The sequence below is a fragment of the Mus caroli genome, chromosome 13 (assembly GCF_900094665.2).
Source record: "Mus caroli chromosome 13, CAROLI_EIJ_v1.1, whole genome shotgun sequence".
Classification (NCBI taxonomy): domain Eukaryota; kingdom Metazoa; phylum Chordata; class Mammalia; order Rodentia; family Muridae; genus Mus; species Mus caroli.
Genome location: NC_034582.1, coordinates 43,810,054 through 43,881,690, shown reverse-complemented (window position 1 = coordinate 43,881,690; position 71,637 = coordinate 43,810,054). Strand labels below are relative to the sequence as shown.

At 43.6% G+C, this 71,637-nt stretch overlaps 1 protein-coding gene and 1 non-coding gene across 4 annotated transcripts; both read left to right on the top strand.

Moving 5' to 3' along the window:
* The first annotated feature begins 16,585 nt into the window (after positions 1 to 16,585).
* Positions 16,586 to 63,220, top strand: Ptpdc1 (protein tyrosine phosphatase domain containing 1). Of its 3 annotated transcripts, XM_021180811.1 has the most exons (10): positions 16,586 to 16,876; positions 35,083 to 35,170; positions 49,144 to 49,315; positions 50,237 to 50,317; positions 50,522 to 50,640; positions 51,671 to 51,808; positions 53,767 to 55,013; positions 57,880 to 58,065; positions 60,245 to 60,355; positions 61,258 to 63,220. In XM_021180811.1, the coding sequence occupies exons 2-10, from the start codon at positions 35,089 to 35,091 to the stop codon at positions 61,363 to 61,365; spliced, it is 2,244 nt and encodes a 747-aa protein (XP_021036470.1). In that variant the 5' UTR covers positions 16,586 to 16,876; positions 35,083 to 35,088; the 3' UTR covers positions 61,366 to 63,220. The 3 variants fall into 3 exon arrangements, with proteins under 3 accessions (XP_021036470.1, XP_021036471.1, XP_029324375.1); XM_021180812.2 differs by lacking the exons at positions 16,586 to 16,876; positions 35,083 to 35,170 and adding an exon at positions 36,672 to 36,705 and having other exon boundaries at positions 61,258 to 63,208; XM_029468515.1 differs by lacking the exons at positions 16,586 to 16,876; positions 35,083 to 35,170 and adding an exon at positions 48,447 to 48,715 and having other exon boundaries at positions 49,142 to 49,315; positions 61,258 to 63,208.
* Positions 63,221 to 68,584: 5,364 nt separating this feature from the next.
* LOC115029140 lies at positions 68,585 to 68,716 on the top strand. The gene has a single exon (XR_003834709.1). It is a non-coding gene; the product is annotated as a small nucleolar RNA SNORA17 (small nucleolar RNA).
* Positions 68,717 to 71,637: the final 2,921 nt, after the last annotated feature.

Below are 71,637 nucleotides of genomic sequence, written 5' to 3'. Positions count from 1 at the left end.
GTCGACTTACTGATAGTATGAAAAATATTTTGCATCCAAGGGTTAGGAGACGGTTAAATCAGCAAAGTACTTACCACCGAGGCATGAAGACCCGAGTCCAGATCCCTGGCACACGAGTAAGAAGTATCTGCAATCTCAACACTGTGGAGGAGGAGGAGGAGCCAGGCAGAACCTGGAGCTTCCTGGATAGCCAGCCTAGCCGGGTCAGTGAGGGACACGGCCTCAAAAAAAAAAAAAAAAAAAAAAAAAAAAAAAAAAAAAAAAAAAAAAAAAGACCAAAAAGATGGAAAGTGATTGAAGAAGACACCCAGTCTTGACCTCTGACCTCCACATAATGCGCACACATATATGCTTACGTACACATTTTAAAAATTAAAAATTGTAAAAATCAAAGGATACTTTGTATCTATAGGTTTTTGGTTTTGGTTTTGGTTTTTTCGAGACAGGGTTTCTCTGTATAGCCCTGTCTGTCCTGGAACTCACTTTGTAGACCAGGCTGGCCTTGAACTCAGAAATCTGCCTGCCTTTGCCTCCCGAGTGCTGGGATTGAAGGCGTGCGCCACCACGCCCGGCTGTATCTATAGGTTTTTAAATTTCATACTCTTCCAACCAAATGAGAAATTGCAAAGTCTAAATTATAGTTTAAGGATTACCATATGTCATTTAAACCTTCGTTTTGCATTAAACCATGCTCTAAAACTCCAAGATAAAGATCACTCCTAAGGACACTATAGCCCAAGAATGCTTTTCACAGATGAACACGTTTCCAGTATTATGTCCAATGTCACTTGTTAGGGAATTGCCCTCCACATTCAACTTAAAATCTTGTCTCACGGGCCTATTCTTTCTGGTTCTGGTCCTCACCAGAAATAAAGTCTCGCTGTTAGCCTGTAGGATAATGCAACTTCAAACCTGCAATTTCACTCTCATACATATGAATGAAGAATAAAAACTCAAGCTTCCAAGAGATTTTCAGGCTTTAAATAATAACTTACATTCTTTACTGCTCTGTGTGGGGATTGAGAACGTTCAAGTGGTCCAGGGGGCTCCTGTCTAACCCCTCTTCTGCCTGTCTAACCCCATCACGTGACCTTCTCCTCTTGTCTTGCCTTTGGGCTCCTGTCTATGCCCAGAAGTACTCACTCGTACCTTCACCAATTACTTCTTTATTATAGCTGCAAATATGTTGACATATAATTTGACATCAAGGATAGAAAAGAAGTTGGCTCTTTCCTTTCTCTTGGGTGTTAGTCTCTCGTAATGATCTCTTGGATCATCTCTATGATTTGAAGGTTGAACATGACTGGGTTAGTTAAACTCCTTAGTCTAGTTTGCATTTTTACTAGCTTCTCAAAGATATGAATGGGGAGTTGATGACTTGAACAAAACCAGCTTTTGCTCATTAAAGGGTAAGCAAGGAATAGTATTTTATTTTATGTACATTGGTGATTTGACGGCATGTATGTCTGTGTGAGAGTGTCGGGTCCCTTGGAACAGGAGTCATAGAGCTGTGAGCTGCTATGTGGGTGCTGGGAATTGAACCCAGGTCCTCTGGAAGAGCAGCCAGTGCTCTTAACCACTGAGCCATCTCTCTAGACTCGCAAGGAATATTTTTTACGTACAAACTTACCAGGCTCGCTTTAGAAGAGGTGCTAATGCTATAAGCAACTATGATTTCATAAAAGAGAGAATTGGGAGATTTACAAGGTTAAATATGAAAATGTGTTTCCTTTTAAATGAAACCATATAAGCTTATTAACTGAGTTAATCTAGTTAGAAAAAAAAAGAAGTAAAGTACACATTTTGACCCATGCTATTCAAAAATGGGTGCATAAAGAGAGGCAGATGGTCAATGATACTCAGTAAAAGTTGGAAGCTGTTTGCTGAATACTCCAAATAGCAGAGATGGAGTCTAAGACCTGTTGGTGCAATATGTGCAGTGACAGCTGTGAGCCACAAGGTGGTGCTATTCTCAGAAAAGAATCCAGTTGGTCCAATCTTAACCACTCTTGTTTAGCTAGAGCATTCTTCCTTTAGGAACTTAGCCCTGAACTTCTCAAGTTCTTAAGAATTATTTTATATTCATGTTGTTACTCCTTTGGCCTGGGATCTTTCTCACTTTTTCCTCCCTCCATCTCCTTTCTAATTCACATTTACCTCATCACCTAAAATCCATTTCCTTAGAAAATCTTATCCCCTTGGAATAGGTTTGCTCCCATAGCACACACCACCAGGACACTTAGTCCTCAGATAACATACATATGTATGTGTGTGTGTATATATTAAACATGTTATATATGACATATTATATATAATGTATTTATGTAGGCTATATTATATAGAATTATACAACATATAAAATGCATTTTATAAAATATATAAAATATTATTTATATATTAATATTATATATGTGTGTGTGTTAGATGGGGTCTTTCTATTTAACTCTGGCTGTTCTGGAACTATGTACACCAGACTGGCCTCGAACTCACAAAGATTCACTTGCATCTGCCTCCCAAATGCTGGGATCAAATGTGTGTCCTACCATGTTATTTTGTACTTCAGAAATTTCTTTTTTTATTAAAAAATAATTTTATTTTATGTATATGGATGTATTGCCTACATGTGTCTGTATACCACTTGCATGCCTGACGCTCTGGAGGTCAGAAGGGAGAGCCAAACCCCTGGAAGTGGAGTTTCAGATTTTCAGACAGTCGTGAGCTACCATGTGGGTTCAGCTGGTAGGAGTGCTTGCTCCCAAGCCAGAGCTGAGTTCAAACGTCAGATCCCATGTAGAGGAGATGGAGAACTGACACCCACAAGTTGTTCTCTAACTCAATAACATATAATTAAGAGTAATTTTTCTAAAAATTAACTTAATGCCAAGCCTGGTGGCACATTTCTTTAATCCCAGTACTCAGAAGCTGAGACAGGCAGATTTCTGAGTTCAAGGCCAGCCTGGACTACAGAGTAACTTCCAGGACAGCCAGGGCTACACAGAGAAACCCTGTCTCAAATACCTTAACCAGCTGAGCCAATGTGAGCAGCTCCTGGATGAGTGGTTCTCCCTCCTCCGGGGAGACTGATAAAATCTTGCATTGTGGCAACTGGTAACAGAAGTCAAGAAGCCCAGAAAGTGTATAGTGACATAGTATCGATTTTTCAGTAACAAAAGTAAGTCTAGCCCCAGAAAGCAAAGGCCAACCACAGCACCCTTCTGAGGGCTATGCAACAGACCACGTAAAGGATGGGGAGATATGAGTTCTATAGACTTGATCAACCCAAGTGCTATAACTTTTATGTGTACCCTGTCCTCTGGGCTTCAGAAACCACTTTGCAATCACTGTCTATATGGACACTGACCCTACACACACTGAAGACAGGCACTTGAGCAGGGGCCTCAGTACATTTAGGAACCTGAGAAATGATACAGAAATCTCAGCCGGGCGGTGGTAGTGCACACCTTTAATCCCAGCACTTGGGAGGCAGAGGCAGGCAGATTTCTGAGTTGGAGGCCGGCCTGGTCTACAGAGTGAGTTCCAGGACAGCTACAAAGAGAAACCCTGTCTCGAAAAACAAAAACAAAAAACAAACAAACAAAACCCCCAAAACAACCCCCCCCAAAATACCAGAAATCTCTTTTCTGTTGCTGTATCAATCTGTTGCTGCATCAATTATTTCAAATTTGGAGGCTTAAAACAATCGTCTACAATCTCACAGTTCTTCACTCAAGGTCTGGCTTAGGGGAACCAAATGTTCCAGCCAGTTTCCACCCGAAGGCTCTGGGGAAGGTCCAAACTCATTCTGGATGGTAACATCCCAGTTCCTTCCAGCTGCAGGACAGAGGTCCTGGTCTTTTGCTGGGCTTTAGCCAAGTATTGTTCTCAGCTTTTCAAGGCTCCCTTCATTTGCAAGGCAAATCCAGTGAGCGATTCTCTCTTGGTCTTTGAACTTCTGATCTTTGCAACCACTACCAGTCAGAGATCTCTCTACCTTTGAAAGTTTCCTTTGATTAGGTCAGGCTCATCCTGATTAATCTCTTTCTCTTTCTTCTTCTTTTTAAAAAATTACCTCTTTATTTTTATTGCATGAATGTTTTGCCTGAAGTATGTCTGTTTGGCACTTATATGCCCGGTTCCCTTGGAGATCAGAAAAGGGTGTCAGTTCTCCTGGAACAGTAGTTACAGGTGGCTGTGAGCCACTTTATGGGTGCTGGGAATCAAATCTAGGTCCTCTGGAGAGTAGCCAGTGTCCTTAACGTCTCTCTAGCTCTCTAAACTCTCTTTAACATGAGTTTTGCCATATTACAATTACTGCTCTAGAAATGGTAGTGAATTCTGTCAAGTTCATAGTCCCAAGGACTATATAGGATGTGAACATGAGCATACCAGAATGGGAAGTCTTGGAAGACAGAATCCTGTGTACTACACAAGCCTCTGAAATTGTACGGGTGTTGATGTGACATCAGCTTGTTCTCCCACCTGCTGCCACTGGACAATTAGTTGCTGAGCTGGTGTTTCACTTTTAGGGTAAGAATAAATCCCCCATGGGGCTTTGTAAGCACCAGTGAGAAGGTAGATATGGAAATACTCTGGGTCATAAGGACCTATGTGTCAGGATCTAACTGCAATAACATGCACTAATGTGCAGTATACCTCATGTAACAGTTCCTGAACTTTCTCTCTCCTCTATACATCAGTGCTAAGGATGGAACCAACATCCACACACATTCCAGGTAAGTGCTTTCCTACTGTACCATATGCCCAGACCCAACTAGGTCTCCTTGAACATGACAAGACCAAGGACCACTTTCCATGAAGTGTCACAATAAAAGCTTAACCCACCAAGAAACACAAAGCATTCTTTCAAATGTCCATTTATTTCCCATCCAAAGCAAAGCTAGGTCACGTTCACAGTTCATATACGACTAGACTGCTTTAGCATTCAGCCAAAGGTGAAATATCTTTAAGCAACTCACGACTAATGTACTGACTCCAAATCTAGCATGGCTTCCCTTGTACAGAGTTGGGAGTCAAACTCTGTGAGGCACTGTAGGCATGGCCAGGCCAGAGATCCGACGGACACGACCTGTCCATGTTCCTTCCCTTGTGAACCTTCCTTTGTGCAGATATTGAGAGCAGCAGTAGCATCTGATTAAAACCCCTCGTTTGTAACCCCGAGGGGAGTCTCCTCTGTGGTCTGCTAGGGAGCACAAGCATCGGGGAAACCCAGCTTTGCTTTTGTTTGTTGGTTTGTTTGTTTCCCACAATGCAGCTTGCTTTCAGAGAAAGAAGCACACAGAACTTGACATTTCTTCATTGAAAATGAATACATCTTATCAGACCTATTTCCTTTTTAAAGTTTTGATAAATTAAATTCATTCATTTTATGTCAGAGTGTTTTGCCTGCCTTGTATGTCTGTGTACTATATGCATGCTTGGTGCCTATGGAAGTCAGAAGAGGGCATCAGATCCCCTGGAACCACCATGTGGATGTCTGGAATTGAACCTGGTGATCTGCAAGAGGAATGGTGCTCTTAACCACTGAGCCATTTCTCCAGCTTCATCTTCTCTTTAAAAAACAAAACTATTAGGTGATGTCTTCCTCAATCCTTTCTTTAAACATACTGTGTGTGTGTGTGTGTGTGTGTGTGTGCGCGCACATGCACACAGCACAGCACGCATCTGGAGGTAAGACGACAACTCATTGCAATAGGTTCTTTCCTTCTACCATGTGGGCTCTGGATCAAACTCAGGTTGTTAGGCTTGGCATCAGTGCCATTACCTGCAGAGCCATCCCACCTATGGCTGCCTCAGCTAAATGCCCACGAAGCACAGAACAGAACCTCTCACACAATGGGTATATTTTAAAAAGTATGTGGGCACTGGAGGATGGCTCACTTAACCAGACAGACTGGTTGTGCATACTTGTAATCCCAGCACTGAGGGCATGAAGGAAGGAGGGAGGCTCCTCCAGGCTCTACGGCTAACCTGTCTAGAATAATCACTGAGCTCTGGGTCCCAATGAGAGTCTCATCCCTAAAAGCTAGGTGGACCCTTCCTAAAGAACAATACCCAAGCCTGCTCTCTGGCATCTACACGCATGCACACGTGCACACACACCCATGCACATACAAAAGCATTTTCTCAATAAATAAAATACAAGTGTTAAGGCTTTAGTTAAGACTTCAATGTGCCAGCTCCAACAGCCCCTAGAAGTTTTACATCACCGGACATAAGAGATGGGTCAGCAGTTAGGGGTGTTTGACACCAAGTCTAATGACCTGAGTTCAATTCCTGAGACCCACTCAGTGGAAGGAGAGAGCCCACTCCCAAAAGTGGGGCTCTGACCTCCACACATGCACCATGGCACATACATGCTTACACACGAGCTAAATACAAGGAGGGAATCCAGGCTGGCCTGTTTAGTTAAAGCTGCCTCTAGAACTAGCCATGCAGGATGGGAGAGGGGTTCGTGAGTTTTCATCCTTAGCTAAGAATCTACTGGCAGGTGATGGCTTCTGGGGAAGGTTAAAGGTCATTTTAATCTTGGCTGTAACCTCAGGAGGGTTGTTCACACTCTAGTGAGCAGCCCATCACACGTGTACACATGGACAGCATCAACTGGACTCATGGGTTCTTTAAGCATAAAAGAGGATGTGAAGTTGGGTGGTGTGTTGGGTGTCCAGGAGGAGTTAGAGCAGAGAGGAGTATGATCAAGACACATTAAGGGGTGGAGAGATGGCTCAGAGGTTAAGAGCACTGACTGCTCTTCCAGAGGTCCTGTGTTCAATTCCCCAGCAACCACATGGTGGCTCTTAGCCATTTATAATGGGATTTGATGCCCTCTTCTGGTCTATCTGAAGACAGCTACAGTATACTCATGCATAAAATAAGTAAATAAATCTTTTAAAAAATCTTTAAAAAGAGACACATTAAGTATCATGGAAATTTTGAAGAGGAAATAGTGTGAAGATGCAAAAATATCCACACAGCTGAGACGAGCATCCATCACTCTCTCTCTCTCTCTCTCTCTCTCTCTCTCTCTCTCTCTCTCTCTCTCTCTCCTGCCTTGCTTCTCTGTCATCTGGAGCAGATGGCAGTCAGGGAGGTAAGTCAATGAGCCCTCTCTGGCTCATGCCAGCTTGCACAGTTTGTTCGTTGCGTCTCCTCCATTTAGAAGACAAATATCCACTTGAAGTGTCCCTCATGTTCTAATGACAATACATGACTAGAGCTCTCCTGCTAGGTGATTTGTGGACTTTTAAGAGGCTACACTGTAATGCCAAAAATCGACTTGGACATTGTAGTTGGCTCAAGTTCAGGGTTTTTAAATCCTTCCTTTCCTTCACTCATTAACTGTGTCCCTTGGGGCCCTTCTATCTCACAGGTAAAATGAAGTGGATGGGCGTGATGTTGCCCATAGTCTCTGCTACTACAGAAGCTGAGGCCAGAGATCATGTAAGCACATGCTTTAGAGATTAGCTTAGGCAACACCAGAAAGGGAAGGGAAGAAAATGGGGAGAATATATCACAGGGCTTCCAATGGAGAAGCTAGAGAAAGTACCCAAGGAGCTAAAGGGATCTGCAGCCCTATTGTTGGAACAACATGATGTACTAACCAGAACCCCGGAGCTCTTGTCTCTAGCTGCATATGTATCGAAAGATGGCCTAGTCGGCCATCACTGGAAAGAGAGGCCTATTGGACTTGCAAACTTTATATGCCCCAATATAGGGGAATGCCAGGGCCAAAAGAATGGGAATNGGTGGGTAGGGAAGTGGGGGGCGCTATGGGGGACTTTTGGGATAGCACTGGAAATGTAATTGAGGAAAATATGTAATAAAAATATTAAAAATTAAAAAAAAACAAAAAAGAAAATGGGGAGAATAGGAAGTTGCCCAGAGAGATGCTTCGGCTGCTGAGAGTCCCTGTCCTTCCTGCAGAAGACCAGACTGGAATTTGGTTCCCAGGCCCCACGTCAGACAGCTCACAACTTCAGCTCCAGATCTGAGGCCTTCTCCTTGTGTACATATGTGCATATAGACACTGGCAAGCACATAAATAAATAAATCTTTTCTAAAAAAGGTTAGACTTGTAGGGATACCAGGAAGCTCCAAGAAATGTGATATGTGCCTAGTTTAAAGCACATTCAACAAGTGGGCTACTGGGACCCTTGATATGTGGTGCTTCATCTTGCTTGTCTATTCAATGACATTTAGAATCACTGTAGAAACAAACCTCGAGGCATGTCTGCATTTTTCTTGATTAGATTAATTGAAGTGTAAAGAGTCTCTTGAAATACGGATGAAAACCTTGAATGAGCTGCTGGCCCAGACTGATTTCAAGAGAAGAAAAAAAAAAAAAACCTCACTTTCTGCTTCCTGACTGTAGATGCTGCTACCCTAATGGTTCTGTGGCCACAGCTCCCACACAATAACAGTCTCAGCCCTCAAACTGTGAGCCAGAATAAACCGTTCTTTCCTTCAGTTGTTTGGTCAGGTGTTGTGTGATTCAGTGAGTAACGAACACAGTGCATTTCTCCAACCATGTATAGTCTTGAAACCTAAATATAAAGTCATTTCTAAAGCATTCATAAGATGTTCACGATCTGCCAGTCACTGCTGGATGACGGAGATAGCAACAAAGAAGATGGGTCGGAAGGAAGCAGGAGAAAATGAATATTTACTGGTAATCCACATTGAAGCAGGCACTAGGAACCATACACCAGAAATCCCAGCCATCGAGTCTGACATTTGGATTTGAATCCTCCCTAATATATTTGTTCTTCAAGAGACATCAAAGTCACTGAAGCTCCTGTGCTCTCTGATGACTGGAACCTCTCCTCTGAATTCACTGGGGATAGTAGAGCATACTTCAGAGACCTCCACACCAGTGGGCCTGAGCTCTGTCCTGGCCTTCTTTTCTTCTCTTCCTTATTAGCCCATTTGCAGTGATGAGCTATTCCACTCTCTCATTAGAAGTATGGGATCCTGGGTCTCAGTATATGATTTAGAAGGTAATTAATTGTATTGTGGCTAGCTCATCTGCCCTCCAGTTAAGGGCTTTTGTAGTTTGGTCCTTAGACCATCTCCTGGTCAGTAATACTATAAATGTGTTCCCTTTCGACAATTTTGTACTAAGTCCTATTAGATGATGTCAGGAAGGCATTCCTGGCTTTAAATAGGTACTTAGGGGAACATGAAGATGAAGAAAACGTTCCACAGTCCTCATTTCCCACAAACCTGCAGCAAGACACTCATTTTATTTTAGTATGATTTTGTTTAACATGTATATGTATGAGTATGCATATGCCAGTGGGGTGTGTGTGTGTGTATGTGAATAAACCTCATGGGAATCCACTCTCTTCTACTTTATGGGTTCCAGGGATCAAACTTAGATTGTCAGGCTGGGCAGGAGACACTTGGACCCACTGAGCAATCTTTCCAGCCAACAAGACACAAGACACTCATCTTTAAAACAGTTATGGAGTTATCCGTATGTAATAATAACAATAAATAATAATCAACATTTGGGGCTGGAAAGATGGCTAAGAGGTTAAGAGCACTAACTGCTTTTCTAAACTGTGCAGGTTCAAGCCTCCATACCACATGGCAGCTCATAGCCAATTCCAGTCCCAGGGAATCCAATGTCCTTTTCTGGCCTCTGAGGGCACTTGTATGTACACGGTGCACAGACATGCATACACATACATGCAAGCACAGCATTCATATGTATAAAATAGGAAAAATATTAACAAAACAACCCCCACTTCTCACAGCTGCTAAACCTTAGTCTCTCTCTCAACACAGTAACTCTAAACCGATTGAATATCAATAGATTTACTGAATACACTGTAAGGGGGTTGGTCAGTAACAGGAGTACCAACTACTTGACTAGAAATCTTCTGAGTTAAAAAGATAAAATCCTCACAGAGATGTTCGGAGGAACTTTGTGAAGGTGATTGTATGCTCATGGAGTTTTATGGAAGGCGTTGTTTATTAATAAAACCTAAGAGCCTCAAAGCAAAGCTGGAAACAAACGCAGTGGAAAATGCCTATAATTCCAGCACTCCAGAAGCAGGCTGAGGATCGAGGAACTGGGGAAAAAGAGGATCCTCCAGTGGGGAGGAGACTGTCTCAACTTGAGGTGGGCTTACTTTAGGAGGTAGGGTGCTAGACACTCACAAACCAACCGAGCCACTGACTCCGGGTTCCTGTCTCTCAAACGTAAAGAATGAAACTCACAGATCAGAACGGTGAGTTTTAAAAGGAGTCTTTATAATAGACAGATCTACTGCAGAAAGTAAGCACAGCTCCAGAGGGACCCGTGGTGGTTTGAATAAGAACAGTTCCTCGGGGCTTGAGAGTTAGCTCAGCTGTTAAGAGCACTGGCTGTTCTTCCAGAATTCCCAGCACCCACACGGTAGCTCACAACCATCTGTAATAGGAGCCCATGCCCTTTTCTGGAGTGTTGATGTACACACAGATTAGAGCACTCATATACATTATAAATAAATCTTTAAAAAAGAATAGTCCCCACAGGCTCATACATTTGAATGCTTGGTCATCAGGGAGTGACATTTCTTGAGAGGGATTAGGAGGTGTGGCCTTTTAGAGGAAGTGTGTCAGTGAGAGTGGGGTTTGAGGTTTCAAAAGCCCAAGCCAGGCCTAGTGGCTCTCTTTTTCTGCTGCCTGTGGATCCGGATATAAAACTCTCAGCTAATTCTCCAACTCCACATCCGCCTGAGTATCACCACTCTCCCCGCCATAATGATAACGGACTAAACCTCTGAAACTGTGAGGGCCAATCAAATGATTCCCTTTATAAGAGCTGCTGTGCTCATGGTGTCTCTTCACAGCAGTAAAACCTCTAAGACAGAGCCCTAAGGGAAGGAAAAAACATGTTACCATTTGTATAAGGGCTTTTTATAGGGCTTGCTGCAGAAACTAAATGAAGACTGATGTTATTTCTGTGGAGACTGATTAGTTCGCTGAGAACATTGCACACTGAGCCAATAGAGGACCCACAAGCTCTGGCCCTCTGGCCCCTTCAGGGAGATGATGGTACAAAATAGCTCACTCAAGATGGGGAGTGGCCATGCTTTGAAGTCACCTTGTTTGTCTGACTCAATTGGCTAACCTGTTGGCCATTAGCATGGACCGCGCTAATCACACAGATCTTAGTGTTACTAGTCTCGGCCTTTGTGAGGCGTAGGGCTAGGGAAGCCGTGGAGCTGTGGGGAGTAGGCCTGGAGCAAGAGAGGAGCTGATGCATGTATGTTCCAGTGCATGTAGAACTGTGCTCCCTCCTTTGTCCCACCCAGAGGACAAAGCACATAGCCAGGTTAAACTTCCTTTTTCCCTTATAAGGTCATGTCCAGCAGTGCCTGAAATTCCTTTATGCAAATGAGGCATCCCCAGCATCCTGGCTCCAGGCAGTGATGTACACTACCCCAGAGAGCCCCTGTTCACCCCCTAAAGGTTTAAATAGCCTTTGTTCCTGCCCATTAAAATGAGCTGTCTCACTGAAGCCTGTCTCCTGAGTCTGTTCTCATTGCACTCACAGGCTGCCCGAGGTCTCTCTCCATTCTGGCCTCCAGGAGTCGGGGGTGGGTGGTGGTGAGGAGGTGGTAAACTTGCTGGTTGTTAAGATCATGCTGCCTTTGTTCTCATGGTTATGTGACCGGCTTATTGTTAGGCCCATGGCAGGGGGCTAAACCATCATAGCTACTGTGGTGTTGCTGCAGTCTTTCTTGATTACTGCATATTCAAGTCCTTGCCTATGGGATAGTTGGGGTGATATTCCTTTTGGAATAGGTGGAAACTTACTAGAAGTTCTCTTTCCTTACAGTGTAGTCTGTTAGCTGTACTGGAGGCAAGATTATATGAAAGAGCAGCAGTGCTTTCTGTATGTTTTTCAGGGGTCTCTGGAGGAGCCGGGTGGCCTCCTGACCCTGGTTCACAGCCCTGTCCTTCCTCTTATCTGATCAGCTTGGCTAGCTCATACCTGGATGCTAGCCTTTCTATTTCTCATTCCTTGTGTTTCATACACCATTGTTTTAACCCTTATATTCCCAACCCTCATTTGGATGTGGTGGTTTAAGTATGCTTGGTCCATGGGAAGTAGCACTATTAGAAGGTGTGGCCTTATTGGTAGAGGTGTAGCCTTGTTAGAGAAAGTGTTTCTCTGTGGAGGCAGGGCTTTGAGGTCTCATATCTATGCTCAAGTCTAGCCAGTGTGATCCGATCCAGTCCCCTCCTGACTGCCTGCATAAGTCTCCTTCTGCTATCTTAATGATGTAGAACTCTTGACTCCTCCAGCAGCATGTTTGCCTGCATACTGCCATGCTTCCCACCATAATAATGGGCTGAATCTTTGAAACTGTATGCCAGCCCCAATTAAATGCTTTATGTATAAGAGTTTCCTTGGTCATGGTGTCTCTTCACAGCAATAAAACCCAAACATAGTCAGAAGTTGGTAGCAGGGACTAGGATCTTGCTGTGCTAGGCCTGACCATGTCTTTGTTTGGAGGGTGTAGATTTGGGGGCTTTGGATTTGGAAAGCAGTGAAATGCTTTAAGTGAGGCTTAATGGGCCATCCTGGTAGGAATATGGAAGGCACTGTTGCTGAGGGTGATTTGAACTGTGCGGCAGGCCTGGCTCAAGAGGTTTCAGAGGAGGAGAGTTTTAAGATGCTGCCTAGAGATTATTATTGGGATATTTTGATGACAAATGTGGCTTTTTGCCATTGTCTGAAGGGTGTTCCTGAGCATAAAGCGAAGACTTAAGAGTAATTGCATGGAGGAGGAAATCTCAAAACAGCCTAGCATAGACTCTTGTCCTATGGTTTACTCTCATGAAGAACATTTCGATCCAGTGTAGCAAGCTTAGAAAGGAAAAATACAAAATGTATGGTTCAAGTATTTAAAGGGGCGCTAGGAAGTGGAATGGAGCTAAATCCTGTGTTCGAGGAGATAAATGGATTAAGGGAGTGGTGACCTTTAGGCTAAGGTCAGCCAAGCTTCCATCTTGTGAAAAGTATAATTAAAAAAGGACATTGTCACCTATTCTACATTTACCGTGTTTGCAGTTGGATGAGGGATGGTTATATCATGTTAGGCATTATTATGACCTGGTTATTATTTTCATTTGGACATAAGAATGTATGATTGTGTGTCAAGTTGACATGGGATGGATTGTGATGGTTATTCTCAGTAGTCAATGTGACTATATCTGCAATGAACTATAATCCAGAAGTGGAAAGCATACCTGTGATCCAGATCTTGAGGCTGGAAGACACAAGCGTTTGATCTAAATCTTGATGTGGGATGGCCCTTGTGGATCCTGTAAGTTTCAGGAACTTCTTAGGAATTTTCAGTTATTTACTTTCTGGACCTTAGAAGTTTGATTACTCCCTGAGTCTTAATGAGTCTCCGTCTAGGATGTTTCAGTTTGTAAGAAACAGCTGCTACACAGAAGCATATTTACACACTTCTCATCTTCTAGCCCACATTTTCCCTTATGCTTGACAAATAACATGACTGACCTCCCTGTCACTCACCAACCATTGCATAGTGGCAAAGGGCATCATAATGTACATAAGGGCACATAAGAATGTACACAAGAAGCAATTCCCCTCGCCCCAAAGCAGGGTAGAGAATGGATGCTAATGACCAAAGAATACAAACTCTTCAGGAGGATAGTGTACAACTGCTGTGACAGCAGACTGCCTACCTCTTCAGTTTGTTACTCTTGTGTTCTTGTTTACAACCATCAGTCATATATGCTATCCTTTTGTAATAACTCATCTTAGTACTTGGACGAGCATTCTCTTCTTGGCCAGATTCTTTCAAGTCTTCATGGAGATTTAGCTCAGTTGTCAATTCCTCACAAGTCTTCCCTGATAAGTCACTCTTCTTCTCAGATCCTTCTCATCCACACAACCAATTTATAAATAATCTCCACATCTTCGTTGTATATCTATACTTGTCACTTGGAAGGCTAATTTTTGATGTTACAATGTAACATGAGTATGTAATAGGTATTGTTTATTAAAGCATAAACCAGTCCTGCTTCTTATTAAAAAAACCAAACGTGGGCACTCTTCTTTCTTAGATAATAGTAAGAAATGCCAAGTCAATTTCCACTCTTACTTTCCATTTGAACAAAAAAAATTTGTTTCCCAAACCCCAAATTGATAATTTAATGTAAAAATAATTCTTGTATTGGTATATTTATGAGGCCTGCTTACTGGGCTATAAGGTAGCATTTTTTTCCCTTACACTGTTTGTTGATCCAGGTTAACTTTAGACAGAGAACTTTGTTAACTGAAAACACAGATTTATATTCCTTATATTTATGTTTGCAGCACTGTACAACTAATTGAAACCAGACCACTCATTTAGTATACCGAAAGCCCTTCTGCCATGCTAGTTTGTCACCATTTACAACTTTTTTTAAAAAAAATTTTTATTAGGTATTTTCCTCATTTACATTTCCAATGTTATCCCAAAAGTCCCCCATACCCTCCCCACCACTCCCCTACCCACCCACTCCCACTTCTTGGCCCTGGTGTTCCCCTGTACTGAAGCATCTAAAGTTTGCAAGACCAATGGGCCTCTCTTTCCAACGATGGCTGACTAGGCCATCTTCTGATACATATGCAGCTAGAGACACGAGCTCTGGGGGGTACTGGTTAGTTTATATGAAATTCCTAGGCAAATGGATGGACCTGGAGGGCATCATCCTGAGTGAGGTAACCCAATCACAAAAGAACTCACATGATATGTACTCACTGATAAGTGGATATTAGCCCAGAAACTTAGAATACCCAAGATACAAGATACAATTTGCAAAAGACATGAAACTCAAGAAGAACGAAGACCAAAGTGTGGACACTTTGCCCCTTCTTAGAATTGGGAACAAAACACCCATGGAAGGAGTTACAGAGACAAAGTTTGGAGCTGAGATGAAAGGATGGACCATCTAGAGACTGCCATACCCGGGGATCCATCCCATAATCAGCTTCCAAACGCTGACACCATTGCATACATTTACAACTTTCTATGTCATTTATATCATCACAAAGCTATTAATGGCATGGACAAAATAGAAAATATATGTAAAGCATCTAGCACAGAGTGCCACAGAATTTGCCTAGCAGTGTCCTGCACTAGAAAGACATTTCTACTGACCTGTATGAGATAACAGGACTTCTAGTAGAGTTTGAAAACATGGACTCAGCAGAGGCTGCTAGAAGCTTATCTGGATCCATCCCACACTTTTTTGGCATGGGATTTCCTTAAGAACAGAAATGTGCCTAGTGAAGACATTTCTCAACTACATGAGGTCATTGTTACAGAGTATGTAAGATCTACTATATGATTAAGTTGATGGGTAGGCTTCTAGTAAGATTTTTATTAAAATATTAAATAAGGACATGGTGGATGGTGCTCCGTCTACGATTTTTAACCATGACACAAATTGAAAGGAAGCCTGATTTTTTTAAGGGTGACATGGCAGAATGTTTGGATCCCTGGGTAGAGCTTTAATGAGAAGGCATGCCTGTGAGTTTAGATCAGGATTCTGGAACCTGGGGTTTCTATTACAAGAGGGCAGAGACCAGTCAGCCACTATTAATGACAGGGGCCCTGTTCCTGTCCAGACCTGGAGTCACAAGAGGCTAAGATGCTGGCAAGGCTTTGACAAAGAAAGTCTAAGAATTGCAGGAGAACAGAAGGAAGAGGCTCTGGTGTTATGGAAAACTGACTAAAGAAGAACCAAACACCACTCTGAGAGTTGGAGAATTCAGATTTATTAGGCTAGCCTACTCCACTGTGGAGAGACATAGTATTTATGGGTTTTTAGCTTTGGTCATCCAATTGCTACAGCACTGGTGTCTTTAAATTACTGCCATAGTGACCATTTGCTGATGGTCTGTTTCAGAACAACCGAGGGGAAATTTCTACTTGAGTTAAAGCATGCTTACAGAACAAGTGGCAGTTGGGACTTTCGTTAGCAACACGGATCGTTGCTAACAGATACAGTCGTTTCACCAGATACCTACAGGACCCATACTTGTGACAGCACTTGGTCTTCATTTTATCCCCCTCTACATAATTCAACTTCCCCCTACTAGACCAACTCCAGAAATTTATATTTAAACTGTCATAGTGCAAGACAATATTGACTATATTAGACAATATTAAATATAATAGTTCAAGAATATTAGGGGGAGAAATGAAGACATTCGATGCATAATATGGGCTTTTCTTCTTCTTTGGGCGCTGCGACGGAACACGTGGTTCCGTGAGCGAAGCTCCAGAGCAGTCCTCGCTCCTCCTTACTCACCTGCGACTCCGCACCGGGACTCGTGGGGAGTCGGTGCCCCTCGCCCCCCATGCTGCAGGCTGGCGGGCTTTCCGCGCACACGCCGTCGGCTCAGCGCGCGACCACTCAAGCCCCAGCTCGGCCTCCCAGCGGCGCCCGAAAACCTTAGGAGCTGTCCGCCGCATCACGGGCCGCCTCGAGTCTCCATTGGCTGGCGCGTGTCACGTGCACCGAGCGGCTCCGGCTATTGGCTGTCGGGTCGGGCGCGGGCAAGGCCGCGGCGGCGATAGGGCGTCCTCGGCGGCCGGGCTGTGGAGTGGCCCGTGCGCGCGCCCGAGGGAGACGTTGTGTAGCGCGCCTGGCGGGGAGTCCCCCTGCTCAGAGGCGCGGCGGGGAGGCCGGGCCTGCGGGCAGGCCAGCGCCGCGGAACCCGCCCGAGCAGCGCCCGGGGCCGACCGGTCCTCTCCGCCCGCGCCTCCCGGCCCTAGACGTGAGACACCGACCCGTCGTCTCCAGGGCTCCGAAGCCGGAGAGCGAAGCGCGCCAAGAGGTTCGGAGTCCGCAGCCAGTTAGGCGCCCGCCGAGCGGTCCCCAGACGGTTGTCCTTACGCGGCGGGTTATCCAGGGAGGCGTTATTTGGAGGCGCATCCCTAGAGGCGGGGCGGGGGACCAGGGCCACCGGGCGCCCCTCTGTCTTGCTCAAGTGCTGCGACACTCTGATTTCTCGGGAGCAGTTGGAGGCTTGCTTGGGTGTTTTAGTTGAAATCTCTTGATTAGAAATATTGGCAACTAGTTCTTCATTACAAATAAAGCAGACAAGACAGGCACAAGCAGCTATCAGGCTACCACTTTGTGATCCCTAATTCGGACCTCATTCTGTCAGTAAACGAGTCACGTGACCTTGACCAAGTCACTTTTTCTCCTGACATGCATTCTCAACGTTGATAATGATGATGATGATGTCGATGTCCCTGCTCTGGTGTGTGTGTGTGTTTTCTTATATAATAAAGGGTTTGTGGCCTTTCAGAGGACCACACCATAGATACACCCTACCTGTGGTATTAAATTTTAATGGAAAAGAAAATTTCGTAAACAAAGGCCCAGGGAGGAGAGGGGTGGAGCTTGAGAAACAGTGCTTTAGGGAAATTATTAGGAATTAGTTATTGCTAAGACGGACTATGGACTTCCAAATGGGAATCGTCTATGAGGTCTTAGGCAAATTTCATGCTGGTCCCAGTTTGTCTCTAAGACCTGGGTATCCACACTTTTTAAAAAGCCACAGGTGGGGCTGATGAGATGGCTCAGTGGGTAAGAGCACCCGACTGCTCTTCCGAAGGTCCTGATCAAATTATTCCAGCAAGCGTTGTCTATGCTAAAAACTGAACACAAACTTATCATTCGTTGACTGCGAGCTGAAGGAGCCTGAGAAGCTGTTATCATGGCGGGCACCATTAACCTGTGTGAACATGTATATATCCACCTCCACCTCACCCTCAACCCCGACCCTGCACAGCATAAGCTTTCTTGAGTTTAACCACAAAGTGTCATTCCAGGTTGTTGTTTTGTTTTTGTCTTTCCCTCAGAGAGAAAGGAAGGCTTGGGTGATTTGCCACAATCAGAGCTGTTAGTGGAAAGAAATAAGAAGTAAACACGCATGTATGGCCCCAAACCACTCACTCATCACCATGTGGTTTCTACCTGTTCAGTTGTAGTGAAACTTCTCGCTACCCACGAATCCCACCTGTGGCTTTTTTTTTTTTAAGATTTATTTATTTATTATATGTATGTACACTGTAGCTGTCTTCAGACACTCCAGAAGAGGGCGTTACGGATGGTTGTGAGCCACCATGTGGTTGCTGGGATTTGAACTCTGGACCTTCGGAAGAGCAGTCGGGTGCTCTTACCCACTGAGCCATCTCACCAGCCCCACCTGTGGCTTTTTAAAAAGTGTGGATACCCAGGTCTTAGAGACAAACTGGGACCAGCATGAAATTTGCCTAAGACCTCATAGACGATTCCCATTTGGAAGTCCATAGTCCGTCTTAGCAATAACTAATTCCTAACCCGATACCGGTGCCTTCACAGCATTGTGTCCTGGAGACCCAGATTCCCCATCTCAACAGTATTTCATGTCCTTTTAAGGGAGGATGGGTTTTCATCAGAAGAAAATCCTTTGTTGGTGGAATCCAAACGAATTGAGAGAACACTATTGAATAGCTCTCTCTCTTTTTATATGATCTTCCTTGACCACTACTGAATACACTTTAAAAAAAAAAAAAAAAAAAAGAAAGAAAGAAAGTCAAAGCGAGGCATGGTGGCGCACGCCTTTAATACCAGGACTCGGGAGGCAGAGGCAGGCGGATTTCTGAGTTCAAGGCCAGCCTGGTCTACAGAGTGAGTTCCAGGACAGCCAGGGCTACACAGAGAAACCCTGTCTCGAAAAACCAAAAAAAAAAAAGGGTCATTTTTAACAGATTCTGAGAAAACTAAAGGCAAAAAAGGCCATCTAGAGTTTCCCATGACCACAATCATATCTTTAGTGTCTCTGAAAATATTTATGAACACTTATGTTCCAGGCCTTTGATACTGGTGATATGAAGAGGATCTTCAAGATGCCTGGTCTTATAAAAATTAGTATATGAAGAAAACACTAAATAAAGCAGTGCATTTATAGATTGTGATAAATCTAACTAACATCTACAAAACTAACATGGTCAAGAAATATGCTATGAAAGTCTTAAACACGTAAGTCTCAATAAAAATACATTGTGTGTCAGAGAATAGAGGATTTAAGGAAAATAAGTAAGAGTACAGTTAAGGATTTCCCATAATTTTATAATTTTTATAATTTTAAAATTCTTCCATGAAATGCCAGTATTCTTCAGCTTAACTTCTAACACACACACACATACCCCTCTTTTCCTTGGTTTTCATTTTTTAAACACTAATTACTGCAGGTACCTTGCTTGGCTGATATTACTATTTGTTTGTGTATTATCTGCAGTACTGGGGATGGGACCCAGGACCTTGCACACGCTGGGGAAGTGCTCTACAGCATTCTATTATCTCCGTTCTTCTGAGGCTTTTCCTATAAATTACTCTAAATTGGCCATTTGTACTTTTATATATTGCTATATAAAATGATGTTATGATTTGTGACTGGTGTGTGAAGTAAATTAGCATCTACTGCTTCATTTTTTTGTGGTGAGAAAATCTGAAATTTGGCACTCTGGAAACATACAACACGATAGTGCTGAGTGTAGTCATGATGCTGTACAACTGAGGGGAAAGTCCTGTTCCTCCTGTGTGACCGTTTTCTAGCATTCCTGCTGACAACCATCTCTCCACTCCCCTGTCATCCCCTCAACCTCTCTGACTTCTGTTCTGCTCTCTTCTGTTGTATTTTCCTTTCGGCTCATTTCCTTAGCATCGTGCTTCCCACCTCCAGCCGTGTGTAGAAACTAATAGGGTTTCTATGTGTGTATGCATATATGCGTCTGTGTATGTGTGCGGGCGCATATGCACACTGTGAATAGTGTAGCGTAAACATGGGAGCACACATAACACTCTGACAAACTGATTTCAGACCTTTGTGTAGATGCTCAGACATGGTGTGTTTGTTTGTGTTTTGAGGAACTGCCATACTTTTCTCTGTATTGCTTAGAGCAATGCTTGTGTCTCCTGAGGGTTCACAAGTGTCCTCTTCTTCATAATTCCCTGCACTTTCTTTGACACACTGATAGCTGCCATAACGCAAGTCTAGGAATTACACAATTCTAGGACTTAAAATTTTACATCTTCCTTTTAAATCTTTGATATGTTTTGAGTTAATTTTTTTTTTTTGAGATAGAATTTCACTATATAGTTCTGGATGTCCTGGAACTCATTATGTAGACCAGGCTGGCCCTGAACTCACAGAAATGTCCCTGACTCAGCCTCCCAAGTGCTGGGATTAAAGGAATGCGCCACCATGTTCAGCTTTGAGTTAATTTTTGTAAGTGGTGTAATTTTCTTTTCCTTTCTTCCTTCTTTTTCACTTTTTCTTCTCCTTTCTTGCATATGGGTATTCAGTTTTCCCCAAAACCTTAATTTAAAAAACTGCATTTTTTTGCATTGTGTATCCGCAGTGCCCTTGTTAAGTGTCAGTGGAATACAAGTATGTGTTTATTTAGATTACTCTTTAACCATGCTTTAGAACTTAGCACTTGACCTCAGGTCATTACCATTTTAATTTTTTCTTGTTTTTTCCCCATTAATGTGTATTATATCATACAATAGGTTTTATTATGACACTTACACACACACACACACATTGATATCACATTCACCCTATCTATTTCCTTTCTTACCCACTTTTCCCTTCCACATCTCTAATAGATCCTTTATTTTCATGGCCTTCCCAATCTTCACCCCTAGATGCTCCATATGAAAGAATGTAAGTGACTCTTCTCTCCATGGAGTCCGCTTGTTTTGTTTAGGATCGTGATCTCCAGTTCTATTTCCCTCAAACATCACAGTTTGTTTTCTGATTCCTTTATTGGTGGCACCAAGATTAGTTCACTAACTAGGCTGTGTCCAGCAGTAAACCTGGATATGCAGGTATTTCTGTGGTAAGCAGACTTTGATATACCCAGAAGTGATTGGTATAGCTAGCTCATACTGGTTTCCATGATGGGTGGCTTATATTCCCATCAAAAATAGAACCTTGGAAGGCTTCTTTCCCTCTTTGTATTCTCATTAGCATTCACTGGTTTTGAGGTTTTGGGGTTTTGTTTTTGTTTTTGTTTTTGATGACAGCTATTATGACTGAGGTGAAATGGTATCTCAAAAAAAAAGGGGGGGGGTAGTTATTTAGTTAACGACTTTTTGAGTGGCAGATCTACATAGCCTGGATCTGGCTGATACAAAATACTTCATTTATTTGGGATCTTTCTCTCTCAGGGTGGATAACTATGAGTCTCTAGACCAGACTTCCTGTTTGAATGCTGCCATTTTTATATAGCAAACGTAGCTGGCCACCATAGGTGAAGGCAGGTTAACAGACGACCCACAAATAATCACAGGAAGGAAATGGCGTCGTTTTTAAAGGTCTAAGTTATCTCTATTAATTATAGTTCAAATAAAATTGTTCTATACACACCTGTTCCATTTTGTGGTTAGGACTTTATTCCCTTTACCCAACTTGTCTCCCTATATGTAAAATTCTATAGCAAGTTCCTATGGATATAAGGAGGACTCTGAGGTTACCTACTTAGGGAAACATTTTGCATTTAGATTCACAGCTTTGCCAAGTCAGACTTTGATAGTTCTTATTTATTGTTTGTTTTTAATACCTGGTTCTAGAGATTTTACATTCGCTCCATTGCTTGAGCCTTCTGTTAATTGCCTGCTTTTAAAATTCATGTCATGGCTCTGCTTTTATTTTATTTTGTTCCCAATATTGCTTCCCAAGAAGTATGACATATAATACAATCATGTTTCATAAATAAAATGTTTTTCTTCAAAGATATATAGTCAAATTTAGAAAATAATCTGTAATTAGAAAAGAACATAAAAATCTATAATCTATTCTTTATATATACGTATATATATATATATTTAAGATTTATTTTATTTTACATATGTGAGTACAATGTTACTGTCTTCAGACACACCAGAAGAGGGCCTCTGATCCCATTACAGATGGTTGTGAGCCACCATGTGGTTGCTGGGAATTGAACTCAGGTCCTCTGGAAGGGCAGTCAGTGCTCTTAACCACTGAGCCACCTCTCCAGCCCCTATAATCCATTCTTAATTTTTGTTGTGTATTCTTCCAGTCTTTTATCTGTGTGTTATATGTAGAGTGGAAGTATACTCTATATGATGTGTATGTGTATAAGCTGTATTGTTGCTGTGGTGTGTGTAGAAGTGTGGGTACATGCATGTCATGGCCCGTGTTAGGTTAGAGAACTACTTTTTGGAGTTGTTTCTCTCCTTCCACAGTGGGATCCAGGGATGGAACTTAAGTCAGTCAGTTGAGGGGGCAACCACTTTTATACCACTAGCCATCTCGCCAGCCTGTGTATTAGATTTTGTGACATACTTTTTAATATGATGCTCCGTGGCAATAAGCATGTTCTTTACCCCTGTGCCTCCAGTTCTGTTTAGACAGCTGTTTTGTTGCTAGAGTTGGGACTTGAAGACTCCTGTTACTAAATTACTGCACAGGACAAATTCAGAAACCTAAACTGCTGACCCAGGAATAAAAGACCCTTCTCTTTTTCTTCCTTTCATTCCTGCCCCATTTCCACTTTCCTAGTCCCAAGACAGCGGGGTTCTGTTGGCGGCACCCCCGAAGGGAGATTTAATCAGAGACATAATCAGCACTGTACTTTCCTTCTAATGTTTTCCAGATGTAGTTGGCTATGCTAGAAAGTCTTGAATCTGAAAGCATCCTATTTAAAGGTGGTCCTATAGCTCAAACCAGTGGAAGAGGTTGGCTTTATAGGTAGAGAAAGCAGAAAAGCAAGGAAAGGAAAAAAGCCAGATTGGTCATTGGAGGTAACTACAGGAGATATGCAGGTTTAGAATGGCTTCTATTCATCTTCTTCTGTTTGGGACACTGGTTCCTTATGAATTCTGTTTGACAACCTGACATCTAGTGCGAGTGAGCATTTGGGCTGGGCCTGGCCTGTTGGGCCTAGTACAAGAGCACAGTCTAAACCGCTGACCACTTCAGGTTTTAATCTCCACCCTTATTATCTGCCTTGGATGTATATGTGCTAAGTGTATCAACCTTTTCTCCACTCACACTTTCATGCTAGAAACCAAATGCAGGGCCTGGCACCTATTAGACAAGTACTGTTTCAGTGAGCTGTACCCCAGCCATTAAGTATTTTTAACCCGTTGTAAGAATGGGTGGTGTTTTGGTTATCTGCAGATATCTGAGCCACCATGAGCTTTTGAAGAAAGGTGACTAAACTAATTTTCAAAAACTAGTTCAATCATCTTAATAAAATAATAAGACATAAAGAAATTATGTAGAGTAAAATGTAGAAACATAAGTGGGGAAAGCTTCTTTTCTTTCCTCCTCCTCCTCCTTTTTTTTTTTTTTAAATAATTCCAGGGGTGTTTGTTGAGCACAAGTGTTGAGCACAGGGTAGCATCAGACTGCCCCATTTCCATAGTAATCAACAGGCCTGGTCACAAGCTACAAGTTGTTGCTTCCATCTGTGTGAATTATTAACCTAAATTTAAAAGGAGAATTTGCTTTTTTAAACATTAACTTTGTATCAAAGTTGTGTGACTTAAGAAATACAAAAGTTAAATGAGCAGGTGAAAAACTCAACCCTAATGGCTGTCCGGTTAGCTTTGAACTTTGTCTGACATGTTTAAGCAGTCAGCACCCATCTGGAGAGTAAAGGTAGGTGGGGCTTGATGACTCTATACAGGTCATCTCCATACTGCCTTTGGCATATGTGGGTCCAGCCTCAGGCTAGGTACCATGACTAAGGAGGTAGCACAGGACCTGGCCAAACCCTGCAGCCAGAGTAAATCAAGAAAAATGGCTCTACCTGGCATTTCCTAGCTTTGGGGCTCCCAGAAGGCATTTCCTGCCTTTCCAGCCCCAGCTATGGCCAGATTGCAGGTCTCTAACTGGAGTTTATGGTTACTGCAGACTGGCTACTGCTCAGCTCTGGGCCTTTATTCAGAATTCTCTGTATCCAAAGGAGAAGGCTGATCCCATCGTCTCAGGCTAGGGTGAAAGGGAAGGAGGGTTGGCTCAGATCAGGTGCTGCCCCTTAGAGCTGGGGCTTAGAACATAGGAGAAGCCAGAGCAAAGCATGAATGTCATCTCACTGGACAAAAGGCAGGCAGAACACAAGTGAGAACTGTGGCCAGCTGCTTGCACAGCAAGGCCCTTTCCTATGCACATTTACATATATAGAATTTTATCTTTGACTTCCTTTGAATTCTATTTTTGTAGCATTATACCTTGATTTTTTCATATTTTCGTGTACTGCCAAAATAATATGCCATAGTGAATGCCAGCATGTATCTCTCCCAACTCCTCTTACATGAGATTTCTACTAATTGGCTGCTATGTCTTTCTTTCTACCCAGTAGCTGAGCTCATTTCAGTCATGAAAGTCTTTGTACCTAATTTGTAAAGGTCCTATCATGCCACCATCTTATCCTGCCTTATTGTGTAAGGCAAGGACTGTACGGAATAGCTGACTTTAGTTCAGCATTTGCTTTCCTTTGAGCAGAAGCTTTTTAAACAAAGATGATAAGGATCAACCACAGGGGAGGGCTTTTCTCTCTGCGGTTAGCTATGCTTGTTCTGATACACTTGGGGAAAGTATTCTCATTTCTGTCCTTCTCTATGATGACATGGTTCAAAATATGGAAAGCGGAATGCTACTGATGATTTGTAGATTTTTTTGAAGGGTGAATGCCCATAATGATTTAAGTTGATATAAATGTATGGCAGAATAATTGCACTTCTAGCCTGCCTATACCTCCCATTTGTTTTCTGAGTTACTATTACTTAGATCAGTATAGAGTTCTTGACAGACAAATCAACTCCTCAAATAAGTGAACACAAAAATCAAATTGAACAATTTTTTCTATATTAAAATTTAGACTTTTAAATGTTTTTTTTTTTTTTAGAAAATTAACTTGTCTAGGTGATCTCAAATTATAGAATAGCACCACTCTTTTATTGTAAAAAAATTAAGGTGAGGGGCTGAGGAATTGGCTTTGTGGGTAAGGCTTGTGGTGCAAACATGCGGAGCTGAGTTTGGATGCCAGGTAAGGTGAATGAGGTGGCATATGACTTTAGTAATCTCAGTTCTCCTACAGCAGGATGGGAGCTGGAGACAAGAAATCATGGTAACTCACAGATTGGCTAATCTGGCATAGCTAGCAGTAAACAAAAGACTCTGTCAGACAAGGTAGAAGGCAAGGAGCTATACCTGAGTTTCTCTTCTGATCTCCACTCATATACTCAGTACATGTATGTCTGCATATTCATAGATTTAAAAATGACATATTACCTTAAAGTCTGTGTTAGGCATGTGATGAAGAGATCTTAGAGCCCAATGCAGCCTATTATAGACTAGCCTTCAATCTTGGATTCTCTTCAGATTGTATCAGATCTGATTTCCCTTGCTTACAGCATCCTTAGAGTATTTGCACTTGTTAATTTCAGGGTGTGCTCTTCTATCCCTTTTACTAAGCATGTACTTCCTAAAGGTCAAAGACTGTTTTATTTATCCTTGCTCTCTACTACTCTGCATACCATGTTTTTTGTGGTTCCTGTTAAAGGCTCAAGTATTTCTCAGATTGAGTTGGTTCATGTGTGCCTGTCACATGGTCTCTTTCTCTCTGAAGATGTACAGGTATGTCTGCCTCCCCTTTAGCCTTTATTTCTGTATGTGCCTTTCTCCTGTTTTGGAAAACTATACCAGCATAATGATATCATTTTATGTTATCAAAAGTTGATAAAATGTTACATGAATGGCCTGAATTTATAGTTGTGCATGTGAGGGGATGTTGCTGCTAGCCAGCGTGGGCTCTACTCTGCTTGTCCTGCTCTGCTGTGCTCTGTTCTGCTCTGCTGTGCAGTGCTCTGCTGCTCTCTGCTCTGCTGCTCTCTGCTCTGCTCTCTCTGCTCTGCTCTGCTTTCCCTTCTCGCTCTGCTCTGCTTGCTCTGCTCTGCACTCTCTGCTCTGCTCTGTTCTCCCTTCTCACTATGCTCTGCTCTCTCTGCTGTGCTGTGCTCTGCTCTATTCGCTCTGCTCCAGCTTAGCCATCAAGCATGCTTTCATTTGGCTCCTGTTCCTTTGACATTGTCAACTAGAGTTTTGAGTTCTTACCTGCTTTGTAGCACTACAAGATGATCTAGGCTTATCTTGAATATACCCTTCTCCAGCCCTAAAAAGAGTTGGTTCCACAAGGGTTCCTGTGTCCCTTCACTGGAGAATGGTATTAGAAACCAGATTTGCTCTGATATGCTCATCAAGCTAGGGTTTCATTGCTTTCAGGTAACTGACTGACTGTGACCACAGATGTGTGAGTGTGTGTATGTGTGTGTGTATCACATATATGCTTCTACTGCAGTGATCTCTTATTTGTGGTTTTGCTTTCCATGGCTTTGGTTATCTATTTAACCATGGTTTGAAATTATGAAGTGGAAAATTCCAGAAATTAAAAAAAAATTGTAAATTTTACATTGCGTGCCATTCTGAGCAGCATGGTGCAGTCTTGCACTCCACCCTTTCCTGCCCTGGCCATGAGTCATCCCTTTGTCCAGTGCATGCATGCTGTGAGTGCCACCTACTCATTAGTCACTCACTCATAGGCCGTCACAGGCCTCCTGTTCAATTATATAGCAGTACATGTGTACCTTTGTGCAGCAGGCTAATGGCTGCATCACAACACCTGTGTCCTTCTCCTCTCTTCATCTAATCATGCAGGCATTGTATTGTCTAACATAGAAGCTAGAATGTAATAAGATATTTTACATAACTGTTAGTGGTTACATAACTATTAGCAGTATATTGTTACAATTGTCCTATTTTGTTAGTTATTGTTAACCTGTTATTTGCCTATTTTATAAATTATTCTATAGCAAGTGTGCATGCATTAGAAAGAGTGGAGGACATCTGTGGCCATTACTGTGCCTGGTTTCAGGCATTCACTGACAGGCCTGGAAACATGTCCTTGCAGATAAGGGAGAGAACTCTGTTAACTTAGCAGGAGTTTCCCACAGTGCCACGCCTGCAGCCATGGTTCACTTCCTCCTTACTCCCCTGTAACTTCCTAGTCCACGTTCTGGGTCGCCCTTCCTTTGCTGTCTTTTCACTTGTATTCTCTGTCTCGGTGAACACGAGACAGACTTAGGATTGCTATCCTGACCGCCGTAGAAGCAGAACCTAGTACCCATGGATAGATAGTTCCCTCTCTCTCGCCCTTCATTTCCAAAGTTACTTGTACCTTTCTCACCATTCCCACAGTGAGCGTCTGTCTTCCCTTTATAATGCGATTAAATTCCTTTGCTTCCTCTGGGATCTGTGCTGCAACCCATCCCCTTCTTGGTTAATGTTTTAAAATCTTGAATTTTAAAATACATTGGTAGGTATTCTTTATGTTGTGAAAATCTATGGTCCTCGGTAACTAGATTATATGTATTTATCATAACACTAAAAAATAAGATAGTTTTTTTGGTCCTGAAAATAATCTGTGCTGTACCTGGTCAGCCCTCTCTACCCTTCTGAAAACCCTTGCAAAAACTTGCTTGCTTGCTGTCTGTGCAGTTTTTGTCTTTTCCAGAAAGCCTATGAATGTATTCACATGATATATAGCCTTTTCAAACCAGAGTTTTTCACTTAGCACAATCCCAGAACACGTGTGGAGAACAGTCAGTTTCCTTTTAGGATTTACCTGAGTCCCTCAGATAAACAGCTCTTTCATTTCCATCACAGAACAGCATTCCTAGTACAGTGTGACATCACAGCTCCATCTGGCTTTGTGCGATCATAAATAATGCTCTGTGAGACTCATGGGCAGGTGTTTGAGTGATGGGCATCAGATGGGGACACGATTTTCAGATTTCATGTAACACTCTGTTTAGCTTTATGAGCAAATGTAAAGGAGTGTTCCCACCACTCTCTGTATTTGCCAGCACTTGATAGACTATTGTTGGACCTCTTTGTACGCTCTGGCTTCTGTTTTATATGTGCATCCCATGTATGCAGAGGACCACTCTGGGGAGTCCATTCTCCTTGCACAGGGTCGGTTCTGGTTGGCCTTACGTTGTCAGGCTTATGCAGCAAGTGCTTCTGTCTGCCAAGCCCTGTTGCCAGCCCAGGCTCTTTCTTATTTTTCCTTTTAGCCATGTTAACTCATGGTTAGTGCTATATATTATGGCTTATTTTTCTCTTTCCATATATTGAGTGAACTGCCAAATGCTTGCATCAGTGTTCTTGATGTGTTTGTCCAGGTACTGGACCATTTCTTCTTTAAGTTAGCATACAAACAGATGCATTTCATCCTATCATATTCAAGCACATATTTGATTTTACTTTGTTCTTTCTTATTTATTCCTCCTTTTTTATATCAAAAGTATATTTGATTTAAAGTTCAAGCAACGCAGTAATGTGCAAAGGGAATGCAGTGTAACATAATCTGTCTTTGTTCTGAACCTAAGTCCCTCATACTATGTTATTGTTCTCCTTGTAGCGATACAAATGGCATTCCCTCTTGCTTTGCAATTTTTTCACATAGTTATGTGAAAAATCACTACACTGCAACTTAATTTTACCTTTTAACTTGTTTACAGTCAAATTCCCAGGTCACCATTATGTATAAGTCTGATTTAAAATGTAACTGATTTCTTGCTGTGTTGAACTTGCCCCTTCCTGCCTCTACCTCCTAAGTGCTGGCATTGTAGATATATGGTACTAGATAGAGCCCATACTACTACTAACTCAAGGTTTTTTACTTAAAAACATTCTAATTACCACCAGTTGACTTTTTACAACAGAGATAACAGCGTTTTCAATGAACTTGTTTGTGTAAGTTGTCTGAATTGGATGCTTGACCACCTTTATCACTATGTAATTTGAAATATTTTCTCCCAGTCTGTTTCCTCTTCTCATTCTCTTAATGTCTTTGACAGAAAGAAAGTTTGAACAGTTTTTTTGTAATTGAAAATAGATTCTTGGGCTGGAGAGATGGCTCAGGGGTTAAGAGCACTGACTGCTCTTCCAGAGGACCTGAGTTCAATTCCCAGCAACCACATAGTGGCTCACAACCACCTGTGATGGGATCGGATGCCCTCTTCTGGTGTGTGTGAAGACAGCTACAGCGCACTCATATACAATAAATAAATATTTTTTTAAAAGAAAATAGATTCTTTTCTCATACAGTATACCTTGATTATAGTTTCCTGTGACTCTACTCTTCCAAGTTCTTCCCTCCTCCCCTCCCCTCTGGATCCACTCCCTTTCTGCCTCTCATAGAAAGGAACAGGCTTCTAAGAGATACCAGACACAACAAAATAATAATGATATAAGAATAGCAAACAACAACAAGAATAATAATATAAAACAACTCATTACATATAAGTTGGATAAGGCAAACCAACAGAAGGAAAAGAACCCCAAGAGCAGGCGTAAGAATCAGAGACCCACTTGTTCAGATGCTCAGGAGTCCCCTAAAAATAGTAAGCTAAGCTACAATATATACACAGAGGACCTGGTGTAGACCCGCGCTTGCTGCTGCAGTCTCTGAGTTCATATGAGCCTTGCTCAGTTGATTCAGAGGGCCTTGATCTCTTGGTGCCCTCCATCCCCTCTGGCTTTTATGCCTGCCTCCTCTTCCTCAGGGATTCCTGAGCTCTGAGGGGAGGGGTTTGATGGAGACAGCCCATTTAGAGCTGTGTGTGTTCCACGGTCTCATTCTTCCTGCACATTGTCCTGCTGTGGGTCTCTGTATCTGCTCCCATCTGCTGCAGGAGGAAGCTTCTCTGGTGATGGCTGAGTAAGGTACCAGTCTATGAGGATAGCAGAATTCCATTAGGAGAGTCATTTTGTTGATAATGGTTTTTTGTTTGGTTTGGTTTGGTTTGTTTGTTTGTTTGTTTGTTTGTTTGTTTGTTTGTTAAGACCAGTAGTATTTGGTTTTACCCTGGGTCTCTGAGCTGTCTAGGTTGAAACTTTTAAATGATGTTAAAAAGTACTTTAAGTCACTGGAGAAATGGTTAAAAACAGATGCTACTTTTGCAGAGAATCCTAATTTAAAACTCAGCAGCTACATCAGGTGGCTCACAGCTGTCTGAAACTGGTTCTAGAGGATCTCTTTTGGGTACCAATGTGTAAATACAAAACTAACTAATTCTCTCTCTCTCTCTCTCTCTCTCTCTCTCTCTCTCTCTCTCTCTCTCCCCCTTTTCCTCTCCCTCTCTCTCCCCTCTCCATTTCCCTCACTGTATTTATAAAATTAAAAATTTTTTAGTTGGTTAACTGTATTTTTTGACTCTGCTCGAATCTGCTTTGTTACATTGATTGATGCAACAAAACTCTTTCCTTGCCCCTCCCTACTCCTTGCTGTAGCTTTACAGTAAGTCTTGAGACTCATGATGAGTCTACTAACTGTGTTCTTCTTTCTCTACAACTGAATTGTCTAGTGAGAATCATGTAAGTTTTAGAGAAAGCTCTTGCATGCGTGTGTGTGTGTGTGTGTGTGTGTGTATGTGTGTGCGTGTGCGTGTGTGTGTGTGTAAACCCAGGTAGGGTTTAGAAGCTGTACTTTAACCCTGAATTAATATTCTTAAGAATATTCTTAAGAATATTAATTCTTAAGAATATTAATTCAGCAGCAGTTTCTTAAATGATGAAATAGGAGGGCTTGTGGAGTGTTGTTTTTCCATGCTGTGTGACTTGTCTCTTGGGAACCTTGCAATCAGCTTGCAGACTTCCCTAAGGTGTAGTTCAGGTGTGAGATCACAGAAACTGCTAAGTAGATTTGTCAGATGGCCTCAGCTCTCTCCCTAAGGATTGCCAGAAGCTGTTTTAATAGTGTCCAAGCCTGCATAGGTGAGCCTTTCTTCAGATATGAGTCCCATATATAGTTGGCATTTGAGAAGGCTTCATAACAGAGAGGAACTACGGGCTGGGGCTGAGAAGAAAACAGATCCAATCTCTTGAGGATTCAGAAAGAGGACAAAAAGATTGTCAAGATGAAAGACTTACAAGAACTTAGAGAGATGTAAATGTATCCAGGAATCTGAGATATGACGCTGTCCTTGTACTTGCATTGTTCTAGGTGTGTGCTGTGGCCTGTGCATACACACTAAATAAATGTGAAAACCAAAAGTCTACTAAAAGTAGGAATAAGTGTTCTGTCTTATGTAATAGGGTATGATAAGAATTAGAAGAAATAAAGATATATAAAGGAATTGGATTAGTTCCTGACATGGAGTGAGCTAGTATCATTTGGTTATCATCTATCTTAGTTAGGGTTTTACTGCTGTGAAGAGACACCATGACTAAGGCAACTCTTATAAGGACAACATTTAATTGGGGCTGGCTTACAGGTTCTGAGGTCCAGTCCATTTTCATCAAGGCAGGAGCATGGCAGCATCCCGGCAGGCAGAGGTTCTTAAAGCCCACAGTGAAACACTTCCTCCAACGAGGCCACACCTACTCCAACAAGGCTATACCTCCTAATAGTGCCATTCCCTGAGCCAAGCATATTCAAACCGCCACATCATCATATTATGAATGAGCATAAAATACGCTTTCATTTGAGCATCATAGTGTCTACATGGCTTGGATAAGTCATCACCTTCCTGAACTGTGATTATTGTCTAGAATCTTAGCACATTGGCAGTGTTGTGCTTAAGAGTGAACAAAACCTCACACATCAGAACGCCAGAGAGTAAAATCTGAGTGCCCCCTGGAATCAGACACTAGGAAGCAGGGACAAGGAATCTGCACTTCACAGGTGCCCAAAGTGTCCTGATGCATGCCCAAGGTGCAGTGCTGGAGCTGAGAGCATCAGGGAAGGGTTGGAGCACTTGCTTAATGCAAGACCTCACAAATTCTCTCCAAGAAATACGCACAACACAGTTGCATCCAGAAAAGAGAGGAGAGTGCCGAGGATTCGCTAGTACCTCACCACTTAGTCTGTGAACAAATTCCTTAGGAAATAGAACATTACTTCCTAACTGTTCTCCTTAGATGTGTGAGTAATAGTTCACCACTGCACTTGAGCTCTAAGTGCTGGGTACTAATTAGTGAACTGTGTGACTAATTCTGAACAGTTGAGTCATTTTCGGAGATTTTAGGGATAAAAGAACTGTAGGATATAGTGAACAAAGCACTTGTCATTGAGTCAGGAAGTGAGTTACATAATGTGTGATCACAGAGTGAACGTCGGGATTCAAATCGAAGCTCCTTGTTCTGTAGGTAGGCATATGAATAAAGTCAGTTGTGAATGGGCCTAATGTTTCCTTAAGACTTTTTGGAAGCTCAGCTGTTACTACTAGCAGAAGAATTAGACAGGAAATGCAAAGGATCTCTTACAAACTCTTTAAGGTAGGAGCAAAATGAAGTAACTGTAGCCAAGAAGAAATGGAAAAATAGTACAGTATTGTAAAGTAAGCTAACAAGTGTTTGCTTTGTGGCTGGCCTTGCTTTAGTGGTGTTACACATGCACAAACACTAAGTCTTTCATAGGTTGTAAGAACCTATGAAAGTAGATATATATAATCCTCATTTTGCAAAAGAAGACAAACAGCGCTCAAGCCAGTTCATATCGTTGGCAGTTGAATCATTAAGTTTTAAACAGAACTTTGACTCTATAATATATTTAAATCATGATATTTGATCAGCAATTATGTATAATTGTACTGTTTCTATGCAATGGTGGCATACTGCAGACATTGTTTCAGAGATCTAAGATTTGAATTTCAGAGATGAGTGGAAAGATATCACTCCAAATAGATAAATAAGCAGATTTCTTCTTACCCTAACTAAAATTCTAGACAACCTTTTAAAAATGGTTGGAAAGTAGGCAGCCCAGGCTTCAGTCTCTTAGACTGAACAGGGGGTAAACAGGGGAGTCTGAGGTTGCACCAGTTGCCTCCCTGGGGGCAGTTTCCAGACTTAGTTTAGGGAGAGGACCAGGCCTTCCAGAGATGCACAGAGGGATGAACTCAACCGAAGGCTCTGCATAGATAAGGTCTCAGAGAGAATGAGGGAGACCCCACCCTAGAAAGCCCTCAGAGCTTTGCTGAACTGCAGAGTGGTGAGTACTGATCTGTACAAATGTCTGAGGCCAGAAAAATGTAAGAGGTCAGCTGGCTGCAAGTAATTCTGCTCCCTTAGCCAGAGTGGGAAGGCCTCTGGACACCTCACTGCAAACCCTTGGGAAGGTTAGCCTTAGCCGTGCATCTAAACTAACCCGGAGTCAAGGCCAGAGGTCACTCCCAACAAAAATACCAAAGGACATTTCCAAAGAAACCAATTAACCCCTTTAATGAAAAGTAGATAGTTAAGACCTGATGGAAATATATCCAGGCTTTTCTCGAGGAAGGTAGGTGAGAAGGAGTCTAAAGGGGGAAAATGGCGGAAAAGTTACAGCCATCTGGGCAAAGAGGAAAACTTAAATTTCTACAGCAGTGAAACTGAGGTAAGCAGATTCCCAGATAAAGGCAGATTGACAAACACAAAGAAAGGAAGGAATCTGCATGGCGTACTGGAGGGCTCTGCAGATATGGGCAGAGCTGACTTTCTGTTACCTGAGGGTCTTATAGTCAATTTCTCAAACTGACTTTTTATTACATATCTCAGATTTGTGAAAATTGACCCTGTAACTCAAGTAATTATTCAGGTAATTAAAGTCAAACTTTCTATTCTGCTACACTATTTGTTTTGGTGGAGGCTTTTCACAATGAGAGGGGTTGAACCCAGGCCTCCAGCAAGCTGAGCAAGTGCTCTAGCTTGGAGAGCATCCCTTGTATCTAAGGAGATAGGCTCTACCAGAGCCCAGCCCTCAGTGCTGCAGAGCGGGCAAGGGGTTGGTTGGTTGCTTGCTTGCTTGGTTGGTGGGGGTGGGGGTAGGGTAGGGTAGGGTAGGGGGTGTATTTGTTTTGAGATAGTGCCGCACTTTGTAGCTTCAAATTTGAGATCCTCCTGCCTGCCTCTTGTGTGGTCAGCCCTTTTGAGGACACCAATCTGTGCACAGTCCCAGCCACAGATGTTAACAGCGATGCAAGCCAGAGGCATGGGACGAGCACACTGACCCTGTGGAGAGTGGAGGCTGCGCTTTCGGAAGCCACTTGGTGGAAATACTTCATTTTACAAAACAAAATAACCCCCATTCTTCCTGTTAGATTTTTTTTTTCTTCCCAAGGAATCAAAATGTACCCAAGTATATGATTGTCAGTGGGAATGGGCACAGAAATCAGATATGGACAGTTTTGCATTTTCATTTTTATGTGAATTTTCAGTATAAATTCAGGAACATAAAACATTAAGTCTAAACATGACAAAGAAAAGCAGTTTAACAATATAATAATTGTAAATAAAAATGTAAGAATTTCTGTACCATATCAGCATCTAGTTTTGACTTTTTTGGTGTCTGTGTGCATGATGTATGTGTGCTATGTGTGTATGTGTGTGTGTTGTGTGTAGATGTGTGCATGTTAGGGCACACGTGGAGGTCAAAGCACAATCTTGGTTATTAGTAGTAGTAAGATTGTTTTTACTTCTTTCTCTACCTTTCTTTCTCTAACTCTAACTCTCTCTCTCTCTCTCTCTCTCTCTCTCTCTCTCTCCCTCCCTCACTCCCTCTCTCCCTCTCCCTCTCTCCCTTTCTCTTTTCTTTATTTTCTTTTTTTGAGACAGGGTCTTTCTATATTGCTCCGGCTGTCCTGGAACCCAGACAAACTCAAAGAGATAGATCTGCCTCCCCCATGCTGGGATTAAAGGAATGTGCTACTTTGCCCAAGTTTAGTTTACCTTTCTTTGTACTGAATTTTCAAACAGTACATTTGAACCTAGACTGCCTATATTTCAAGTATTAGGTATCTAGGGATGCAGCTCAGTAGTAGAATACTTACTTAGTATTTGTGACATCCTGAGTTCAGCCATACAGGGAAGGGAGAAAAAAACCCGAAAGGGCCGTATAGTTAATGACTGCCATATTGGGCGGCAGATGGCTAACGTGGTTAGTAAGTAATGAACTTCTTTAAATTTTCCAACAGACGAGGATGGCTGCAGGAGTCTTGCCACAGAATGAAGATCCGTATTCCACGTTGGTGAATAGCAGTGGGCATGCTGCACACATGGATGGTAATAACCTCTTCAGTGTACTTTCTGTCGCTTTGTGGAAATTCACACTTAATAAAAGTACATTGAAAGGCTCTGAAAGAAAAGCTCTATTCTTCACTTCAGAGGCCCAGACCCAGGTGTTGTTTATGGCCTGTGCTTTCTGCCTCACTGTCTGGCCTGGTAGAATTCCTTTACAAAACCCTGAATAATGTCTTGGCCTTTTGAAAAAGAGGTGTGGCAAACTGAGTTCATCTCCTGTGTTATCATCTTAGGCTGAGATTTGTTCCTGACCTCACACGCCTGCCTGGGAAGCAGCCATTCATTTCTTTCCCCTTCAGTTACATGCAGGAGTCCCTTGCAAAGCGCATTCAGAAATATCCAGGCCCCCTCTATCAGTGGCTTTTGTGTGGGTTTTTCCTATGACACCCAGGCAAGGAAGTGTGCCATAACTTACTCTCCTATTGCTGTGCTTGCCTCTCATCCTTTTGCAGTTCTGAGCTAGGAAATGGATGAAAGAGTCCACTCTGACCTCCTTGGTTGTGCTAGGCATCATTCCATTGCTGTGGCAAAATACTGAATAAACAGTTTGGGAGCCAGTGAGATGCCACTGGGCCTGAGTACCAGAGTTTGACCCCAGAACCCATCTGGTATAGGGAACCAGCTCCTGCAAGTTGTCCTTTGAGCTCCATTCTTCTGTACTCCCCCTCCCCCAATATAAATAGATGTAGTATGTAATAAAACTTTTAATTAATTTAAAGGAGAAAATGTTTATTTTGGCTCATGGTTTCAAGTGTTTCAGTCTGTGGCCAGCTGGCCCATTTCATTTGAGCCTGTGTGAGCCAGATATCATGAAGGAAATATATGGCAGAGAAAACTCCCTGGACTGGGAAGCAAAGACAGAGGGAGGGTCAGAGTCTCAATGTTTCTGTTAAGGGCATGCTCACAGTGACTAACTTCTACTATAATCCACCTCTTAAAGGTTCCACTACCCTTCAATAGCACCACAGACTGTTAACCAAACTATGAGCGTAGGGGCCTTCGAGAGACATTTAGGATCTCAGCCATAACGTGGGTCCTGTTGCTGTCAAGTGATAGCCAGAAGAGCTGTTGAGCATTTTCTTGGCAGTCTTCTTGCAGGATTTTCTAACAAGTTCACTTTAGTGCTGTGGAATTAGAAACATTGCAGGATTTCTTCTAACGGTTCAGATTAGATGATGGGAAGGTAGAGGAGGAGGCCCGGGCTGCAGCCGTTCCTTCCTTCAGTGCTTACTGGGAACAATCAGCTCTCAGTGCATTGTGTTCTTACTGGAATCTATCCACTCTAGGAGGGCCCTTTCTCACATCAAGAAAAACAGTGTTTCCCACATGGCCAATCCAAAGGCCTTGTAGATTCTCAGTCTGTCTGCTGCTCTAGCTTTAAGGGGAATACTTCTGTACCTACCATTTATGGACACTTGATGGGCCAGTCCTCTTACCTGCTCATTGTTTGGTCTTAGAGAGAAGTGCTAAAAATATCAAGTGTGGTGACAGTGTCCAGCCTGTGCTTCCCTTGTAGAGTGAGTATTCCCTGGGTGTCACCCCACAGCCTACACGCCTGCTTCTGCCCTCGTTCCTTCATCAGGCTTATCAACTAGTGGGGTTCTCTCCAGCAGGGTCTGTCAGCTTTGATAGGGTGAACTCATTACACAGGAGAGAAGCCGGGCTCCAGCTACTGAGTCCAGTCAGCAGCTCTTAGGGACACCAAACCGTTCTGTGTGTTCCTGGACACCCAGGCAGGGAGACTGTTGTAGTCATCCACTAGAGAAGATTTTATTTTTTAACCTTTCAAATTTTCTAATTGAATAATTTATTAATATTGAATTTCTCCCATAAGTACAGCTAATTTTATATTAGGGAAAATATGAAAACATAAAATTCCTATTATCTAAAAAGTATATCTCATTAAATATAGTCAGTTATACTTTATTTTATTTTAGGATAGAGACTAGGTTTTTGAATGTTGGCTAATGAATCATTGGAAAATTTAATGTCAGGTACATAAGTAAAATTCTTACTTTTAGACGGAAGTAGAAAATTCGTCAAAAACCAGCTTTATAATGAGACAAACCTAGGTTTAAATCTTGGCTCAACCACTTAAAAACAACTATGAACAGAGAATTTCAGACATTCATGGAAGCACAGAGGACAACCACTTAAAAACAACTATGAACAGAGGATTTCAGACATTGATGGAAGCACAGAGGACAAAAGAAAGTACACACAGTTGCCAGCTGACAATTGCAGTCACTCACGTCCTCTGATCATTTTCTCTGCGCTCACAGCAGGAATCACTTTATTCAGTGAACACCTACCTCCCTGCCATGAAGAAAATCCTAATTCATAGTATCATCCGCTCTCTGAGTCATGTTCAGACTTCTCATTGTCTTCTGATACTCCTGAGGACGGCACCTCCTGCCTGCATCTCACACACACACACACACACACACCACACACCACACACACACACACACACACACACACACACACACACACACACACACACGCGCGCGCGCGCGCGCGCATGCAGTCTCTCAGTTTCTCATATGCATGCAGTCACCTACAGCAGATTCCCCATTCAAGTTTTTGACTGCTGTGCCTATAATACCTATAATACCTTTTTAAAAAAGATTTATTTATTGATTATATGTAAGTACACTGTAGCTGTCTTCAGATGTTCCAGAAGACGGTGTCAGACCTCATTACAGATGGTTGTGAACCACCATGTGGTTGCTGGGATTTGAACTCAGGGCCTTTGGAAGAGCAGTCAGGTGCTCTTACCTGCTGAGCCATCTCACCAGCCCCCTATAATACCTTCTAACAGCAAAAAGGTCTTCTTTTCTTTTCTTTTTGCAAGGTTTTGTCATGTAGCCCTGACTAGCCCCAATCTCTCAAGCGACCTTGAACTTTGTCAGTCCTCCTGCCTTGATCTCCCAAGCACTGAATTATGCATGCTGTAATGTCCTGGCCTTCTAAGGAGGTTTAAAACTCTCTCAAGGACCTTAGGTCTTTTCTTATGACCTTAGTTTGTTTCCAGTCATGGCTTAGTTTCTTTGTGTATCCAGATTGTCTGCTCTTTCCTAACAGTAAATCTGAGATTTTGCAGTTTTGTTAGAAGCCTTATAGAAAGGAATTTCTCACTGTGACCCCCAGGTGACCCAAGCTATTGTGCTTCATCACTGGGAATGTTAAGTCGGATCACATCAGTAAGCTGGTCCCTGCCAAGATTTGCCCAGTATAAATTATCCTTTCTCCCTTCGTAAGTAATACTTCATAGAAAGATGCTTTGAAGCCACATACCATCCTGTTCCATATCACCTTTGACTCAGTAGCGTTAGCACCTACCGATGTTTCTCCTGAGTCATACTGTGGTCAGTAAGTATATTTGTTAAGTGGCATTGTACTGTGAGCAACAGTGTTCTCTTTGCTCAGTTATTTCAGGGGATTTGTATTTTGTTCAGTGAAACTGGTCTCCTGTCATTTGCCTTGATGGTTCAGCTACCTAAACTCAGCCAGCCAGAGCCCTGCCAGATGCTCTGCTGTGTCTGCAGTGTTCCTGAGACACATGCTGCAGGGTCTACTAGCTCATTTTAGTCCATCTCTGTCCTCGCTCTGAAAGCAGACATTTCTCCAAGAAGTTCTAGTTCATTTTAGTGGGGAAATGGCCCTCTTAAAAACCTAATCTGGATTGGAGAGGTGACTCAGCAGTTAAGAGTACTTGCTGTTCTTCCAAAGGATGGAAATTGAGTTCCCAGCACCCACATTGATAGTCTCATAACCACCTGTAACTCCAGCTCAGAGGGATCTGATGCCATCTGGCCTCAGTATGTGCATGTGCACATTTGTGCACACACTCTCACACACACACGACACACGTGTTTTACATCTTACACTTAGTGCTACATATATGTATGTGTGCATATGTGTTGAAAACCACAAGTTGGCATTGTCACCTTGACGTTTAATCCAATAGTATACTGTCCTTGTTTCCCCCATCTATATAAGTCGCTTGTCCAGAAATGAGGCACCTGCACTTACCCTAGCTTCCTTATTTCTCTATTCAGCCCTTCTCTTCTCAGCCTCCCAGCCCTGCCCAGACACTGCCTGTTTTCCTACCCAGGGCTGTACCCACTCAGGCTCCAGTTTTCCCCACCCTGACTCTGGACTCTGTTGGATAGCCCTGGTTTAGGTCTACCTAGTGGATCTTCTCTGTGATAATATATTTTAAATTAGGAAGTTGAGGACTGATACTTTATCTTGTTTATACTGTCTTTGAATCAGAAAACCCTCACATTATAGAAGGGGACTGGATATATGCCCCATCATGGCCTGGAAGGTATTATGTAAGAGTGCTACTCTCCTTTAAATGTCTGGCAACATTCTCCAGTAGTCTTGTAAGCCTAGAGATTTTTAAAAAGACACTTAAGAACTAGGTTTCTTTACTCCTACTATGCGTGTGTTCTTGTGTTGAGTCTTGGTAGGTTAGAGTCTTTAAGAGGCTGTTCATTTCTTTTAAGTTGTCAAGTGTATGAGCTGAATGTTCTTCTTACTAGTTTTGTATTATCCTTTCAGGTGTGTCCAGCCCATGGCTCTCAGGCTAAATGCAGCCAAGAATAGCTAAGAATGTGGCCTAACACAACATTGGTGTGTGTGTGTGTGTGTGTGTGTGTGTGTGTATGTGTGTGTGTGCTGTAACTTGACTGCACAGTTCTTGAGTGTGAACTGTGACGTTGTGCCACACTGTCAAGGTCAGGCATACGAATGAGTGGCAGATTGAAGTGATGGCTCATCTTTTGATCTTTATAGTTTGTGTTGGCTTTCTAGACATTTATGAGTCACACTAATATTTTCGTGGAGCCACTAGGAAGCTACCACTGTTTTTCCCTTTTCATTCTTTATTTCTCTTCTTTTCTTACCATTCCAGTGCTTGCTTTGTGTCCTGTTTTTGTTTCTTGTTTTGGGTTGTTGTTGTTTTTTTTTTCTCTCTCACCTTTCCAGTGACTGGGCTTGGAACTTGGGTTGTTGACTGGAGACCTTTCTTCTTTAGAGCAGTATACGTTTCCTTTATTACTGTGCTGTGTAATTCAGTGTATTCAGTTTCATTTTGACTCTACCTCTGTGTTACGTGAGTTTCCGTTGAGACTCTCTTTAACCCACAAATTGGTTTATACCTTTGGCATTTAAGTCTTTATAGAGTTTTTCCTCTTGACTTTGTCTTACTGATTTCTAGTTTAGTTCTTTTTTTGTTCAGAGAACATTCTAAGCTTCCAGTTCTTTTAAAGATGAATGCCAGGGCACGTTGTAATTGCAGTTCTTATTGAATAATTTCAGTGTTACATGTCTGCTGATCAATCTCTTCTCAGTCAAGTTGTGATTTCCTTAGTTCTTGGTGCGACAGAAGATTCACGACAGATTCTTGGCCCCTGCATTTTGTTTTTTCTTACTTAGCAGGCAGTTTCCCCATGGGCAGTCAGCTACAGATTCAAGCGAGATCTATCTGCTCAGCCTCCCATTGGCAGGCTACCACCCATACAGCCCCATGGCATGTGGGTGGGGTGGAAACACTGCCCTGATGACACCTGCAGGGTAGAAGTGGAGCTGTGCCTTGCATAGTCAGGTTGCCTTTGAATCGGGTCTGATTAGCTCCTTGAGAAGTGAAATGATGATCTGGGCCCCACTGCCATCTAGGACAGATGGGAGGCGACTTGTACAAACGCTTTGTTGCTGTGCTCTGTGAGTCTCAAAAGAAGAGGGGGTGGGAACTCACAATAGAACAACGACTTTAGTCTCACCCTTCTTGGCTCATAGATACCAAGTTGAACTGCGGGGTCAGCTACCCACTGGATCCCACTAACACGGGGATAGGAAAGGGAGTCTAGACCACCACATATCACATCCCTTCCTTCTCTTTCCTAGAAGGTTAGGGTGGAGAGACTCGGGTTCCCTGGGCTCCCCTGACCCTGAAAGCAGCAGTGTGAACCAGCTTGGCTTCCTGCTTCCTTGTTCAGCCTTGTTCCTACCAGGGGAATGTGTAGGCTTTTCTCCCTACTAGGCATCACTAAGACCAAAGTTTGGGGAAAGTAGCCAAACTTTCCACTTACCAGCCATAGCTAGCACTGCTTTCTTCAGGCTCCTTGATGCTGGCTGAGAATGGAGGCTCAGCTGAGGAACCGGCGTGGGAAGAGTTGTCAAGGCTAGAATTGACTAGCTGTGAATCAGGCTCCCATTAGGACTTGGTGTGGCAAAGCAAGTATAGACCCAGGCACTGCTTGCCAGGAGAATTTCAGCATTGCCCATTTGTGCCTGATAAGGATGTGAAAACCTCTTCTCCCAGCCTGTCACCTCATCCCCAGCAGGCGACCCAAAGTGCGTCATCCTTCTTTCAAGCAGGATACAGAAAGTTAGGGCTCTGCTGGATCCTCGCTGCCACCCTGATAGACTTGCTCTTGCTTTTCGTGTTGGTCCATCTCCTCTTCTGCAGAGCTGGGATGTTGGGAGATGAGCAGCTTCCCTGTGTCCCCTCTGAAACTAGACTAAGAGAGACATTAGCAGTCCCCAACCCTGGGTCTTCCTCCTTCTCAGCTATCCTAAGAACTACCAGTTAACTTTCTGTCCTCCACAGAGAAATTTCCTTTTCCTGAACATTGTTTACACAGAATTATACAATATGTGGTCTAGTGACTTACTAATTTTGTTTGACTTAATGACTTTTGGAGTTCAATTGTGATGTGCATGTTAGTACTTCTGACCTTCAGTTGCACAGATAATAGCACATTGTAAGGGGTCAGTTGATGAGTTTTTGGGTTGTCCCCACATTTTGACTGTTGGAAGTATTGAGTCTGTGCAGGGCTGTGTGTCGAGTGTTTTCTCTTGCTTGGCTTTATAACTAGAAGTCGAAGGCTGGTTCATCTGTCACTTTCTTTAAGCATTTTAGGAGCTGCCAGACTATTTTCCAAAGTCGTTGTTCTATTGTGAGTTCCCACCAGCAGTGAGGAGGGGCTCCCTGTCTATCTCTCCTCATAAGCACTTGGAGCTCACCTGCCTGTTCAATTATAGCCATCCTGGAAGGTGTGAAGACATACTTTGTTGTGGGTTTTATAAACATCTTCCTAATGACTGGTGGTGTTGAACATTTTTTAATCTATTTGTTGATAATTTCTGTATCTGTTTGGGGAAATTCCTATTCAAATTACTTGTTATTAAATTATTAATATAGAATTTACATATCAAAACTTCACTCCTTTAAAGAAGTCATTGGATGCTATTGTAAACATACAGCTGAGTTTTGTTCCTCACTGTCTTGATCCAAAGCGTTTCGTCAGACCAGAGAGCAATCTTGTGATAACTGGAAGCCGATTTCCATTCCACCAGCTCCCTGCTCCCAGAAATCACTCTGTCTTGACCCCTATCAATCTGCCAGTAGAGTTTTGTATTTAGGAAAAATGAAATACTGCAGCATGTGCTCTATTGTGTGTGCACTTAAAATAATGTCAATCTTTAGCCTCATGTAAGCAAATTGTACTGTGTCCTTTTTATTACTAATATTCTATTATGACTATAGCACAGTTTGTTCATCCGTTTGGGTGGAAGGATACTTGGATTTTCTCTGCTTTGGTTGCTATGAGTAAATGTTGTTGTGAATATTTGTATTTTTCTGTGGGTGTATTCCTTTTTATTCTTAGGCATAAATGTTGAGTAGAATTGAGAACCCATGTGGGAACTGCATGTTTAACATTTTGAAGAATTAAAGCCACCACATGTTTTTGATTTGCATTCCCTACTGCCTACTGATGTTGACTGTTTTTCAAGCACCTGTTGACTATTTCTTTGTCTTCCTGGGAGGAAGGCCTGTTCAGGTTCTTGGTCAGTTTTGAAGTTGGGCTGTTGGTCTTTGTACTGTTGAGTTGGGTCTGTTGTTAGAGTTCTTTGGATTCTTAACTTATTATATTCCACTTTTCTTTTTGCTCTTTCTTATTCCCTTCTTGTAAGGTTTGTATTATCTTGTATTGTTCATTATTTGAGTATAATTTCTGTTCCTCCCCACTTCTTTTGTGCTTGTAATGAAGTCACGCGTCTCTGCTGTATGGCCAACAATGAGTGCAGTTACATGCATGTTGTTTTGTATACTTCTTTTATATCTCCTCAACTTCTGCATTTTACCAGTGTTGCATCTTTTATGTAGGTCTTATTCTTGGCCTGGGTAACTTGTTTTTAACACAAAGATTTTCTAGGCCCTCCTAAATGGGCCTGCCACACAGCAAAATTCTGTTCCTATTTATCTGAGAATGCCTGTATTTCTACTTCTTTTTTTTTTTAAAGATTTATTTATTGATTATATGTAAGTACATTGTAGCTGTCTTCAGACACACCAGAAGAGGGAGTCAGATCTCGTTACGGATGGTTGTGAGCCACCATGTGGTTGCTGGGATTTGATCTCCGGACCTTTGGAAGAGCAGTCGGGTGCTCTTACCCACTGAGCCATCTCACCAGCCCCTCTACTTCATTTTTGAAAGATGATCTTGTAAGATTTTTTAATTTAAGTGTTTTATTTTTAGAAATGTGAATGTGTGTCCCTATATTTTGAGGCTTCCATTGTTGCTGATGTGAAATTTGGCATTAGTTTTATTGGGTTCCCTTGTAGGTCAGGAGAAAATGCTTATCTTGAGGCATCTTACAGACCCCATCTGGATGTGGAGCCATGTGTTCTGCTGCCTAGAGCTCGCTGAGCCACTCAGCGACTCCACCCTGCTCTTCACGGCATCTGTGATGCTGAAGCTGCAGTTTCTCTCTCGGCGATCTTCTGGGCTCTCCTACTACATTCTCGGTATATGTGTTGGTACACTTAGTGCTGACCACATTTTACAGAGGCTTTCTTTATTCCTCTTTATTCCCTATTCTTTCTGTTCTTCCATGTATATAACTTTTGTCATCAAGTTCTCTTACTTCTGGGTTTATGTCTGCTGTTGAGTTCCACAAGTACATATATATTTGGTTTTTTTCTGCACTTCTACATCTCTGAATTTTGATCTGCTATACTAGAGGACAGTGCTTTCAGTGGGCTTGCTTTCCTTGTCTTTCACATATCTTGCTTCCAGGCTGTTGTTAATCCCCTTCCTGTGAGGATCTAGATCGCTGTGTTGTTAAACCACACTCAGGAACCTCTCTCTCCACAACTTGAGCAGTGCTAGTTTTGCGGCCAGCCTGGTAGGCTTGCATTTATTTACTCTGTAGGTTACTTCTTGGTTTTGTCTCTCCCTGTTCTGTGCCACGCTACCGTATGTGTGACTTAACTTGTTCTCATAAAGCTGCGTGGCTCTTCTTAGATCTGTAACACCACAACCTTCAGTGGTGCCTTAAGCTTAAATTTCCCATACATTGCTCCAGATAGAGACAGTTGCTTTGGGAGGAGCTCCACAGTCTGCTGTATTAGGTGTTGTTGCTGTTTGGTTTAAGGAAAGGTTTAGCACTGGCTAGCTTCAAACTCACAACCATCCTTTATCTCGGCCTCTTGCACGTGGTTAGAGGCAGGTTCCTCCATGTCTGGCTGAGTGCTCTCTTTTACAGTCTGCTTCTCTCTAAGCAGACTCCCTAGCTGTGGATCTGGAGCCTAGGACAAGAGCATCGGCTCATTCTGGGCCGTGTAACACTCCTGCCTTCACGGAGCAAAGGCAAGAGTCTATGGTTCTCATGGCTTCCCTGGAGCAGTAGACCACGCCTACAGATGAAGTGGGAGTGCGGGCAACTTAGACTTTAACACTCTCAATGTGCTCCACTGGAAATGGAGAAGACTAGGAAGGAGAACCAAGGGCCCAGAGAAATGCAACAGCTGGCTATTCATGAACCAGAAGACAGCACTGTTTCAATGCCAGGGCAGTCTAACATGGTCGACAGAGTCCCTTTTGAAAGCCCCTAGGCATAGGAGAGAAAAGTCCATCTAGGTTGTAGGAAGAATCTCAAAGGACCTCCAGACAGGCAAAATAATCTTGAAAAATAACAAAACATTCATTCCCTAGTCTTAAAAACTTTTATGCAATGCTACATTCACCAAAACAATGACAAATATAGTGTAATAGAATGAAAAGCTAGAAATCATCTTTGCCTGTATGACTGGGGTGGCAAGGCAATTCCATGTGCGACAGTAGTCTGTTCAACAAAGGATAGTAGGAACACTGGCTTATTCACACGCAAAAGCTTGGTGCTGGGTTTGTGCCTGAGGCCACATACATACAGACATTAACCCAAAGGCCACGGTTTTAGGTGACAGAATCAGAAAGCAACTTCAGTGTCCCATTTCATGACTTACATCACCTGGAAGTGTTTTAGTAGGAGAGTAATTTTTTTGAAGGGCCGTGCTTTCCAGACACTTCTCAGGTGAAGAGGTCTTCACAGAGCGAACCTTTAGCAAGTTAGCACTGTACAGCCTGCTCATCCCGAGCAACCCTCTTCCTCGTCATTAGAATTTATGTGCAGATGACAAGCACCGCACCGCTGTCACATCCTCACACACCTCTAACAACTAACGCGTGCTTCCCTCCGCTGACAATGCAGTATCCAAAGGCGCACACAGGAAAGAGTGTTCAGTCTCCTTTACACTGTGAACACAAAGCACGGGACACTATGCTCCCATCTCTCTCCTCTCTCCACTTCCAAACACGCTACTTGGGCTTCTACCACAGCCACTGCATAAGAGTGTGGGGCTGGCCAGGGTCTGAGCTAACGGCTCTTGTGGCCACTGCCTGTTTGCAGCTGGGCAGAACCAAGCTTAGACTAATACTTCAAGAGAAAAATGAGATATCTTATACAAAATGCAAAATTATACATTCTCTTGGTGAGCACAAGGAAAACAAGCCAGTTCAGCAGTACCAAGTGTGTCCTTGGCTTTTCCTCTTTGATTGTTCCAGGAGGTGGTTCAAATCCCAAGCATCCCAGGCAGGCCCTGCATTCCAGTAACTGGGCATTTTCTTCTGAGTTCAGGGTTTCAGCAAGGGCTGTTTCCTGTTCAGACAAAACCATATGACAGGAAGCCTTCTAGGCAGTCCAGGGGAGCAGAGATCCACACACTTATGTTCTTGGTCCACAGATGAATCCCCTGCCCATATTCCTACTACCTGTGATTGTCTCTAGACCCTTCCCTGTAATTCTCCTGAGGCCCTTCTCTTCCTGCCACAGCTAAGTCTTTATAACACCTCTGCTGACGCTATCAATCATCTCTGTTGCTTGTCCAGCCTCACATCAGCTCTGGCTGCTGCCTCTGGGGTCCCCTGAAAATTGTTAAATGGGCCTCTTTGGTGATCCATTTAAAGTAGATGCTACAATTCTATTTGCTGAGCAGTGCATAACACAGACCCTTGGGCTTTAATTATTTAATATCTTTTAGAAGGTTTGTTTTCATTTTGAAGTCTTTCAGACTTGGTGTGGGGGTGGGGAGTTACAAGTTACAACACAACGATGATATATCTGTTCCTTGAGCCGTGTGAGTGTGAACTGCAGAAGCTGTTTCTGAGGTGATACAGAAACCATCCCTTCCTTAGCTTAGTCCAGGTAAATCCCCCACATCAGATCACTTTGGATCTTAGTTCCCTCTATAGACACCCTTCAGTGCCCATTCTCTGGAATCACCCACTGACTGGCACTCCCCCAGTTGCCTTAAATATCCATGCCTGCCACGGAGCTCGAGGGTTTCTCCCACAGCCTGTACATAGGCACTGTGTGAACCAGCTGAAAGATCTGTTGGTCACTTGAGCTGGACTTCCAGCTCCACGGTGACACCATAGCAGTCCACCCCTTGAAGTGTTTCCCATCCACAGCTCCAGTCCTCGTCAGACCAGAGGGAGCCTCCCATCCTTGTCTCATTCAGACTCTCCTTGCACTTCCTGCCTGCTTAGAATCCCAGTCTTCTCAGACTCTATCACCAGAGTAACAAGCACAGCTCTTAGGCCTCCTGCCTTCAGGTCCCTCCTTGCTTTCTTCTAGTATTTTCTATGTTTTCCTCTCATGTAAACTCCATGGAACTGCCATATATAATTCTAAGGGTCCAGTAGGCCTTGTCTAGAATGTTTTTCAGGGCATTCTTTCAGGCAGAATGACTGCTTTCTGAAGGAGGGGAGGGGAAGGCAAGTGGAATTCTTATCCTTTTCCATTTCTGTGTGATACTACAGATAAAGTAGTAATTGGAGCATCAAATTAGACTTCTCTGTCTCCGTCTTGTTTCACAAAAGTACACGATGCCAGGGCTGTGAGGGTGGAATTTTAAAAGCATAGATTGGAGCCTAATCTATAGCAGTAGTTATGTTTCCGCCACACACCACTGAAATACCATTTGTGCATCGAGCACAGGAGAGAGCGCAGGCACAGCCTGACATTAACAAGAGAGGAGGCGGACAATAAGTGCATTGCAGTTGTTGAGTTTCTGTTTTCTTTCTATCCTTTATTCTCAAACTGCCACCTCCCCCTCACCCAGTGCCTTTAAAAATGTGATACTTTAGTGAATTTTATTCAAATGCCTCCACCAAGACTTAGAGGCTGTTTTTCTCCCCTAGCAACGAGAGGCAGGGACTTACAGTTTTGAACTTTGGGAAGGCATGCCTGCTCGTAGTTATTCTCCCAGCAGCGTATAACCAAGAGTCAGGTTTCCACCTCTGAAAGTACAAAACAGAAACGACTTCTTAGCTCTAAAATGTCTTTATTTGTTCCATTCAAATATTTCTATCAAGAAAAGAGAGGAAGGTGGTAGCTCTGAGATATCGAATAATCCTTTAATAATGTTGTAGGTTCTAGCATAGACCTCTGTATTATGATAAACTTTTTATTCTATCCTTTTTCAAAGAAAAGTAGAAGGATTTTCTTTTAAAACACCTGAGGACCGGCTATGAAAAGCACAACAAAATGTAAACTTTTTAATATGTGTAAAAGGCAGTGTTTTGTCATTAAAAAAACATTTTAAAATTTATTATAGTGTTTTGGAAGTGATTCTTTGAGGAGTCAGATCTTTAAGTGCATCTAAGAAGCAAAATAATCTAGATTTAAAAGCAATCTACTTTAAATGCATATTATTCTCCCCAGTATTTGAACAATTTGTCCAAAACACAATCCGTTCGTGTAGGATTTTTGCCTGTTCAGATCTAAGTGGGAATCAGTAGTTTCTTTGTTGGTCACTATGGAAACGAATCAGCCTATCGTGAAAAGCTCTTAGATCATACAGACCGATGCCTGTGTCTCAGTGTAGCTCCTCACTGAGCAAGTCAGAGCTGGCTGGCAGCTGCCTGCCTCCTACTCTAGCCTGCCTGGAGCCAGTGCCATGCAGATGCAGGACCCATCCCGGAGGCCCTCAGCGGCCGTGCACTTCCTCAGTGCCTTTCTGCAGGGCCGCCGGCACTCCACTTCTGACCCAGTCCTGAGGCTACAGCAAGCCCGGCGTGGCTCTGGCTCTGCCACCAAACTGCTGTCCTCATCTTCTCTCCAGGTGATGGTGGCTGTGTCTTCTGTCAGCCGGACAGAGGGGACTCCAACTTTCCCGGAGAGAAAAAGTAAAACTCTCTTCCTTATAATTTGCTAGCCCATGTGTCTACGTGTAAGGACTGTGAATAGGTAGTTTCAACTGTACTTGTAGAATGTTGACAGTTAATTGTGTTTATGCTTTTTACTCTGTGTTTGCTAAGACCAAATGGATATGTAAGAGGAGATAAAATGATGGAATGATTTGTGGATTTTTTTTTGTTGTTGTTGTTGTTGCTAAAAGTGTAGTTCTGGACAAAATTGATCCTCTTGAAAAAGATGGGCTTTTGTCTTTTCCTTTTATCAATATGTAGAGATTATTGCCTGGGAAAGCTTTTTTTAATGTTGGACGAAGGGATTGGCAGAGCTCCCATACAATCCTGAGGTAAAATGAAACTGTTTCCCATGGTACCATACTATGGGAAGGATAGAATCTTGACTCTGACCTTCCTTGTATATTCTAGAAAATTCAGGACGCCCAGCACCAAAATACACGAAGGTGGGAGAACGTTTGCGGCATGTAATCCCTGGGCATATGGCATGTTCCATGGCGTGTGGTGGGAGAGCGTGTAAGTATGAGAACCCAGCCCGCTGGAGTGAGCAGGAGCAAGCCATTAAGGGAGTATACTCATCCTGGTAAGTGTGGTGTGGGTCTTGCACAGCTGGGAAGGGTGGGAAGAAGCAAGAATGCTTATGGGACCAGCATCAAGTTCCATGGAGGACACATGGGCCGGGAATTCGGGGAACCTTGCACACATCCCTGGGTTTACCAGTAGGCTAGCTGGGGGATACTGGCTTACTCAACCTGAGTTTCCCATTTACAAAATGGAAATAATTAAGCCCAAAGCTTTTTACATTAAGTGAAATGATATGTGTGAAGTGTCTTAAGTTAATAGGTAATTAGATAGTTCTTAAATTTCAAAATTTTCCAGAAATTTTGCCACTACATACTTTCAGATACCACTCATTTTCATAAAACCTTGTGAGATGTTGATGCCATTTTATTGGTAGTCCAAAGAGATTAATTAATTTGCTTCACAGATAGAAAGCAGAAAACCAAAACAGCATTTAAAGTCAGTTGACTCTGGGTCCCCACCCCACCCCCTTCTTTGCTAAGTTACAGCACATTGGTATTTATAACCATTGTCCAGGATTGGTGGTAAAGATGAATTGTATGTGCACATCCTATTAACTTCTCACCAGCCCTGTGGGTGTCTGCATTACTACCCCATCTCACATCATGAAACTGCTGTCCAGTACCAGCCCCCAGTTGTCCTCCATTTAGTAGACTTGCCCTTAGGCATAAGGTGAAGTTCCCTTGTATATCCACTAGAAGGTATTGAGAGCCCCTGGAGACATTTTGTCAGAATCCTTAGGTCCTGGAATTTTTTCCCCAGGGATTTAAGGAGCTGTAAGGTTTCTAATTGTGACATAGAATTGAAGCCAGATTTATGTAAGAATATAGAAGTTGAAATCATTGAAGAAAAAGGTTATTGCTCCTGTAATGTAGACTCTCCTGAGTTCTGTGTCTCTCAGTTGTCCCATGCCCATCTTCAGGGTCACTGACAATATCCTGGCCATGGCTCGTCCGTCTTCCGAGCTGCTGGAGAAGTATCGCATCATCGAGCAGTTCCTTGGGTAAGGACTACATCAGCCACAGCCGTAGTGGGAGCCAGGGCGACGTGCTCTTCTTGAGCTGATTATGGGATCAAGTGAAAAACAGGCAGTGAAGAGCTGATTTCATATAAAAGTTTGAGGGCAATTAATAATGTTTTACTAGTGCTAAAATCTGATTTTTCACGACTCCAGGTCCTTATAACCGATTGTTCTTTTTCTTTGAAGTCAAGGCATAAAAACAATAATCAACCTGCAGCGTCCTGGAGAGCATGCTAGCTGTGGGAACGCTCTGGAACAAGAAAGTGGTTTCACCTACCTTCCGGAGGCATTCATGGAGGCTGGCAGTAAGTTTCTTCACCTTGAATTATCCCATTCTGAAAGGACAATACCTCTGTCTTCCAGGCTGTAGGCTAGAAGGGCAGTACTTACCAGTAGGATCTGCTGCACAGTCATGAGGATTTGAGTTTGACTTTAACGATGCTACTTTTGATGTTGCTATTGTGAGTACAGGGTTTCGTTTTTCCTCTGAGAGAGGAGCTGGGACGAGATGCTGGAGTAAAAAGGCTCCATTCAGTTAGTGCCTGTACCCTGTCAGATAAAATGACGACCTCGTCTTGTCCTTAAGAATTGTGTGACACAGCTTAAGCTTGGAGTCCTCATCTCCTGACATCATGTAGCTTAGAGAGACCAATGAGGATTGGAAGGTGAATATGTTTGCCCCCCAAGAACGTGTCCTCATGGCCAGCTCAGAGCTCATCACAGGGGTCCTCTCAGCATGGTGGTTCAAACCATGCTGAGCAGGATGAGCATGCTGTCTGGGAACATGTTCCTCAGAGGCTTATTTGTCTAGCTTTCTTTCCACCCTAGTCAGACTCTCTTTATATAAACTCTATAGCCATGTATTAGCCTTTTAGAGAATTTCTGTTCTTAAACGTGAATACATGTTATTTACCTCCATTTTAATTTTTATTTCTACTCCATCCATTATAATTCTTGCCAGCTGAGTTTCACAGAAAATGTATTAGGTAATAAAGGATGTGCTTGTAGGAAATGTTAAGTTAAACTTCCTAGAAATATAAACTTCCTGTTAGATGGACATTGTGGCTCACGCCTTTAATCCCAGCATTCGAGAAGCAGAGGCAGATGGATCCCTGTGAGTTCAAGACCATCCTGGTTTGAATATAAAGCTCCAGGTCAACCAGGGCTATACTGTGAGGCCCTGTCTCAAAAACCTTAATTAATTAAGTAATTAATTAATGCCTCTTATTGTAATACTCAGTGAGTTCTCCATGTCTTGGAACTGATTTTTTGACTGTCCTGCGAGTATTTTACATGCATGTTAATTTTGTTTTTCTTTTTCCTTTCACTGCCTAGTTTATTTCTACAACTTTGGGTGGAAGGATTATGGCGTGGCTTCCCTCACTGCCATCTTGGACATGGTAAAGGTGATGACGTTTGCCTTACAGGAAGGGAAAGTGGCTGTCCACTGCCACGCGGGGCTCGGCCGCACAGGTGAGGTCCAAGAAGCCACACTAGTGTCTTCTGGGCATAATTAAATAAGTAGGAATACGATTTCCTAATCCTAAAGTAAGTATCTTTTAGATCGTAACAAAGTTTTGAAAAAAAGAAATAAACAACTTTGGAAGTATCTTAAGCATGTATAATAACCGTGTATTGATAAGTGTTCCTGAATAATTTAGAGCTGAAAACTCATTGTGTTTGAAGCATGTTTTAAAAACTACTTAGCTGACTAGCTTATGTAAATGGAGCACCTCATTCTAATAAATGGAGTTTTTAAAACATTTTTCATAGATACTGATTTTTATGTCTGCAAGTATTTGCTTGCATGTGCTCCTATGGACCACATGAGTGCTCTGTGCCCATGGAGGTCAAAAAAGGGTGTCAGTCTCCCCTGGGACTAGAGCCACAGATCATTGTGAGCACCATGTAGCAGCCAGGAATCAAGCCAGAATCCTTTGCAAGAGCAGCAAGTGCTCTTAACCACCCAGCCATCTCTCCAGCCCCAAAATACTTTCCTTACCTGGAAGAACAACTGAAATAGCGAGCCTGTTCACCTACTATGTTCTGAGTATTTTGCATTTGCTGTCTTTGAATTAGTTAGCAACTATAGGAGTTGGACTGCAGTTTAAGAAATCTGCTATGTTTAGTGAGGGGCAGGGTCAATATTACATCTGTGGCTGTCTGGCTTCATCTTTCATGTGCATGTGTAAGGATTGTTTACTTGAAGGGAGACTGTTGGCATGTCGAGTTCTATGTAAGTCAGTGGTTTATATAAACACTTAGCAAACTTCATTACATTGCTGGTCTGGTAATGAAAAGTAAAGGGCATGGGGTCAATAGCTTCACTGTCATGTGACTTAGTCAGACAAGACCATCTCAGTGTAATCCCCCGCCCGGGGTGTTCTACCTGCCTAGGAGCACTCTAGGCTAGGATACAGCTCATGTAGGTATTGGGAACTCTTAGGATAAAGCCAAAACTCTGTTATATTAAAGATGCACTATATCCACATGAGAAAGCTGTATTATATTCACTGAAAACTGGAGGGACATGCAGATCTCAGAGGTTCTTGTTATCACGTGTAACTACATGTTCGCAAATCTATGAATTGTATAGTTGTCTTTGATTTGCTTTTTACATTAAGATCTGTTGGCTATTGTATTAGAATTTATTGATTATGAATTCTTACTAAGAAGTAGCTATTGAAAATAACAGCCACTATGCTGTAGCACCTGACGTCCTTAATAGTGTTTGCTTACGTAACAGAGTTATCTCATGCTCTGGATTAAACCACAGACTAGTGTAGACATAGTTTGGAAGAATTGTCAGGCAGAGACGTATGCTTTGAATGTAGATGATCCCAAAACGAAGCCTCCCCAACCTGGGAGAAGGCTCAGCAAGGATGTGCTGGCAGTGGACAGCAGCGATGACAGAGCAGGAAGTCTTAAGTGCAGAGCAAGTCATGGACAGGATGGAAATGTCAAGAGCTGTTGACACTGGAACACAGAATCAGGATGTGGCTTCGTCCCATGCCAGCACTGGGCAGGAGGGGGCGCCTAGAGCAGCTCCTCAGCTCAGTCACCTATCCTCTCTTCACCCCCCCACCCCCTGCCAGTGCTGTGTCAGCTCATCCCTGGGGTGCAAAGCTGACTTGGTCACCTGAGTGAGCTGTCACAAAGGCATGGCAAAGTCTTCGTAGTAATAAATGTTTGAGGAGTTGGGGGTTTAGCTCAGATGGCAAGGTGCTTGCCATAAAGGAAGCTTTTATCCATGCATAAAGCTCTGGATTTGATGCCCAGTGATACATAAGCTCAGCCTGGCAGTGGTCACTGTTACTGTGCCTCCAATGTGCTTGTGTTTACATGCTTTCTTAACAGTATGCAAGTTTTCAGTCATCAAAGACTGATGGGTTCATGAGACCTTTCTCATAGTACTCTTCTTTACTGTTTAGGTGTGCTAATAGCATGTTATTTAGTTTTTGCAACAAGAATGACTGCTGACCAAGCAATTATATTTGTTCGGGCAAAACGCCCCAACTCCATACAAACAAGAGGACAACTGCTCTGTGTACGGGAATTCACTCAGTTCCTGGCTCCACTCCGTAATATTTTCTCTTGCTGTGACCCCAAAGCACATGCTGTTACCTTAGCCCAGTACCTGATTCGCCAACGACATCTGCTTCATGGTTACGAGGCACGACTTCTGAAGCATGTGCCAAAGATCATCCACCTGGTTTGCAAACTGCTGCTTGACTTGGCTGAGAACCGGCCAGTGGTGATGAAGAGCATGCTAGAAGGACCTGAGCTCTCGGCTGAAATTGAAAAGACCGTGTCGGAGATGGTCACGATGCAGCTAGATCAAGAGTTACTCAGGCAAAACAGTGATGTGCCCGACCCGTTTAACCCCACTGCAGAGGTGGCCGAGTTCGAGAATCAGGATGTGATTCTCTCTACTGAGCAGGAGTTTGACCCCCTCTGGAAGAGGAGGAATATTGAGTGCCTTCAGCCCCTGACACATCTGAAAAGACAGCTCAGCTACAGCGACTCAGACTTAAAGAGGGCCAAAGCCATCCTGGAGCAAGGGGAGACACCTTGGACAGTGCCTGCCCAGGAGTTGCTAGACCCCAGTCTCCAGCATCAGAAGCCCACGAGCCATTGCTACATGCCACCAACTCCAGAGCTAGGCTTTAATAGGGAAGCACTGGTCCAAAATACATTTTCTTTCTGGACTCCGTCAAAGTGTGGAGACTTAGAAGGACTGAGGGATGAGGGATCCCTGCTTTTGTGCAGGAAGGACATTCCCAAGGAAGTACAGCGGAGCAGAACCTTCTCTGTGGGTGTTTCTTGTTCACACAATCCTGGAGAACCAGTGCCACCCAACTTCACAAGTATCCATAAGGATCCAGAGCAGGTCACCCATTGCCGGTGTGAGGCTCCTGGTGGCTGGGTCCCGGGCCCTGTTCACGAGATGGGCAGGAGCCCCTGTAGCCCTCTGAACTGTGGCTCCAGCTCTAAGGCGCAGTTCCCATACAGACAGGAAACCCAAGACAGCACAGAGCTGTCTGAGGCAGTGCCACATGCTGGTCTGCAGCCTGAACTGAGTGCTGAAGCAAGGAGAATACTGGCGGCCAAAGCCCTGGCAAACTTAAATGAGTTTGTTGAAAAGGAGGAAGTGAAAAGGAAAGTGGAGATGTGGCAGGTATATTTATATTTTGTTTAAACACATGTGGGCTTCTGTTCCATCTGACGGGGACCTGGAAGCCAGCTCTTGGCTCTTACTTAAGAATGTGGGCCTTTACAGTCTAACTCCTTCCTTGTGTTTTACTTTTAGTGGGAAGACCTTCTTTAGCTGTACGTTGTTTACCTGGGAGAGTACCTTGTCTAGAAAAGTTTGGGCCCCTAAAAACTCAGTCAGAGAAACAGAACCTGCCCCAGCATGGCACTGCCGGGCAGGCTTCTAGACTCAGAGACATCCTGAATAGGCATCCGTACTCTTGTATGGATTACTTGAAAGACTTTATTTTATTGTTAATTATGTGTATTTGCAGGGCAGGGTATGTACAGTTTCATATAGGTGCCCTCAGAGATCAGAGAGCATGTCTGGTTTCCCTGGAGCTGAAATTGCAGGCATTTCTAAGACCCCCCAATATGAGTGCCGGGAATCGAACTCAGGTCCTCTGGAAGCACATGCTTTCACCCCTGAGTCACCTCTTCAGATCTCGCTATTAAAGTGACTGCTACTCTTCCACACTCCACTATCCACTGAAACAAGAAGCTAGGAGATTGTCAGAGGCAGGAAATTAAGTTTGGACCTCATGCTGACTAACAGTGCACCACAGAGGAGAGAACCAAATAAAAGCTCTTCTGGATTAAAGTGCTTACCTAACGAAACCCAGACAGTGTTCCTTCCAAATACATTTTCTTTATTCCTCACTATAAACTGAGAAGAAACAAAGTCTCTCCTCCAGTCAGCAAATATTTCACATGCATTACTGTACATTAGCTAGCAAATGGGAGGGCCTTTGTGTAAAGTATGTCATGGGGCTATTTCTGGGTCAGCCCTGCATGCCCCTCAACCAAGTGCCCACGTGACATGAGATGGGTTTGGGTCCGGAGCTTTAATCAAGACCCGTGAGGCAGGAACAGTCGAGTCTTTGCAGGTTCTATGATCTGCACAGAGTTCCAGGTCCCTTCTTACCTTCTTAGATTTATTTCAGAACTCCGAGTACCTAAACAAGCCAGTGGTACTCTGGGAAGTGGTAAAACAACCATGTTGAATGGCATGGTGCTGTGTGTGCTGAGCTAAAGCATTTGTGAATACACTGTGCGCTTCTCACAGTAACCCTAGACTCAGGTGGACAGTTTAGAGACTCCTTATTACCGTTATGAATTCCGTGTCAGCGATGAGGAAACTAAGGACTCCAGACGTCCAGTGGCCTCCTGTAGGCATGGTTGATGTGTCAGAGCTAGAGTACAGTTTGACTAGTCAGTCTCTCTTACATCTCTGCCTCCGTGGGAAGCTCCAGCCAGCACCGTGGGGCAGTACTTATTTCACAAGATAGCTTTTGTTCTGCCCAGTTTATCTCCTCAGATAGCCCTAAGATTAAATTAAAGGCTATCCTGTACTGTACACGGTGTGTGAGATAGGCAGGGGTATGGACGGCTCCAAGTGTGGGCTTATTTCTAAGAGAAAGGGAAACGCAGGCCTAGCGGGTTCCTATGCTACGGCCAGTGGAGTAAGGCGAGCTAATGGAGCACTTTCCACTCTTCTCAGGCCTCGAGCTCTGCACAAGCGTGTCTCCACCTCAGTGTTGATCTGTGAGGAGCCTCCCTGAGGGTTGCTATGAAAGCCAGGAGTAAGTCCTGTGATGCCGATGCTGTCACACTGTGGCACATGCTGCAAGAATTGACTGGACAACTAAGTGGATGTTAATAACTACTTTATTTTTTACAATTGAACATTTTTATTCAATTTTCCAAAACATAAATCTGATCTCAGAAAAAAAATTTAACTCCTTTTTATAAGGTGAAGTCTTAAGATCTCATGTGAGGCTGGCAGTATGACTCATTAAAGAGGAACCCCTCTGAGCTTGAGTCTGTTCTCCAGCACCACATAATAGAAAGAGAAAAGCAGCTCCACAAAGTTGTCTTCTGGTCTACACACACTCACACACACACACTCACACACACACACTCATACACATTCACACACATACACACTCACACACACACTCATATACACACACTCATACACACACACTCATACACACACACTCATACACACACTTGTACACACACTCATACTCACACACACACTCATACACACTCACACACACACTCATACACACACACTCACACACACTCATACACACACACACTCACACACACTCATACACACACACACACACACACGCTAGTAACATGCACATGCATGCACACATGTGCAGGCACATACACAAATATACACAAATAAATAATTAAACTCATAATTGAACTTCCCAGATCTCAGAGTGCTGGACCCATTACCTGCTCTGTAGGATTCTAACAAGCACGTGGAAAAATGCATACCACATTTATTGGCTTTAATGGAAGTCCCTGTGTGTGTGCATGTGCACTCTCGTGCGCGCGCACACACACACACAAACTTTGAAGTTTCAGTTAAAAGGTTTAGCTGAGATCCCAGATTAACTTATAAGTGGTCTCTTATTTTTAATCTACCATTTTACTTCATTTGCTGTCAGATTTCTGTTTTGTTTACCAGATGCCGGAGAAAAAAGACTCCGTTTTGAGCTACTTCTATGGTCTCTGAATTAGTCAGAGCCACACAGTGTAGTGGCTCTTCTCTCAGTAGTTAGCTAACCCTGTTTGTGACAGGAATGAGTCTGGGCTTGGGGAAGCTCCTGTGTTAGCCAAGTGCCCATACCTAGAGGTGCAGGCCCCGGGGAAGGTCCAGGTTGCACCTCAGAGCCCAGCCTTGACTCTGTAAGTGCTTATGGATCCTCTAGATCGGGTTCATACACCTCTTTTTCCCCCAGATCCATCCCTCTCTCCCTCTTCCTTTGTAGAAAGAACTAAATTCCCGAGAGGAAGCCTGGGAACGAATATGCGGTGAGAGAGACCCTTTCATCTTGTGCAGTTTGATGTGGTCTTGGGTTGAGCAACTGAAAGAGCCTGTAATCACCAAAGAGGATGTGGACATGCTGGTCGACAGACAAGCAGATGCTGCCGAAGCCCTGTTTTTACTAGAGAAGGTAAAGTAGCAATTGGACCGGCTAATGAAGATAATTATGGCCTCACTATAAGCTTCAGACATGTGCAAAAAATCCATTACCAAAAGAATGAATTCTCTATTTATGTCTAACTCAGGGGTTTTTCTTTCCTTTTACACCCCAGTTCTGTGTGTATGGTCTGTGTGCAAGTTTGTATGTTTGCATGCAATGCTGACAGAGGACAGGAGAGGGCATCTGATTCCCCTGGAGCTGGAGTTATAGGCCTTTGTGAGCTACCTGCTGTGAGTTCTAGGAACTGAACTCAGGTCCTTTGCAAGAGCAGCGCATGTTCCTAACCACTGGACCATCTCTCCACTCCCCTAATTGAGTCGTTTTTCTAAGATAAGAGAATAAACTGGGGCTGGGATGTGGCTCAGTGGTAGAGAACTAGCCTAGTGTGTGCGAGGCCCTGGATTTGATCTGCAGCACTGTTGACGCAGCAAAACTGATAAACAAAGTAAGCATTCAGAAAACAGAAATGGCAGTGAATGCTTGTAATCCTGCCACTCAGGAGGTAGAGAGAGGATTGTAAGTTTGAGGCCAGCCTGGACTACATACTAGATTCCAGGACATCTTGTAGTGTGCAGCAAGACTGTCTCAAAAAAACAAGCTGGGGAAGTGGCTCCCTGCTAGATCCTTTGTGTAGCATGCTCAAGGGCCCAGGTCTGGTGCCCACCCCAATAAAAGGAAGATGTCTATAACTGAGACGGAGATGACCACACTTTCAGGAATCATTTCTAATGTGTGAATTTTGGAAGAGTCACATTAAATTCTTCCAACCTTTCTTTTTAAATCTTTTCAGTGTAAATTTTAATGTAGCAAATATCATTAAATTTTAGATTTTATTTTGTCTTGAAAGTATGGTATTTTTCCAGGTGTGGTAGTGCATACCTTTAATCCCCTCACAAGAGTCAGAGGCAAACCTATCTCTGAGTTTGAGGACAGCCTGGTCTACGTAGTGATTTCCAAGCCAGCCAGGGCTACAGAGTAAGACTCTGTCCCCAAACAAAGCAAAACAAAAAGATGTGAGTGAGCATCTGTGGTGGAGGCTGTGGAGATTAGTGCGGGTCCTAAGCGGGCTGTGTTATAACTCTCCACCTTTTCCAAGTCTTGTTTCGACTCACTGTGCGCCTGTGTCCATAAACACTAAAATGCCAATTGGAATGTGCACTCCTTAGGAACTTTTAAAGGGCAATATATCACAGGTACTTGTATGTGTGCAGACATCTATATAGCATATATATGTATGAAGTAGAAAAGAATATCAGGAAGCTATCAACTAGTTCCAGTGTTTGCCATCAGGGAAGGATACTGTGAATATAGGAAGAGACGGAGATGATTTTTCATTATAGACCCTGTTATACAGTTTAATATTTTTAACCAAATAAGGATACAATCTCTTTAGTTCAGAATAGGCTTTGCTTTTGTGTTGGGGAAACGATGCTGTTAGCCTTGAGTTGCCTTCTGTGTAACCATCTCATTGTTCTCAAATCCTCACTAAAATCTGTGACTGTGTCTACTCACAAACTTCTGCCACAGTATGTTCACAGACACACTTGCTGTGTGTCATGTATGTGTGCATGCATGTGAAGACCTAAGGTTAATGTCATATGTCTTCCTCCATTTCTCTCTACCCCATGTATCTGGCTAGGCTGACTAGGCAGTTTACTATAGAAATCCCATCTCCACCTCCCTGGCTGTGTTTATAGCGAGGCCCCTCATGCCCACAAGACTTTTTGCATGGGTTCTAGAAATCTGAATTCCAGGCTTCAGGCTTGCACAGAAAGCTCTTTACCTGAGCCATCTATGCAGCCCTATGTATACCTTGTAAGGTAAGAATTTTTTTCCAGTGTGTAGAATCCTTTTCTTAGGATATTTCCCCAGGGGTTAAATGTCAGAGATAAAACAGGAGATGGTAGATAAGGAAGGAGATTAACCTTGTTGAGCAGCTGAGAACAATCCCTTCGGGAAGTAATTCCACTCTCACCTCTGGCCATCTTGATAGTCCTTGGAGATGAAGGACCCCTTTTACAGACAAGGCACAGTAGAGTACCTTGCTCAAGGTTTATGGCAGGTATCCAAGTGAGATCAGACTGGATCCTACTGAAACTCATGCACGTGGTCTCATCAAGCCATCTGTAATGATAATCTGTGTCCACAGGGGCAGTACCAGACCATCCTCTGTGTGCTGCACTGCATAGTGAGCCTGCAGACGCTTCCCATGGAGGTGGAGGAAGCTTGCCTTTCACATGCCATTAAAGCTTTCACCAAGGTGAGTCCCTGTGTCCTCCACACCAGTCACAGCACCTCTGTAAGTCAGGGATCCAAAGAGCAACTTCTCTTCTCAAGTAAAGCGTTCAGCTCTTTCCTGTAATGCAACTGTGTTTTATAATTAGTTACAGGATTGCCTAACCATGGTATCAGGACAAAGCTGACCTGTTAGGTTGTTGAAGAATAATGTGGGAGCAAAGAGACAAACAGCTGGGTATTCCACAAGTCTTTTTAAATCCTATTCTCGTAAGAGTCAGAGGTATTTGCATGTCCAGCCAGTTCCACCTTGGGTTTAAACAAGAATCATCTAAGCAGAGTTAACTGTCCAAACTTTTCAAGTTGGTACCCACAAAAATATGAAATAAATGCTTCTAGGAGAAATGCAGTTGTTTATTTCTGACGTGTGAGCCTTGTGGACGCCATCAGCAAGACACTGGCAAACAAGTAGAACAGCATCCTGAATCCCTTGTGTTGTTGATGAAGTGAACAGCCTTTTTCGTGTGATTGCTTGTCCAGGAAGGAGCAGTTTGTGGAGGGAGATGCTGCACCAGGATCCGGATTCCCTCTCAGTAGGGCGTCCCTTCCTCTGGGACAGTACAGGGCTCTCTTGCAGCTCCGTGGTCAGTCTCAGCTTCACGCTGCTGCTGGCAGCCCTGGTGGCTCCTGCCTGGGTTGTGTTAAACTCCAGGGGTGACATTAAATGAGTTTTCAGTTTGGTACAGACGTGGGTGACAGCTCTAACAGTCTTTCAGCTAAATGTGTGAAACTTAGCATATGTGTTTAACTATATGTATTTTTATATAAACCATTGTTGTTTTTTCCAACCCCTTTTCTCTTTGTAAACAGAAACATGTTAGATTTTTTTACTACAGACTCTTAAATAAAAATTTTCTTCGTCACCAGGTTAATTTTGATTCTGAAAATGGACCAGTAGTTTACGACACCTTGAAAAAAATATTTAAGCACACATTGGAAGAAAAGAGGAAAATGGCAAAAGACAGCCTCTCCTGAGGCTTTCTTCTCTGGACAAGCATCCAACCTGAGCATCCATCCCTCCTGAGGGTGGCGCTTCTGCTCCCCACCCCGAGGACCAGTGCTGGCCACGCTTCCTGCCTCAGTCCATTGTCAGTGCGGCCTCCTGTGCTGAGGATGCGGCTCCTCTTTTAGTTATTTATTTTAAACATATCTTTGAACTGTGTCTTGAAAAATTGCCATGGAGTTGGTGCCACTTTATTTATTCACTGACTTGATGTTGTTGTGTTGGCATTTTAAGTATGTTGTATCTGTGCCCTTACTCTTGTTGACATTTTAGAGGAAAAAACCCTTTCAAAACAGTTATTTTTTTTGACAAAACTCTTTGTGGAGTTTTAACCAAATAGATCATTTTAGTAGTAAAACCTCACTATGTATCCTTTCCAAGACATGTGTCCCCTCCCTCAGAGATATGACCTAAGATAGTCACCAAGTGTCTTAAACAGTTTTATATTTGTTACTACTAAGAAGGCTATTAATACATTTTAAAGTACTTTAAAAAAAAACTTGAAGCCTTTTGTTCTTCTTTTCTTTCTTTACAGATGTGGCCAAGTCTTTGAAGGAATATTATTTTCAGTGATTCAGCAGTTCAGCTTACCTTAGCAGACTGGCTGGAGTGGTTAGGATTCTGTACTTGTAGAAAGTAGACTTGCTCTTTGTCAGGCTTCCAGACAACCTCTCCCTTGGCTGTCAGGGGAGGGAGCAGCTCTTTACCCAGAAACCTTATTCTGCTTCCCCCACCTGCTGCTGAGCCAGGTCCCTGCTGTACAGAGAAACGGACCACAAGTGGCCAGGATGGGCAGCTGCTAAGGAGCAGAAGTGGCCCTTGTCCTCCCCGGGACTGTCTGTGCAGAAAAGACAGCAGTACCAGGGGGCAGCTCCTAGCCAGCCCTGCTCACTGGGGGCAGTGTGACCATCTTTCACAGGCCGCTCAGAGCTAGAGCAAGCCAGGCCAGCCACTTTCTGTCAGGAGTGCTGGCATTGCTGCCTGGCTTGTGCCCAGCCCCAAAGCTGCCCTTTCACAAGCCCACTTGCCTCAACCTGCCTTGGCCTGCTCTGTTGCTAGTGGCTGTTTTGCTGTAAGGATTATAATTTTTAAGTTGAATTTGACCCTAACTGGCTTCAAATAAGGACAGGTGGCTGGTCAAGCTTGTTCCTTTAGATTAAACAGGTAATCAGCAATTGAGGCCTTATTTAAATTGAATTAATACATAGGAGTAGCAGAGCCCATGCCATAGTAGTTTTCTTGACAAAGGTGGTAACTAGACCAATTCAAACTAAAGAATTAACTCAGAATTTTAGGAAACAAGCAAGACTGAATTAGAACAAATGAAATTTCCCTAACTCATGCATTTGTGAATTACAGTCTAGTGTATCCAAAACTATGTCCATCATTAGCCTCACCAACTCTGATGACAAAAGCCAAGTGCAGTTTCCTTCACCATGAATGTTCTTCTTGGGAAAGGAAATACGGTGATGGTTAGTGAACCAGCTTACCCAGTGCTGAAGTATCTTTTCAAGTGCCTAGCCTAACAACAGGAACTCCGAGCACTCTGTCTCCTGTGTACATTCTAAAAGCTGATATTCAAAGAGAATGCTTGTCATCACCTTTTGTCAGCCTTGACCGGGCAAGTGACACTGTGGACCTCGGTCACCTCCCTCCCTAAAGCCAGTGCGCCTGTGCATTTGCAACACTTGTTTTAAGTTCTGCCACCGCCATGTGCTGACACCACTGCATGTCAGAAAATCCAAATAACAGCGTCCTGAGGAGACGCTGTCAGGCTCTGTGTGGGCATTGTGCTTATTTGAATAAAGGTGAAAAGGACCAACCACTGCCCCGCCTTGTGGTTCTTCACTATGGTGCTCTTGGGCACTGTGCGTTCTCCTGGGATACAGGGAAGAGGTTGCTCTCAACTGAGTTAGCAGCCGAGGTTGCTAGCTATGCTCACCTTCATGCATGGGCCATGATGGAGAGCAGGCTCTAAGAGGAATGGTTTTTAAAACAAAGTCCAGGCAGACAAGATTCCAGCCTTCCTCTATCTAAATGAATGAAGACTTCTTTCTAGCCAAAAGGATGAAAACGTCACATATTGAAGAAGTTTTAAGGGTGCATTTTTGGTTTAAGCAAAGCAACTGAGAGCACCCCATACTGAGTGTGCTCTTCTCCCTGAGGGCAGGAGGTACCTTATCCCCCTCAGCACCCTGAAAAGCATTGTGGATGCCAACTGTTGAAGACACCAAGTAAGGCAGACTCCCCACTGTGTGCTCTCTGCCCCCACTGCAGCCTGCAAGCTCTTGACTGGTGGACCATCGCAGTCTAGCACACTCACCAAGCGAAAGCCCGTGATTCTCGTGCTGTTGGTTTCGATGCTCTCTAGACTTCCTAACTGCCCCCTGGGAAGGATTGCTGCTCCTGCTGCAGAGTTTGTTTATTTGCATGCCTCATCCTCTGTGCTGATTTGCTTGATCATATCTTCAGCCCGCTTTCCAGTGCGTGTGAACATGCCGTGCTGTTACAGGTGCAGGTAAGAGTCTAGAAGGCAGGCAGATGCTGACATCTCCAGGATCGTGTGCCAGTTTACAATGAGTTGTCCAGAGACCCAGGGATCATTAGAGGGAAGGAGATGGTTTCTTGAGATAGAGAAGGGCTTGGAGGTGTGCCATATGTCCCCTGTGGCCTGGCTTCGAGAGGGCAAGAAGGGTGAGAGGGGCCAAGAAGATTGAAATATCCTAACACCTCTTGTAATTAAGTTTTATGTATCCACAGTGACTCATAGCTACCTAACTCATTCTGACTATGTAACCTAACCTGCGGTTTGCCTCTGGTGCATGGCTACTCTGATGGGTGGGAGAGAGTCTCCAGTATTCAGGGATGGCTTTGAACTCTCTACATTGCTGAGGATGCGCTTCCAATCATCCTGCCTTCTCCTCAGTCACGGAAAGAACCAGCTCCCACCTCAAAGGATTAAAAGGTGTGGTTTATTCTGGAGCATATGAGAGTGACCATGGCCCTGGAGCACAGACAAGTTACTCCAAATTCTGTGATCTAACGTGGATGCAGTTTAATGACGTTTTAAATACAAAAAAGGTTGTAAGTTTACATTGGTGGGTACATCAGAGAGGCAGAAACAGCAAGACAGGGGGAACTTTTCTATAAACCCAAGATTCTGTGCAATGGCATTCTTAGCTTCTGGGTCTGCTAAGTTAATAGATTTTTTAAAAAAGCTTTTATCTGTTGTTCACAAGATTTAGGTTCCAATGCAGGCAGAACACAAGGACCAGCTGTTCCAGAGGCCAGAACTTAGCCCAGTATAAGGTAATGAGCCCCTGGACCTGCAACGTTGTGATCTCTCCACAGTACTGTGGTACTAAATTAGTCAGTCAGTCCTCGAAGACACAGCTTCTTTCCAGGAATTCTCATCCACACCTCCCAAGAACTAAGATTATGCCTGGTGTGTGCAGTGTCGGGGATCAAACCCAGGCCTGTGTATGTATTAGTCAAGTGCCCCTACCATATTTTAAATAAGACTTTATTTCTGTGTGTGTGTGTGTGAGAGAGAGAGAGAGAGAGAGAGAGAGAGAGAGAGAGAGAGAGAGCACATGTGCTTACACATATCAGTTCAGTACCTACAGAGGCAAGAAGAAGCCTCAGATCTGGAACTGTAGTTATAGGAGGTTGTGAACTGCTATATGGGTGCTGAAATCCAAACTCAGATCCTCTACATGAACAGGGTATATATAGAGAGGGCTGTGCTAACGCTCCAGCCCTCTACCCTTTGATTTCTTGTGACTTTTTTTTTTTTTCATTTTGTTCTTTTTTTTAAAAAAATGGGCTCGGGAAATACTCAGTGGCTAAAGCACTTGTGCATGCATGTCTGTATGAAGGTGTCAGATCCCTGGAACAGGAGTTACAGAGAGTTGTGAGCCAATGTAGGTGCTGGGAATTAAACTGGGGTCCTCTGGAAGAGCGGCCAGCACTCTTAATCACTGAGCCATCTCTCCAAACCCCAAAAGAAAGAATTAAAAACACCCAGGATTTTGATTTCAGATTCATGTAGAAGGACCATTTCTTTAGGGAAGAAATGGTCAAACTGAGCATTCAGTGTATGTAGTTCAACCTAGAATTGAATGTCCCTGTGACTGGCAGGGAGATATCCCCTGGGTCTTGGTAAGGTCTATCTTAGATGACCATCATGCTAAAGAGCATCCTACACTTTCACACAATTTCTTTTACAAATGTAAGGGACTTGGCTTTTGGTTTGTTTGTTTGTTGGAGCAGGTCATGTGCCAGTTCTGTGCTGGAGCATGTGGGACATGGGAACCACGTAGGCATGAGTCCCTTTATCCAGGAGCCAAGGTACTATGGTCCAAATGGGCACCAAATCCACACAATGGGGACTGAAGCTTCACAGCAACTGTGCTGAGGGAGAGCCTCTGCAAAGCTGCTTGCATCTGTCCTCATGGCCAGATCCTGCCACCACCAGCTAGTCTAACTTACTTTTCCTCTCCACCACGTGAGGATACCATGTTCTCCCCCATTCCCACCCCCAGCTTGAAATGTCCATCTTGGCAGCAGAAGTCAGCCCTCCTACAAGGAACCTTAGCCTGACCTCGCAGCCAGGATAGCAGTAAAATGATTCTTTAGTTATTAAGAAACCAGCACAGAAGCAGGGTGTTGCGGTGACAAGCCAAAGTGCAGAGGTAGCTTGGGAGCTGGGTTAATAAAGACTTGCAGTAGTTCTGGAGTTGTGTTGCCAGGACTGATACTGTAGCCTTAACTCATTCTTGGAGGTCGTGTGGTAAGTGGGCTACACCGGAAACAGAAGATATCAAAGATATTAAGAAGATACCAAATTCATAAGTGACACTGGTTTTGTGGGCTGCAATTTGTAAAGTGGTCCTGATTTCTCTCAAGAGCTGGATGTTGTTAAGCAAGTTTTTTTTTAATTACAAGTTTGATTACTAATATTAACATCTCAGAGCACTCTAGCACCAAGCCTGTCCTAGACATTTCTAGAAGTCAGAATGTAGGGACTATGGGCTCCTATATTCAGCAGATTTCTTCTGTCAAAAAAATCTCCAAGCCCCAATGTGTTTTGGACGCTGCCTGGCTTCTCTTAGGTGCTTTTAGTAAAGCAGGAGAAGAAATTATTTAAACCAGAACTCATAAGAGAGAAGCAGAGCACAGCTCCACACCAGGCACCCTGGATAAGCTCAATGTGTCCAGAGGGAAGCCTGATGCTATTCATCAAAACCCAGGGCAAGTGTCTAAGAGGCAGTGCGGAGATCTTCCAAGCTGTTGCGAAAGCTTGGGGCGGCAGACTAGTATAGACAGGACCTGGATGCCTGCAGGCCTCCCCGGCTGCTGCTCAGGCTCGTCCTTAGCCACTGCTGCTCACCCTCACTGGTCATGGCTGCAGCCCATGTGTAGAAGACCTCCTCCCCAGCTGCAGCACTGTTGGGGGCTGGGGGAACTTTTAGGCAGTGCAGCTTGATGGAAGAAGTTAGGTAACTGGGGCCGTGTCTTTGGAAGAGATAATCGGGACTGTAGACTCCCTCTGCTTCCTCCATCTCTGCATCCTGTATACAAGGTAAACAGATCCTCTTCCTCCCCTCCTCCCACTGCGGGACTGTGCTGTGACAGACCCAGCTAGGGAGGCCAAGTCCCCAGAGATAGAAGAAGCCTTTGAACCGTGGACCTTTTGTCCCATAAATCTTTCTTTAAAATAATCCTGTCAGATATTTTCCTCCCAGCCATGGAACGCTGACAACAGCATGACTTAAAAAATTTTTCCAAGTCTCTTATTTAAGAAAAGACAGCTGGATTCTCACGGCTAGCTGCCTCCTCGTGCGATCTGTGAAGAGTGTCACATGCCACGCTGCAGCTGGAGAGTCCCCTGGTATATTCATGAGAATGCAAAGTCCACATGCTATCTTAGGCTTCCGGAAACAGTTTGAGCCTTACAGATACCTCAGAGGAATGTGAAGTCCTCAGAATGGGGCTTGGGAGATAGCTTAGTTAGTGCCTGCTATGCAGGTACAAGGGCCTGAACTCTTTCTCCTGAACCCATGTCAAAAGGCTGGGCATGGTAGTGTCTGCTCTCAATCCCAGGGTTGGGGAGGGAGGAATGGGTGGATCCCCGGGTCTCAGTGGCCAGCCAGCTTAGCCCTAATCAGCAACTTCCAAGCCAAGAAGAGACCGTCTCAGACAGAAGGTGGACAGTGACTGAGGAAGAACACCAGAGATTGTCCTCAGAGCATCACATGTCATGTATGCACACACATGTGCACGTGTGCCTGTGTGCATACATGTGCACACACACACACAATGAAGTCTCAGGGGTGCACAACAGTAGAGGATCTCTATAAATCTTCAAAACCAACCCGAGAAAAGCCTTCCACAGAGGAGGTGATGCTGGAGGTAGATTCAGTTGGTGAGAAGGGAGGAACAGGGTGGCTCAGCTGTTAAGAGCACTCGTTGCTCTTGCAGAAGACCCAGGTTGGGTCCCTAGCGGTCACATGGTACCTCACAGCCATCCACACTTCATAGTTCCTAGGGATCCAGTGCTCTCTTGTAGACTCTGTGGGTTCTAGGCATGAATGTGCTAAGAGGACAAACATACAGGCAAAACATCTCCTACACACGAATAAAAAGTTCAAAATCAAAATAGACAAGTAGCAGTAGAGATCCATACTCTCATCCCATATAAACTTATTAAAAGAATAAAAAAAATTAATGGTTTAGTATACAGAATAACTCTGTAGGTAACGAGAATGTACTTTTTCAATTAATAAACTTATAGATGATGTGAGAATGCTATAAGAACCCAGCAAAATTTAAGATTTGCAAATTTCATAAATGAACTGCTCGGATAAAAGGAAGACATGAAAAAAAGTGAACTTAAAGATCAATGAGATAGCTCTCTGTGTAAAACCACTGGCTGCACAAACAAGCCCCAGAGTTCCATCCTTAGAACCCACAGTGGAAGGCGAGAACACAAAAGGTGGTTCTCTGACCTACATGTGTATCATGGCATGCACATGCCTATACACACACACACACACACACACACAAGGCAAGGCAAGATAACTTTTAAAAAATTCTTATCTGATGAAATACAACTTAAAACTATATATATTTTTTTTTAATCACTCCACCTATTTGACTAACAATGAGGAATATTCTAGAAAAGTTACTACTGCCCCTAGAGGCATTGCAGATATGGCGGCTGTGTCACATGTGTGCCAGTAGGTGGCAGAGGGATGAAAGGTTATGTCTATGCTCAATGTTCTGATCTATGGACATCTGAATAATTAGTAGTCTAACAACCCCCCTCTCCCCCCCAAAAAAAAAAAAGTGAGCCTGAGACCATTACGGGTCTGGCACCAGGGAGCCCAGACAAGAAGCTAGCCTGAGACAATCACCACTTTAGTGCCAGGCAGACCTGGAAAGACTCACAGGGCAGGAAGCAAGCCAGAGACTAGAAGAACCCCCATTTGAGACCAAGGGTCCCTCAGGAGGAATGAGCCCAAGACAGATGGCCACTTGGGCGGGCAGGAAGAGCTGGCCTGGCATGTCCATCAGACTGGCCCCGTGGGGGCCAAGACAGAATGAGCCTGAGATGACCACCAGTCTGGCGCACCGGGATCTGGAAGGGGCAGACCATGCTTGAGATGACTCCTGCCTGGCGCCAGAATGAATGAGCAGGTCATAACACTCCTGAGATCACTCCTGAAACAAACCTAGACACTCAGAGACCTCGGGGGCTACTAAGAGGAGCAAGTAAGAGGTGGAGATATGGAAGAGAAAGAGAAACCGAAGGATGTGGGCACAATGAAGAGAGGCCGAGCTGGATACTCAAAGGTAATGAAGAATAGCCTGATGTGAGTAGCTGGTGATTGTCACCTGGGACCATGGTGGGGTCCTGGCCTGTGCTGACACTGGGGTCCAAGTCTGGGTCCATGACCCTGCAGCAGTATGGATCTGTTACCACCAAAAGACAAGCAGGCGTCCGTGGTCTGGGCTGCCACTAGGAACTAGTTGCTGTCTGAGAGTTGTGCAGAACTGACTCCACCCCTCACCTGGGCTTCAGGGGACAGCTGGGCCTAGAGGCAAGAGGTTCTGAAAGGTGACCCAGCCCCTAGCCAGCTGCAGTACTTGGGAGAGCAGAGCATTTCGGGAGTTGTGGGTGAGCAGGCCCGGAGGATAAAGGTGTGGGAGAGCTGGCTGGCCCTACCACTAGTCTCCCTGTAGTGGTGTGGACTAGGGAGAAATACTCTCTTCCCTTCTTCCCCTTTTCCCCTCCACGTGCTCCAGGCAGGAGAGCTAGCCTGGGGTCATGAGAGCAGGAGAGCTAGCCCTGTCCCCCACCTACTGCAGCAGGTACAGGGGTCGGGTGGAGTGGGGGGAACTACGGGGGAGATAAGCGGGGTACATGATGTGAAGGTCACAAAAAAATCAAGAAAAAGATTTTTTCTAAATTTGTTTTAAAATACTGGATTTTAAAGGGGAAGGGGTAAAAATTAGATAACCAGAACTAAAAGGCCAAAATTTACAAGGAAAACAAAGTCAGAGAGCTAGCCACCAGGTTTGCTGAAAGCAACTCATGCCAGAAGTGATTATATTGTTAGGGTGTATGTGTGTGACCTGTAATTCCAGCTTTTCAGGGAATAGAGACAGGAGGTCCCCAGAGAAAACTGGTTAGTGTTGGCTAGCAAAAACAGAAAGTTCTGGGTTCATCAGGAGCCCCTGCCTCAACAAGTAGGGCAGAGTGACCTAATATAAACTCAAGCTCTTCCATACATGTATGCACACACACATGCAAAACCAGTGCACAAATTCAAATGCAAACATCTGCACAGAAGACATTATGAATTCCTGAAGGTCCTATACCTGAGTCACCTCTAACTGTAAGTTTATCAGGGGACAGAAAATTGTACTGAAGACAGTGTATAGATATCCACTCAATGGGAAACTACAGGATTAAGGACCCATTTCCTTCCATAAACAAGACACGAGAGAAAATTAGAGAGGAATCTACGGATTCCTATGAGAAGAACTTGTGTGGACCTGGCTTTCATCCTGACATGAACAAACCATCATGGAATAGGGATGCCAATGCCCACAGGAGATCTGGTGATGCCAAAGGAGGTACTACAATTTTTGTTTTTGGGTTTTTTGTTTTTTTGTTTGTTTGTTTGTTTGTTTTAAAGATTTATTTACTTATATGTAAGTACACTGTAGCTGTCTTCAGACACCCCAGAAGAGGGCATTGGATCTCATTATGGATGGTTGTGAGCCACCATGTGGTTGCTGGGATTTGAACTCAGGACTCAGTGCTCTTAACCGCTGAGCCATCTCTCCAGCCCGCATTTTTTGTTTTTAAAATAGAGGGAGGGGAAACTGTAATCAAAATATGGTGGCACACACCTTTAGTCTCAGCACTTGGGGTCGGGAGTGTTGGGATGGGGTTGGGGGACAGAGGCAAGTAGATCTCTGAGTTCTAGGCCAGTCTGATCTACAGCTCTAGTTTCAGGACAGATGGGGCTACACAGAGAAACCCTGTCTTGAAAAACACAGTAGATAAATAAATAAAATAAATAAATAATTTAGAAAGATATGTTGTATGAGAAAATTATCTATATCCCACAAACAGAAATTTAAAAATGAGTTTAGCAGTTGTCTTTCCACCTTCCTTCTTCTTCCTCCCCATCTCTCTTACTTCCTCTTTTTCTTGCTCCTTCTGATTTTTAGAGAGTATCTCCCTCCAAAGCCCAGGGTGGCCTGGAACTACCTAAGTCCCAGGAATCCTAAGGCGCCACCACACCTGACTTTTCACTGCATTTACAAACATCAGGGAGTGATCCAAACTTGAAATTGCAAAGGCAATGCCATTTATCCTACCATCTAAAAGACCAGATGCCAGGACATGAACCCCAGGACCCGTGAACGACCTGTTTGTTGTATGAGCTTTGGAGAGGCTGCTATAAACCATCAAATCTCGTGACTTACCAGGAATGCATCCTGTCAAAGCTCTGCTCAGTTTGTGAGTCTGAGTGGCATGTTAGGAGGGCTGCGTGCGGACCCTTCAGAAGTCTCTCACCTTCCTTGGCACCCAGCGTCCGCAGTGTTTGGCTTGTTGCTAAAATACTAATTAGCTCCAGTGTGTGTCTCCATAGCCACGATCTTCACACCTGTCTTCTCCACAGCCCTGTCCCTCTCTCTCCTGGCCCCTTCCCCTCTTCCTCATA

Excerpts from the sequence above, each read along its gene's own strand:
- Ptpdc1 (XM_029468515.1), top strand. The coding sequence starts at position 48,483 with ATGCAGATGCAGGACCCATCCCGGAGGCCCTCAGCGGCCGTGCACTTC. Across the intron at positions 48,716-49,141 it reads TTCCCGGAGAGAAAAAGTAA|AGAAAATTCAGGACGCCCAG; the intron begins AACTCTCTTCCT and ends CTTGTATATTCT. Across the intron at positions 50,318-50,521 it reads ATCATCGAGCAGTTCCTTGG|TCAAGGCATAAAAACAATAA; the intron begins GTAAGGACTACA and ends TTTTCTTTGAAG.